The sequence below is a fragment of the Camellia sinensis genome, chromosome 7 (genome assembly GCF_055761805.1).
Source record: "Camellia sinensis isolate YWXY chromosome 7, ASM5576180v1, whole genome shotgun sequence".
NCBI lineage: Eukaryota > Viridiplantae > Streptophyta > Magnoliopsida > Ericales > Theaceae > Camellia > Camellia sinensis.
In genome coordinates, this window is record NC_138967.1 from 164,343,106 (window position 1) to 164,415,194 (window position 72,089).

The following is a 72,089-nucleotide window of genomic DNA, read 5'->3' on the forward strand; positions in this document are numbered from 1 at the left end:
TTTCCATTTAACCTTTATTTTACAATCTTATATTGACGTTTTAATTTTAAAAATAATTTTGTATGAGATTTTGAAACTCTCATAATATTTAACTTTAAAATAATTACAATCTCACATCGAGAAAAGAAAGAAAAAGTGAGTTGTTTTACTTATGTAAAATGTTACAATCCCAAATCAAGAAAAGAAAGAAAATGTGAGTTTTTTTCCTTATATAAAGTGAATCTTATAAAGGGGTTTTAAGGGAGAAGCCTTCTAGAAACTCTAAACCCCCATTATAAAATTATTGAATTTTCTTAATTTTAAACAATTAAGAAAATTCTTATTGGTTAGCTTTCATTTACCTTTTATTTTACAATTCTAAATTAGGGAAAAAAAGAAGGAAAAAGTGAATTGTTTCATTTACATAAAGTGAATCTTATTCTCCAATTTATATAAATTATTGCATTTTCTTAATTTTAAACAATTAAGAAAATTCTCATTGGTTAGTTTCATTTTAACTTTTATTTTATAATTACACATCGGGAAAAGAAAGAAAAAGTGGATTGTTTCACTTATATAAAGCAAATCTTATGCTCCTATTTATATAAGTAAAAGAAGATTTTTCGTGAGAAACCCTATAATCAATGTCAATTTTTTTTTCCTGTTAATTTTAAACAATTAATAAAATCTCTATTGGTTATCTTCCATTTAACTTTTATTTTACAATCCTACATAGACGTTTTGATTTTAAAAATAATTTTGTATGAAATTTTGAAACTTTCATAATATTTAACTTTAAAATAATTACAATCCCACATCGAGAAAAGAAAGAAAAAGTGAGTTGTTTTACTTATATAAAGTGAATCTTATACTCTCATTTTGTTGTAAATCCGTTGGTCTTTTGACTTAGCTGATTAGGCTGAATCATTTTTGGTTTGAATGATTCACTGGTTTGACCATGATTTTAGTTGTTTTATCAAAATATATTGCTTAGATTTGTTTGATTTGAAATAAACTAAGATTGACCTTATTAAAAATTGAACAATTAAGATTGTTTGATTAGAAATGAACTTCCCGTCCAAACAACTGTTAACTTTTATTTTACAATCTCACATCAAGAAAATGAGGAAACAATGAGTTGTTTCACTATATAAACCCCATACTCCCATTTAATATTGTAGTGTTGTATATGTTTCAGTTCAAGACAACTTAAATTTTAAAATAAAAATAAAATTTAAAAGTTTTAATTAATTAAATTTTGTATAAGTTAGTTGGTCATTGACTTAGCTGATAGTGTGAACCGTTTTCGGTTTGACTGATTTGCTTGTTTAACTGTGATTTTAGCGGTTTTATCAAAGTTAATGGTTTCCCTCTAGTTTGTGAGCGGACTGGAGGTACTATTGGGCCCATGGGGGCCCACCACTGGTCCGTTTCGATCATCCGAACCGTTCAATGTGTATAACTCGTCGAGTATTATATGCTTGTAAAAAATCACATTGATCGAATATCAATAACTATGTGATCAAATCAGATTTTTTAAGCCGTTTATTTTTCACCGTCTATTTTTTTCATACAAAACTGATTTGATCACATAACTATCGATATTCGATCAACGTGATTTTTTACAAATGTATAGAACTCGACGAGTTCCACATATTCAACGATTTAAATTATCGAAACAAAACCCGTGGTGGGCCCTCACGGGTCCAACAGTACCCTCTAGTCCGTGATTGGACTGGAGGGAAGCCATTCCCTTTATCAAAATATATTGGTTAAATTTGTTTGATTCGAAATAAATTAATTAAAGATTGACCTAATTAAAAATTAAACGGCTAAGATTGTTTGATTCGAAATAAACTTTCCTCCCAAACAATTGTTAACTTTTAAACAATTAAGAAAATTCTTATTTGCTAGCCTTTATTTAACTTTTATTTTATAATCCCACATCGAAAAAAAAAGAAAAAATAAATTATTTCAGTTACATAAAGTGAATCTTATACTCCCATTTATATAAGCAAAATGAGATTTTTAGTAAGAAGTCTTATAATTAATATCTCATACTAATTTTTTAAATTTTTTTAATGATAAACAATTACGAAAATCCCGATTGGTTAGCTTCTATTTAACTTTAATTTTACAATTCCACATAGAGGTTTTTATTTTAAAAATAATTTTGTATGAGATTTTGAAACTCTCATAATATCTTAAAAGTATTCTTTTATAAAATACATAAATATATAGATATATAGATAATCTCAATGTCATTCTTACTGCTCCTTAATACAAAAATTATGAGATAATTATGATTATTTTAATTTTGTATTTAAAATTTATAAATTATGAGATAGATTATTATAATTTTAAATTTATATTATCTCAATTTTAAATTTAAATTAATAAATTGCTTTCCATATTTAGTGACCGTTTAAATTTTAATAAAATAAAATTTAAAAGTTTTAATTAATTAATTTTTTATAAGCTGGTTGGCCTTTTGACCTAACTGATTAAGCTAAATCATTTTTGGGTTGAATGATCTGCTGGTTTAACCGTGATTTTAGCGGTTTTACATGTTACGATGATTCTTTCTTACTCATTAAGTTTTTAAAATTTCTTTAATTATTTTCCTTTCAAAAACCAATATGGTAATTTTTTAAAATTCATATATTTTTATTCTAAAATAGTGAAGTATTACAACTATGTCATTTTTTTTTTATAACGAAGCTTGATTTTAATTATTAATTGTCAATACAACAATTTTAATCTATTTATACTATATATTATAGTAAAATAGCATTGGAAAGAAAACTCTTAAATTCATATATAAAGTTTTATTTATGAGAGACAAAATATAAAAAAATTAAATATAATCATTATATTTTTAATAAATAATATATTATTTTATCCTGTACATAGTATGGGTGATATGTTAGTTATTTATTAATGTAAAGTCCAATCAATTTATATCACAATGAAAATTAAATACATTAAGGATATGTTTGTTTGGACGGACTAGATTACGTTGGATTAGCATTCGCATGACTAAGAGCATCTCCAACGGTAGTAGGCATTTTACCTATCTAAATATTACTATAAAGTATATATTTTATTTTGCCTATCAACTGTTTTATGTTTTTACTCCAACCATGCTCTTTATTTTAGCTATTTATCCAAACACTATTAATTTTATAGAATGCCACGTCAACAACAAAGATGGAGGGAAATGATCCTAATGATTGAATACATTTTGCCTAGCGTTGAAGGCTAGCTACATGTAGCTAGTGAATATGAGTTGAGCCAAAATGCCTAATCATATGCCTAGTGCATTGGAATTGAAAAAAGTGAATCACACTAGGCATTTTAACTAACAAGTATTATATGCCTAGTGCATTGGAGATGCTCTAATAGTCCTAGAATTATGAATTCCTTTGAATTGTGTATCCTCTGTGTTTGGATTGAGTTAGGATTATAAGGAATGACTAATAGTCCAGACTTTGACTTAGTCCTCTAATTTATGTCCTATCCCTCTCTATGAGATTGAATAGTCCATCATATGTAAAAAACTATAGCCGAATGGATTGTTAGTCCGTATTTTAATTGTTTAATCAAATATCGGATTAATAATTTTATTGGACTATTAATCCAATCTCCAAATCATGTCTATCCAAACAAACATGGTCTAATACCAAAAACAAAAGGTAGAAAGGAAGCTGAAACAAATACATCAAAAATAAGATTAAACCCCAGCATTAATGCTAATGAAATAGAGAGATTTTCGTCAACAGATTAATTTTATTTAATTTCGAAATTTTAAAATTAGTCGAAATAGGTACAAATTAACCAGACACTTCAATTAAAAAAAATAAAAAATTAATATCATTGGTTGTAAAACTGGACCGACGCTACCATGAAGCATCCTGAATTTCTTGCACTAAGAGTGGTGAAGAAAAGAAGCATACGTGCAATAATTGGATTCATCCTAAACCATACAAAATAGAAAAATATATTAAAAAAGAGAGAGGAGGATTTAACTATATAATCTTGTCCGAATCACAAAATCTTGTATATATATATATATATATATATATGTCTTTAGTGATCTAGTCCTTGTGTTGACACTGACAATAATTGATTACACGGGAAATAATAAAAAAGTGGAAAGTCTAAAAATAAATATTAATGCCATAAATTTTTTTATGAGTTTAACTTTTAATATGGCAATGATTTTTATTAATTGGTAAATATTTTCCCTTGATTATATATGGAGCTTGGGGATTTTAAAACATGATTTTAGAATTTAAGTAAATTACATATTTTTAAAAAAAATTTAAAAAATATAACAAATTTTATAATTTTAACATAATTACATTAATTTTTGTTTTAATAAAACTGGGTGGATCGAAAACAATGTAAATAATGTGAAAAAACAAAGCTTAACAAAACAAAATAGGATTAATTACTAAAAAGTCCTATCTACATATTTGGTGGTAGCTTAGGTCCTGTGAAAAAGTTTTTGAACCATTAAGTCCCATTTATAGGTAAAAAAACGTTTTGTCCTTTAATCCAAAAACTGAGAATATTCTCGATTTTAAAACTGAGAATGTTCTCAATTTATAATTATCAAAATTAAGAAATTTCTCAATTTTTTCTAGTATGAACTAAGAATATTATCAAAACTAAGAAATTTATAATTATCAATTTTGAGAAATTTCTCAATTTTTTTCATGATTAAAATTGAGAATATTATAAACTGAGAATGTTCTCAATTTCAAATTAGAATTCAGAAGAACAACGTAGTTGAGTACATAGGGTTACAATTTCAGATCTGGTGAACTTTTTGACTTGGAAGGTTGCAATTTGGGGTTCGATTTGAAGCCCTGGCGTGATCTGCGTACTTCAATTTGCAAATCGCGATGGGAAAAATCTTCCTCATATCCAGCCGATAAGTCCTCTCTCTCTCTCTCTCTCTCATGTGTAAATATATATGTCGTCTGATTTTGTGTATAATTTATTTATTCAGGTGAATATGAGTACATAGATGTGATTGTGGAAGGAGAGAGAGTGTTGATAGACATAGATTTCAGATCCGAGTTCGAGATAGCTCGATCAACCAGAGGCTACAAATCAATTCTCCAAACTCTGCCGCACATTTTCGTAGGCCGAGCCGATCGTCTTCAGCAAATCGTTTCGATCCTTTCGGAGGCCTCAAGACAGACCTTGAAGAAAAAAGGAATGCACATCCCTCCATGGAGGAAGGTCGAGTACATGATAGCCAAATGGCTCTCTCTTCAATCAACGACGAATCAAGACCCAGATCGAATCACCCATGTTCGTCGAACTGAAATTGCGTAGAACTTCAAACTGCAATTGTGAAGAGAGAGAGAATGAAGACAGCAATGATGTTTGGCAGCTATGAGGAGGTTTTGGAAGAATAAATTGGGCCATTAAAAATTAATGGGATTTGAAGGAGCAAATAATTTTATTTAAGACTTAATGGAGTATAAGTTCACAAAATGAGATTTGTATGTAAATGCTCCAAGAAAATATATATTACAATATAAAAGAAATGATAATATCATATTTCTATCTATATGATTAATAATTTTGTTTATGAAAATTAAGTTAAATATTATATGAACAATAATGACCCGGACCCCCTTTTCCCCCACCCCCTTGATCCCCTCTCAACATGATTGGCCAATTTTTTTTTTTTTTTTTTTTTTTTTTTTCACCACCCGCCACGTGTGTATGGGGTAGTGAGGGTAATGATTGGAGGGGGTCTCAATCATTATATAAATTGAAATCTTAAGAAACTCCCACAATTATGTAAAACTTGTGAAATTTATTATATTTTCTTCAAATTACATGTTAGGTTAATGCAATTTACCCTTAAAGTTCGTATTATATTATTGATTGGTTTAAAATCCAATTAATCAAAACTTAATTTTTATCATGTTGTTATTTTAAGATTTACAATATAACACGCATTCAACTAGTGTTTAATTAAAGTGTATAAGATTTATGTTTAACTTGATCTCTCTAAATACAAAACAATTAAGAATCATAAAAAATTGTCAAGAATTTTAATACAAAAAGTGAGATGTGATTTAGATTCAATTATTAGACCCACATTAAAATAAATCACAATCATATCTTATTTTATTTAAAATAAATTTTTTCTAAATTCATAACATTATTGTTCTAAAAATTGAATAAATAAAATTGACCCAAGTGGCACCACCACCACTTTCTTGATCATCCATCCAACACACACTTTGGTGCACATGGCGCCACCACCACTTGTTGGGTGGAATTTAGATACTAATATTATAAATAAAATGAGTAAATTACACTTTGCCCCTTAAAGTTTTATCAATTGCTCACTTTAATTCTTTAAATTTAATTTTTCTCACTTAAGCCCTTCATGTTTGCAATCTTTCTCACTTTGGCCCTTTATGTTTGCAATCCTTCCCACTTTAGCCCTTTAAATTTGATTTTTCTCACTTTGGCCCTTCATGTTTGCAATCCTTCTCACTTTGACCCTTCATGTTTGCAATCATTCACATTTTACTTCTAAACTAACTTCCATCCAAAAAACTAACAGAATCTGTCACATTACCAACATATCAACTCCACGTGTAATATAAAATATTCACTAAAGATGCAAAAAAATGAAAAATAGAAAGTGAATTTTTTTTCAAATTTATTCATAAATATTATTACATTATATAAAAACAAATTTAACTAAAAAAAGGAAAAAGTTCGCTAAGGATGAAAAAAAAAGATAGTAAACTTTTCATTTTAGAATCGACAATATAGATGCATCTAATCTAATTTAGATGAATCTATAATATAATAATATTTTTGAATAAATTTGAAAAAAAAAACTCATTAAAGGCTCAAAAAAAAAAATTCAATTTTTTTGTTTTCTATTTTTCATCTTTTGTATCTGTAGTGAATTTTTATATCACACATGAAGTTGATGTATTGGTGATATAGCAGATTCTGTTAATTTTTTGGATGAAAGTTAGTCTACGAGTAAAGTAGGAAGCATTACAAGCATGAAGGGACAAAGTGAAAAAAATCAAACTTAAAGGATTAAAATGGAAAGGATTACAAATACGAAGAGCCAAAGTAAAAAAAAATCAAACTTAAAGACCCAAAGTAAAAAATAAGTGAAATTTTAAGAGAACAAAGTATAATTTATCCAAATAAAATTGACTCAGGTGGTGAGTGAACGATTAAAAAAAAGAAAGAAAAGAAAAGAAAAAGTGGTGAATGAACCTACTAATCTTTGATGCCTGATTTGTTACGTAAGCTGTGGCACTCTCGTGTTTGCTTCAAAATATGTGTATCCATATATATATATATATATATACAGTGTCTTGTCAAAATTGTAGGAAATTAATAAAATTTGATGTGAGCATTTACACGAGACAATAAGTTACGGAATTTGATTTGACAATTATCAAAAGTATTCTGATTTTGATAAAAAAATTAAAAAACATGATAAATTTATACCATAGACTTTATATAATAAAATAAATAGATATATTGACTATGGATGTAAATGCGATGTATTTGTAATTTTTTATTTAAAATTTTTAATGATAAATGAGAAAAAAAAATTCAACAATTTTTTTTTTTTTAGATTGAAAATTATTTAACAATTTGTTGAATGTGATCGTTATTAAATATGAGGAGATTTTTACAAAAAAGAAAAAGCATAACATTGTTGAAATCAAAAGGACTATATAGTATAGATATACCTATGTCATTGTGAATGATTCAATGATTCTACAAGGCACTATGGTATATATGTGTATTTAAGTTTGGTAGATTCCCACTTCAAAAGTTTTTGTAAGAAACGAAACATGCAACTCCATTAAGATTGATAATTTAAAAGTGTCTTCTTTTTTTTTTAATAATTATTGTTTTTAAATTTATATTTAACAAAAATTATACTAAATAATATGATACAAAATTTTAAAATAAAATTGAAAATAATTTAATAGTGATGTCAGCTAAAATCAACTATTAAAAAGTGAAAAATATTATAAATATAAATAATTATAATTATAATTTATTTATTTATTTATTTGTATTTCAGTATTACTGACACCACTACATCCTAATTGTCCCTATAAAAGCAATCTCAATTATATGCTCCAAACATTGTTGTTGGGTCCAATTTGATGCTTCACGTTGTTGTTGTTGTTGTTGTTGTTGTTGTTTTCTTTTTCTTTTTTTTTCAAGTAAAATAAATTGTATATTAGTCACCGTCCTGTTCTATGATAGAAACTTTGCAAAAAGTTGAAACTTTGTCTCCATTAAGCAAAAGCTACACTGGATTATTTATTTAATTTTTGGATAAATTACACTTATATTCTTGGGATTTGAATTTAATATATATCACTCTTAACGTTTGAAAAATTATTCTAATTTCTTATCATTGTAATTATTTAAACGGAATGAAAACGTTGAACTCATGCACTCTCTCTTTTCTTACTTTGCTTTACTTTATTTTCTTTTTTCTTTTCTTTCCTTTGCTTTACTCTTTTTTTTAAAATATAATTTTCTCTATTTTTCTATTAGAAATTATTGCAATTTATATAAGTAGGGAAAGTTTGTGAAATGAGACTATTAATTACAGAAGTAAGAATGTAATTTTTAAAACGTCAGGGAATAGGATATAATTGAATCAAACCTCAGGAGGTGTCAGCGTAATTTACCCTTATGATTAATGTTTGGGAGCACTAAAAAGGGAGCACTAATAAGGTGTCTCTCTCTTTGATGTGATGGTTGTCTCTTGTGTTTTTTTTTTTCTTTTATTTTTTACATTTTTCAACTCATTAAAGCTATTAGTGATGAAATTTTTTGGTGGTCTCTATCATTACTGTAATTTTTTGATAGAAAAAATACAATGAGTTGAAGTTTCCAATCTTTGAGAAGTATGTGCATCCCTAAAAAAAAGAAAAACAAAGAAAAAAAAAAAGGAAAAAAAGAGAGGAGGTTATTAATGTTCACCCAATTTTGTTTTTGCATCAATAATTTTATAATATTAGAAAATACATTCAATAGTTGAGATTAATTTTATGTTTGTCCTCCTATATAAAGAATAGATGCTAATTACACATCACTTTTTTACTTTATATTTCTGGACCCATAAACTTTTTCTTTTTACATATTCAGGCTAAGTTTGGCATAACACCAAAAAAATTAAAAAGTCAAAAAGTCACTATCCTATTTAAGTCACATTACCTTATTTAAATCACATCACCTCTCTACCACATCACTTCAAACCCAATCCATATTTTATAAAAAGTTAAATAGTATACTTATTTAGATCATCCCAAATAACCTCGGATTGAGTTTATCAAAATATGCCTTTCAAATTCAAACAACACTTGTTTTTTTTTTTTTTTTTTTTTTAATAATAATAATAAAAAACCTCTCAATGAAATTAGCTCAACCTAAAAAGAAAAAAGAAAAGTTGTTGAGTGTTTCGTTTACTCCATGAGGCATACATGGTAGCTGTGTGTTGGTCAAGGGAATCTAGAGTGCTTCGGAGAAAATGGTCGGACACTGGAGGGTACCAACTTTTGTTTTTATTTTATTATTTTGGAATCTGTTTAAACTAGTTTAATTTTTTAAAAAAAATGTTTATTTATTTATTTATATCAAAGATGAAAATAAACAGGCGTTTTGAATAAGCTAGAGTCGAATGAAGAAACCTTTTGGTTATAAAAAAATTAAAGACCATTACTTTCTGGGTATGTCATTCTAGTCATCAATTAAATTCACTAATCATCTACTAGACTAATTCTTTATCGACAACCAATTTAAAAAACATATTTTATGATCACTTGCTTAAACGATCCGCTTGAATTGAGCAATTTTTAATTTTTAATTTTTTTTCGTTTTTTAATCAGCTTATTTTGAGTCTTAAATATATATTTTTTTCATTTTTTTGAAGGTAGGTAGTCTTAAGTATACAATTGTTGAACCAATTTATTCAATCTAATTTTTATTGCACTGATATATTTACGTTGTGTTTGGTTAGGAAATTTGAAAGGTGAAAGTAAAAATGTAAATAAAATATACTTACATTTCACCTAATTTTACACACTTTCTTTCTTTTTCTCTCTAAATCTCTTTCCAAATCTTCTAATCAAATATAGATTAAGAAAAAAATTTCCGACCTAACATATTGTGTGATTTAAAAATTATTTAACAAAACATTTCATTGGTGCAATCCATGGATATACACTTAAATATATGGGTAAAATACATTGACACTCTCTGTGATTTGGTCTAATTACATTCCATCGGGAGCTTCTATTTACACACACAATATACACTTTCTACACATCCCCCTCACTACACTTTTTACACACTCCCTTCATTAAGTGTGTATATAAAGGGGGTTTAGTGTGTGTAAATAGAAACTCCCCATTCCACCCTTTGACGTTTTAAAAATTACATTCTTACCTCTGTGGTTAATAGTTTCATTTTACAAACCCCCAACTTATATAAAAGCCAATAATTCCTAATAAAAAAACAGAATAAATTACATTGAAAAAAAAAATAAAGTAAAGAAAAAGAAAAGCAAAAAAAAAAAACAGAGGAAGTAAAGCAAAGTAAGAAAAGAGAGTGCATGAATTTAATATTTTTATTTCGTCTAAATAATTACAATGACATGGGGGTTAGTGTAATTTTCCAAACGTTAAGAGATGATATGTATTAAACTCAAACATTCAGAGTGTAAGTGTAATTTACCCTAAATATATTTTTCATTACAAGAAAATGAAATACACGTGGCGGAATCCTAGCCGTACATCACTGAAGTATGTGTTTCTTGCCACAGATAACCATAGGCACCACTATGCTCCTCCAATGGAACTCCATAGGAAGTATGTGAATAATCTCTGGCTTGATCAATGAATTCAATTATCCTCTCCATCTCACCACCATAAGGGTCCATGTACCAATTGGCTATGTCATCACTTGGGGAGGAAGGGGCCATCTCCACATCCATCCAATTGAAATCAAGATCATCATGTGGGTCTGAGCAATCCCGACCGTCCACTTGTGCACCATCGGACGGTTGACAACCCTTCAAGTTACCATCCCACTGATGATGAGGCTGAAGAGGTAAATGATGATCATCTTGACCGTCCATCATGTTGGGATCAAATTCAATTTCTGCTTCAAGCGATCGAATGACACTTGTCAATCTCTCATCATCACAATCCTGATCAACTTGTGATTCTTCAAGCAATGACATGAGAAGGGCTGTGTCAATTTCTGGGACTTCAAATCTATCAAACTCATCATCACCGTTGATCATGCATGCCCAGTTTTCAGCTACTGATGAGGAAGCCATTGTAGAGGAAATTTGGGAGAAATGAAATGAACACTTGGAGAGAGAGAGAGAGAGAGAGAGAGAGAGGGGCCAATGACTATCTCAACACAAAGAAGGCCTTTATATAGGCAAAGCATGTGGTACATCCTCAAAAGGGACAGCTTCCCACTATGAACCGAATAATTAATTCAATAATTTCATAATATCATATGATATGTTGTTGTGTTACTCATAGAAATCAAAATAACATTATTATATTTTATTTATGTGACACTTCTAATCAATGACATTGGGAATTTTTTTACAATGACTCACTTGATATATTTTGTGATCTTTCATTTATCAGAATATCACATAAATAATGTTAAATGATAATACTTCTGGCTATGGCTTAAGAGTCAACTATTATTTGCCAAAATAATTCATTTTAATAAAATAAAAAAAATCTTATCTCATTTAACAAACTCATTTTTCATCAAAAAGTTGACTTTAAGGTCTCGTTTGGGAACAGACTAATTTAGTAACTTTTTAGTTATTTGGCTAAAATATGAGCTAAAAAAACTAGTATGTTTGGGATGACTTTTTGACTTTTTATGAAAAGATGTGCAAAAAGTAGAGAGAAAAGAGAATCTTTGACTTTTTGGTATGGGTTGTTGACTTTTTTTACTTTTTTTAGTAATTTTTTGACTTTTTGACTAAATCGGCCTGTTGCCAAACGAGGCTTAACTACTTAAAAAAATTACTAGAAAAACTAAAAGGTAAGAATATACTAAACAAATTATATTTTTAGTATTAATTTTTTTATAATATTGTTTTTAGCTTAGAAACTAGCCTTTTAGTTAACTCAAGGAAAAAAAAAAAAAAAAAAAAGCCTAACACTACGGATTTATTTAGCAATATGATCTTTTGGTAAAAAAAGTCAATATTTAACCAAAAAAAAAATACTAAATAAATAACTTAAACACACTAATTATTTACATTTGTTCAAACAATTAAAAAAGTTATTCTCAAATATGTGCTTTTTTCATGTTACAAAAACAATAATATTATAAATTCGGAATTTTTATCATAAATTGGACCTAGAAACATTAGCTCAAATTCATTGCATATTTGGACAAAAACACATTATGGGTAAAAAAGTTGAGGAAAATTTTTCCGAAATCAAAGGGTCTCTGTCGTAAAAAAGTTAAAAACCCTCACCTACTAATCAGGTGCACCTATAAAGAATTAAAGAAATTTAAGAAAACAACATTAAAAAAAAAAAAATTCATTTTATACATGCATGTGGTGTGGTAACTTAAGGGTCCACTTTCCATGAAAGAGAGTTTGGAGTTGGAGGTGTTGATGAATCTCCACTTGTCCCTGGTCCTCAGAAGAAAGATGACTTTACAGGTAAGCAAATGTATGGTTGTTAAGTGCACGTACCTATGACCCATAGAAGGTAGGACAAAACAAATCAGAGGACAGACAAATATCTTCAAGATTATGTTAAGATTGATGGATATGTCGGGGGAGTTCGGATTCCCTCGGTACAACTCCTCCATGCAATTCTTCTTACAACGGCTGCAACTTACACCTTATATTTACGCCTTTTTGTTTGCTGTCATGTTTTATGTTTACACCTTCTATTTACACCTTTTGTGTCGGTTGCATATTGCACACCATAACAGTACCCTAAAAAAAAATTAAAAAATTGAAATCAGCCGTTGAATGTTGTAACAGTTAATCTCAACTGTTGCAAGGAGGAGTTGCAAGGAGGGGATCCCAACTCATGTCGAGGACCATGGACGCAATTAATTACTGCAAAAGAAAAAAATTGCAAAATGAGGGTTGTTTTTAAAAATTAACCATTTTAATTATTATTATTTTTTTAACAAAATGACATTTAAAAAAATAATAAGAATAATTGATTTTTTAGTAGTGATTTTTTAATTTTTTGACTATTTTTTATTATTATAAGTATCTTATATATATATATATATATATATTTAAAAATGAAAGCCAATGAGTAATATTATACAAACTAAGGACCCGTCTAAAAATTAGCCTTTTTATTGATTTTTTTATGAGGGGATGAAAAAAAGTTAATGTGCTGAAAAATGCCCTTTTTTAGTTATATAAAAAAAATCGTGAATTACTCAAATGTTTAATTTTTTTTAGTAATTTTTTAATTTTTTAGTAATTTTTTTAATTTTTTTTATTACTATTTTAGCCAAAAAAACAAATTACTAAACAAATGGGGCCTAAATTAAACTTACGGATCTAATTTACCAAGTGATATAATTTTTTTTTAAAAGAATTGGTAATAGGACAAATGTAATTTCAATGATGCATCAATTAATAAAAATAAAAAAACACTATGATTTTAACGGATGTGATTTCAAGATGCTAATTGATAACCTTTAGTTGAGAGGTGTATTATAAGGGAATTATCTCTTAATTACAATTTTCATTGATTATTTGCCACTTAGTTTTAAATTATAAAGTTTATCAATATCAATAGCCCATAATAATAATAATAATAATAAGAAAATAAAAAGCTAATTTTTAACTTTTTATCTATTTTGGGTCACATCACCTCTCACATTTTTATCCACAAAAAGATAAAATAGACTAAAAAAGCCAAAAAATCAACTTTTTACCAACTTCCTAAAACACTTCATTAATCTCTATAATACAGAAAAATAATCAATTTTTGCTTTGGACAAAAATTGATTGCCTGACCTCTTAGACTTGAGTGACTAACTCAACTAGTTCAATTAATTGAATTACTTGTTTTATTTTTGAGTAAACACTTCTAAATGGTTCCCTAATCTTGAAATTTAAAACTCTCAAACACTTGTTTGGGATGACCTAAATAAGTGTACTTTTTATCTTTTTACGAAAAGATGTGCAGAAAAGTAGAGAGATGATGTAATGAAAAAAAGATAAAAAGATAAAAAATGTGTACTTATTTAGGATAGCCAAACTTGACCTTATTTGTCTTGTTAAATGAAACGAAAAAAAAAACCCCACAAAGGCAAGAATAATATTCAAAAAGACAAATAAGTCCTCATTGAATAATTGTAATGTCAACCATACTAGTGACCATCCAACCCACAATTTGGTGCACATGGTGACACCAATATGTGTTGGGTAGGGTGGATGGGATGGGGTTTTAGATCTCGTTAGTCCTTTTTGATTCCTTTATATATATAAAATGATAATGAAATGAATGGTGAATGAAGCCACACCACACCCCATGTGATGTTGCTCCGTCAATTCACCCAACTCCAATCCCCATTTTGACTCCAACCTCTCTTCACAAAGCACATATATCATTATTTTGATACAATTTATTATGAATTAAAAAGAGTTATTATTCTCATTCTATTTTGTTCCAAAAACAACATATTCGTTATTTTTATTATACATAATTACATTAATATATTTTCACACAAAATATACTTCCTAAAAAAATTAAAATTCCAAAGTTATTAATGTATTTAGAGCAAAAAAGAGAGTGTATTAAAAACAAAGTGAAATAGGAATAACAGTTCCCATTAAAAATTAATAATTAAAAAGTAAAAATCAAAACATTTTTTCCCAATTTTTAGATAATTATTTTTTTAATTTTATTTAAATTATTTTTTGTCTAATAAGTTGCGAATAAAACTTATATATATATATATATATATGTATACACTATATATATATACTGATTTGTTTAGGAATGCAACTCGTATGGACCACTCCTTTATTAAAGAAATATGCTGTTGAGTCACATAGCAGATATCATGATATCCAAATAGGAAAGTACAAAAAAATATCACAATCACTCAACTTTCAATTCAAGATGTAACTTATCACAAGGAGAAGATAGCTAATTTTTGGAAATATAATTAGTCATAATAATTGTCATTGACGAGAGTGGGTAATGTGGAATGACATTGTTGTCGTCAGCAATGATTTAGATCATTAATTTTAGTGTTTTAATAAAACACTAATGATATGATAATGAATAAAAAAAATAAAAATAAAAACAAATTAAGACGAAAACATCACATCACTGTGGGTGAAATCCACTGCTAATTCATTAGAGCTATCTTTAGAGCTCAAAAATTAGAATTTCAAAGCATTTTTCTTGTTGTCATGCAGGGTCGGCCCTGAGTTTTTGGGGCTTAAGGCGAAATAATTTTTCGGGACCTTTTAGATATTCATAAGCATAAAAATAAAAATCACACTGTTTGGTTTAGAATTTTGAAAAATAATTATTTGAGTTTGCAATTCGTATTTTTTTTTATATTTTTTGTATTTGGCAACTTTTTTTATTTTTTTTTATAAAAAAAGTACAAATATTATAGTTTATAAGTGTATCTAAATTAGATGTATCTACAAAACAAATAAATAAAATTGCGTAAAATATTTAAAAACCACTAAAAAACACATATTGGGCCATAAAAAGAGAAGAAATAAAAATAGGCCCCACAGACATATACATATATTTTATATTTGATTTTTTTAATTGGGCTAACAACTAATACTTATAAATATTTTTTAACTGGGTCTTTTATCAATTGGGTCAAATAGAACTTTTGAGGCATTTTAAAATGGCCTAAATTAGTTAAACAAATTTGAGCCATTTTGAATTTTTGCTATAGTATAAGATAATGAATTTGGAGACCTTTTTTTGAGCTTAATTTTTGGGGCCCTATTGTCATGTTGTTGTGAGAGAGTTCTTTATTTATTTATTTCTTTTTAAACAAACAAAGAAATATTTAAAAAAGGTAAACAATTTATGAGCGTAGCTAACAAAATCCGAACAATCGATGCACGTTACTCACTATTTTGAGAGAATATTTTGAAGATCAAATTATTAGTCTAAGCCAATATTAAGACATTTACATTATTATCATCGTATACGGTATAATTTTGATGGTACTTTTATTTTTTCTTAAGCAAAATATGTAATGGAATACATAGTAGGCTTGAAATTGCATTCAAGGCAAAATACAGTTGATACAAGGTAAGCCATGATGTATAAAGATATACATGAGCAATGATCTCATTGCAAATGATTCTCACAAAAGGATAATTTCTATTTTTTAAAAAGAATAGTTTTGAGATACTCAACTTTTAGAATGTATGCTTGCAAATGAAACATAAGTCCTATATTCGGCCTCTTTTTCCACTTACGTTTGCACCACATTAGTTTTTTTCTAAATTTTTTTTTAAAATTTTATTTTAGTACAACGGAAAAAGAAAAACAAAGTAAAAAGGCAAGGGAACTTAGGCTAGATCCAGGGCCAGTTATGACATTTTTTGGGCCAAAAAGCTCCCGACAGGGGCCTTTCATACATTGAAAAAAGAAAAAATAATTGTAATCAAAACATTATTCACCAATTTTTTTTGACATAAAATTTACATAAATATATATAACAAAGTTTATAATAAAAAAATAACTAAAATAATCTAAACTCAAGTACTATGTAAAAAATAAACAAATTGTAATAAAATATCATTTAAACATCACCATTCTCACATTTTTAATTGCAAAATTGCTAATCAAACTCAAATAATTCAACTTATCAACTAAATATTTTTCAATAGATAAAATTACTAATCCATTTAATCTTTATTGTGACATAGGTAAAATTTATTTAGTTTTCAATTTAATTTTTTTTTTTTCACCAGAAACAATTGTAACGCATATAATTAGTTGTATTCAATACACAATTCATAAAACTGGAAACAACCATCTATTAATTTTAAATAACTCATTAAATCAATAGACTTTTCAATTTTTTGGGATAAAAACAATCATCTATTAGTTTTAAATATTTCACTCTATCAACCATGTATTAATTTTGAACATCCATCTTATTTTGTTTAGGTGGATTTTTTATTTGTTTATTTATTTTTATAAACTAGTATAATAGCTAAAAATATTTTGGAACCTTTTTTTTAATTAATTTTTGAGACTCAAAGCGACGACTTTACTGGTTTTGGATTAAAGCTGACCCTGGCTATATCCACCGATATTCCATCCCCACCATATCGGCAACAATTTGATTCCTAACAACCATGGGTGGTTTTTCCACCACCACCAAGGGTTCAGTTTGGTTTGCTCCCATGTTGGCGAGCTTGTTTGTGCATTGAGTGGCTTTGCGCATGATGTGGCAAATGGAACAAAAGATGCCTTGAGTCTTCACTATAACATATAAGAATTTTAGAGATCAAATTTTTTGGTATTTAAAAGTAAAAATTTTGTTGTAAAAGATATTTAGGGATCAATTTCTATAGTCGTAAGGATAGTTGCTAGAAGGTCGTCCTGAAAAGTTAAAAACAAGGCTTTTAGTGACAAAATTTTGAAAATATCACTAATAAATAAATTTTTAAAAACAAAATAATTTGGTCTCAAAATAGTTTATTTTTTGAAACAAAAATTTTGGTCCAAAAATGATAATAATTCATCACTAATGTCCAATTTTTGTTACTAAAAATATAATGACGACATTTTTCGTAACAAAAATATTTGGTTCTTAAAAAATAATTTTGTCTTTAAATTTTAGTTTCTAAAACCTTAATTTTTTGTATTGCTTCAACAATACTTCTGTAGGGACAGATCTGAGATGATCATTTACGGTAAGTTTGGTTGGAGAATTTGAAAAGAGATTTGAAAAAGGAAAGGGAAAAAATATTTGAAATTAGCTAAAATGTAAGTATATTTTTTCATATTTTAAATACCTTTTCTTTTTCCCTTTTTAAATTATTTTTCAAATCTCCCAACTAAATACAGGGTTAGTAAGCAACTTTGGCTCCAAGATTGAGTATGTTTCAATGATAACTTCACGGAGGCTTTTCTCTATCACAATTGTGAGGCCCCGATAGATTCCCACATTTCAACTTCTAGGTTTTGACAGTGAAAGGGGTAAATAAGAAATGGGTCGGACCCAAGCCTTGGGCCGGTCCAATCACCCAAGTCCAAATCCAAATAGGTCAGATGAGCATGTGGGCAACCCAACTAAGCCCAACTTCATGATCAACAGTCTACCCAAGCCCTCAAGCACTTGGGCACAACCCACAGTAGAAAGGCTAGTCCAACCATTATGCTGGGCTAGGCCGAATTGCAAGACCTAATCTATGGGCCGAACTAAAGTGGGCCGAGCCCACACAAAGATATCCGAATGGACCAGCCTATCCCAACAGAAGCCACGTCTAGGGCCGAACTGAGGAACCAAGGTACCGAGCTAAGGAAACCTCGCAGAGAAACGTAGAAGCTGTGAGTATATGCATGTGCAAGTTGCCACCTCAGCTGGTCCCCTACACATAGAATCACGAAAGCTGTTAAACCAGAAGAATGAGGTTTGTTATCAACATGACTACAATGAGTATAAGCACCTCTTGACAACTACCAGATGGTCCCCCACCTGGTGCCATGCTAAAGGAAAATCTAGCAGCACCAAAGTTCCATGAAACCATCTTGAGAAGCAAGTAAGGAACCTTATATATACTACATGAACTTCACATTGAAGGTAACTGAATCGATCCAAGCTGAACATCACTTACTTACAAACTCAACTCTCTACACTTCTTCTCCGATAACTTATTCCCACACCGGAGGGGTTATCCGGCCAACCCCGGCCAGGTAGCTCTTACGATGCTTCTTATGGCAGGAACCTCAAACCTTGGATAGTCCAACCGAGTACGGAGCCCCGATCCACTTTCATCTAGTGTGGAATCCGGTACGCACAATTGGTGCGGTGAGCGTGGATCACTTCGTCTCTAAGCTCTACACTTAGTTCCGGTGATGGGGATTGAGGACATCCCACCTTCGACACATACTCTACAGACGGAGAAGACAAAGGATAAAGGCTTGGCACTCCGAACAGTCCTAGAAGAACAAACTGGAAACAATAACCGGACACCTGAATCCGTTGAGCATCGATTACCTTTCGCTGGAGGTTTTTCTCATCACTTTCTTCTGGAAAAGGATTATAGAGACCGAATCATAGACTCCATGGGGATGGAGATATAGGAGCTAAAAGCCCAACTTAAAAGGGTACTGGGTGATCCAACGGAAAAGAAGACTGAAGCAGAGCCCTTTCGCTTGCAATGGAGGAGCTTATCTAGAGAGCCATCAGTGAAGAAGTTCCCCAGAAATAAGTCTGGGAAACAAAGCCAGCCTATCCCGGTACAGAGTGAGGCGTCGAGTAGCCACACCCGTGGGTCACGTCGGAGAAGGGCTAAAAGGCAGAAGACGGTTAGCCAATAGACTGAATACCCTCCTCAAGACCTTCGTACTTGGTTGATCGGCAACAAGCAGAACGAGCAACATCGGGATCATCTGGACCGCACTGTTCACCAGAGAGAGCATTGAGTGCTGGATAGGCTCGTTTCCTCGCTATTCTCCCCGGAAATTGAGGCCATGAGACCTCCAAAGAAATTCACCATGCCAAAGTTCACTTTGTACGATGGGAAGTCAGACCCACTAACGCATATTAGCCATTACAGATAGATAATGTCTCTATGGAGCCGAGATGAGGCACTGATGTGCAAAGTCTTCCCATCCAGCTTAAGAAAAACTGGACATCGATGGTTCGATCGGCTCCCTGCTGGATCAATTCATGGCTGGAAACAGCTCTCCGAAGAGTTCCTAGCCAGGTTCGTTTCCAGTACTAAAATCTCGAAAGAGCCGGATACACTGTTCGGTCTCCGAAAGGAGCAGGAAGAAACGCTGCGCAGTTATGCTAGGAGGTACTGGGAAGAGTACAATGACCTGGAGGAAAATGTGTGCAGTGAGCAGATGGCCGTTATGCCTTTCAAACATGGTTTGCGACCGGAAAGTAAGTTGAGACAATCACTTACCAAGCGCCCGACCACAGCATTGAAAAATTTGCGTGCCAAGATTGAGCAGTACACTCGCCTCGAAGATGATCAGATCCTCATCGAGGTAGTATCAGCACAACAAACAGCTCGCCATAAGAAGAAAACAGATCGAGGAGAACACCGAGGCCTCACAGTGAATGAGGTGGATAAGTCCAAATCTCACGAAGCCGTTGTGACTGTATTCAAAGAACCGATCTATCGAATCTTGGAAAAGATCAAGAGAGAGCCCTTCTTTGTTTGACCGCCAAAAATGTTGGGAGATCCGGCTCGGTGCAATTAGAAGCTCAGATGCACCTACTATTAAGACAGGGGACACATGACTTAGAACTGCAGAGCACTGAAGCAACACTTAGAGGACCTAGTAGCAGCTGGGCACCTTCGGGATTACATTGATCAGTATAAGGAAGTAACCGAACCGGGGAACCCACCACCAGAACCGAATACTGAGCACCCACCTCGGCTAATAATAAATGTGATCCATGGAACAGCGACCCAGGGATGTGAGGAGGCACTGAAAGAAGAGATTGCTAAGGCTGTGGAAATTCAGCAAGTCATATCAGTAGAGCCCGCATCGAAAAAGGTATGCACGGTACCCAAACCCCCCTTGTGCACTGTTTCATTTACTAGAAAAGATTTAGAAGGCATACAACACTCACATACTGATGCACTGATTATAACTGTGGGAATTGGGAAATGATTTGACGTAAAACGAGTCTTGGTAGATCAAGGCAGCGCAGCAGACATATTATATTATGACTTGTTCAGAAAGCTTGGTCTCTCCGAGCAGGACCTCACCCCAGCGACAGCTCCGTTAGTTGGCTTCAATTCACAGCTAGAATGGCCGCTTGGCAGAATAGTGTTGCCAGTCGTGGCAGGAACAAAAGCCCTCCAGACAGAGTTTCTAGTTATTAATACACCATCCCCTTACAACGTCATACTTGGCCGTCCATGGATTCATCAAATGGAGGCAGTCCCTTTAACCTACCATCAGCTCATCCGTTTCCCAACGGAATACGGAGTAGAGCAGATCTCAGAGGATCAAGTTGCGTCCAAACATTGCTTCATGGCGGCATTGAAGGCAAAGCAACTCTGCAACCAGGTACAAACAATGGAAATGGCCGAACAACCAGTCTTGGAAGATGTAGGGGGAGCCCCAGAGGAAAAGATAGTAGAGGATTTGGAGAAAGTCCTAGTAAAAAAGGATGATCCAGAAAAGTACTTCCTTATCGGTACCTCGCTAGGCGCTGATGAGAAACTTCAGCTGCTGGAATTGCTGAGGGAAAATATGGAAGTATTCGCATGGTCAGCATATGATACTCCAGGGTTGGACCTAGAATTTGCTTGCCACAAGCTCAACATCAACCCTTCCGCTCGGCCCATTGTACAAAAAAGTCGGAGATCCTCAGTTGAGCACACTGAAGCAGTAATTGCCGAAGTTGAAAAACTCCTGGCATCGGGAGCGATCAGAGAAGTTTAGTATCCACAATGGCTGTCCAACACAGTCGTAGTAAAAAAGAAGAACAGAAAATGGAGAGTTTGCGTTGACTTCACTTGCTTAAACAAAGCCTGCCCCAAAATAGCTTTCCGCTGCCTCGCATCGATCAACTGGTAGACTCAACAGCAGGGCATGAGCGCATGAGCTTTCTGGACGCTTATAGCGGCTATTACTAGATATCACTGTTCGGTCCGGATCAAGAAAAGACAGTATTTATCACTCCGAGAGGAACTTACTGCTACAAAGTAATGTCGTTCGGCCTCAAGAACGCCGGGGCAACCTATTAGCGAATGATCACTCGGATGTTCAAGGACCAACTTAGGAAAACCATGGAAGCTTATTTAGATGATATGGTAGTAAAAATCAAGCTCGCTACAAACCACCTTGCAGACTTGAGAGAAGTTTTTGACATCCTGAAAAACCATTAGCTTCGCCTCGATGCCTCGAAATGCGTTTTCGGGGTAGGAACATGGAAGTTCTTGGGATACATGGTCACTCGCAGAGGAATTGAGGCGAATCCAGATCAAATCAAAGCAATATAAGATCTTGAAGTACCAATAAAGGCTAAAGAGCTGTAGAAACTGGCCGGAATGGCGGTCGCCCTGAATCGGTTCATCAGTAAATCTTCAGATCGGATGAAGCCCTCCTTCCAGCTATTAAGGAAAAGGGAAGCGTTTGAATGGAGTTCCGAGTGTACCGAAGCACTGCAAAGTCTCAAAAGATACCTCAGCACACCACCTCTTCTGTCCACTCCAGAACCAGGAGATGAGCTGTACCTATATCTAGCAGTCTCAGATCATGCCGTAAGCGCAGTACTAATTCGAGAAGTTAACAAGGAACAGAGGCCAATATACTTTGTTAGCAACACTTTACTAGATGCCGAGACACAGTATCTACCCTTGGAAAAGTTAGCTTACGGGCTGCTTATCGCCTCAAGAAAGTTGCAACATTACTTCTAGAGGCATACCATCAATGTCCTCACTAAATTCCCCCTTAGATCTGTATTCAGCTGAGCTGATTTCTCTGGTCGAATAGCAAAATGGGCGGTAGAACTTGGTGAGTTTGACATTTGGTATCAACCTAGGACGACGATCAAGGCCCAGGTCTTAGCAGATTTCGTCGCAGAATTTGCTCCCACCCAGAGTATCGAGCCAGAGAATCCTAGTTCGGCACAGGCGCCATGCATCACCGAACATGGAAAACACTGCGCTTCGGACGCATGAAGACTTTTTATTGGAAACATCTGGCAGCTTTATGTTAACGGGTCATCCAATAACCGAGGCTCGGGGGTAGGAGTAGTACTTATGCCACAAGAAGGATTTATCTGGGAACAAGCTCTCAGGCTCGGTTGGAAGGCTTCAAACAATGAGGCAGAGTACGAAGCATTATTGGTTGGCTTACGTAATGCCGAACACTTCAGTGCAGAACAGCTTCTTGTTTTCAGCGATTCACAACTAGTGGTAAACCAGCTCTCTGGGATCTATGAAACACGAGATGAAAGAATGGCTATGTACGCAGGCAAGGCCAAAGACCTACTCAAAAAGTTTCAATCCATACGAGTGGAACGGATTAGTTGGGACAAAAACAGCCATGCTGATGCTCTGGCTTGCCTCGTCTCATCAGTGGATACCAAAGATGCTGGAAAAGTTTGGGTTGAGTTCGTGCCAGAACCAAGCATTGCATCTCCAGTCCTCTGCAGCAACTTAGAGTCGAGCTGGATGGATCCGATACTTGCTTTTCTAAAATCTGGTACTCTCTCCAAAGATAAAAAGGAAGCTAACAAAGTCAGACATAGGTCGGCTCGGTTTTGGATCTCACCATCGGGAAAGCTGTACAGACGCTCCTATCTTGGCCTTTATTTTCTATCTGTGCATCCAAATCTGGTTGACAATGTTCTCTACGAAATTCACGATAGGATTTGTGGATCCCACGTTGGTGTAAGGTCGCTGGCACAGGCATACCGAGCCCTTACTCACGGGTACTAGTGGCCACGGATGCAACAAGATGCGCAGCAGTACGTACAGAAGTGTGATAAATGTCAGAGGTTTGCTCCACTCATTCATCAGCCAGCCAAAACTCTCATTCCACTCACTAGCCTATGGCCCTTTGCCCAATGGGGTCTGGATATTGTTGGACCATTGGCACGAGGCACTGGGAACAGGCGATTCTTCATTGCTGCAACCGACTATTTCACTAAGTGGGTTAAAGTCGAGGCGCTGGCAAGTATCAAAGAAGCGGATACGAAGCGGTTTGTCATGAGAAACGTGGTGATGCGTTTCGGCATCCCGCGGATACTGATTGCGGATAATGAAACATAGTTCGATGGAAAAATCTTCAGAAAGTTTTGTGCCGACCGCAGGATCGAGTATCGGAACTCTTCTCTAGGGTACCCACAAAGTAATGGACAGGCAGAAGCGTCAAACAAAACCATCATCAATGGAGTAAAGAAACGGCTTGAGCATGCAAAAGAAATATGGGTTGAAGAGTTACCCCACTTACTATGGGCATACCGAACCACAGCACGGCACTTAACGGGAGAAACACCTTACTCCCTAACTTACGGAATGGAGGCCGTCATCCCACTCGAAGTAGGTCTCTCAACCCTTCGGTCTGAATTGTTTGAAAGCACAAGTAATGAGGAAGCTATTGCATAAGCACTAGATATGGCAGAGGGCCGAAGAGAAGCAGTAATGATCAGACTTATCGCGTATCAGTAGCAGCTCATCAAAAGTTTCAATCAAAAAGTCTCCCCAAGGCAATTCAGACCTGGAGAACTGGTTCTGAGAAAAGTTATGGATCACAAAAGGGTGCCTGGCGAAGGCAAACTTGGGCCTAACTGGGAGGGACCGTACAAAATCACAATTGTTGCTGGAAATGGAGCTTACTACCTAGAGGATCTCAAAGGTAGAGCTATACCTCGGCCTTAGAATGTAGCAAATCTCAAGAAATACTACAAATAGAATTATCCCCCAACTTCTCTATCAGAATGTAAAGGCAACTGTTGACCAATGCAAATGCTTTCCCACTTCTTTCAAATTTATCAAATTCTTGTAATTAGCTTTGATGTTTATCAAACGGAATTAGCTTTGGTACTCACCAAATAGAGTTAGCTTTGATGTTTATCAAACGGAATTAGCTTTGGTACTCACCAAACAGAATTAGCTTTGGTACTTACTAAACAGAAATAACTTTGATGTTTATCAAATGGAATTAGCTTTGATGTTTATCAAATGGAATTAGCTTTGGTACTTACCAAACGGAAATAGCTTTGATGTTTATCAAACGGAATTAGCTTTGATGTTTATAAAACGAACTTAGCTTTGGTTTAAACCCAAACGAGCTTAGTTTCAGAACAACTGAACGGAATTTAAATTTGGTTAGCACTCAAACATGCCAAGTGGTATTGCTTGATGGAATTATGTTTGGCAACTAAATTGGATTTTAGCCAAGTGGAATTGCTCTGTGGAAACCACACTAACATATCTTAAGTAAACATCTCTGAATCCACAAAATTTCTTAAGTATCGTCACGTCAACACTTCAGTACTGATGCGAACAAACAGAGTTGGAACAAACTTGACTCAGCTCTGTCAGAAGCAAACTTCCAGCATTAGTCTTACTCAACTCCAGACGAGGGCAAACAATTGTTTTTTCAAACCAACCTGGACTTGAGTAAGACACCTCTTCATGCCTTTATCCCATTCAAATGCACCTGTGCTATCAAAGTTGTAACAGACTTATGCAGTTCTACCTAAGAGCACAATCTTCAATACTAATCTTACTTAGCTCCAGGTGGGGGCAAACAATTGTTTTTTAGAACCAACTTGGACCTAAGTAAGACCCTCTTCATTTCATTACAAAATCAAGCACAACCATGTAACATATTCGTTACCTAGACCGAGCATCCGTTCGGCCCCGAGGTCCCAACAGGGGTAAGCAGTACAGAAAACATTTAGACATAGAAGCTAAACAGCATCAGATTGCAAATTCAAAAGGAAAATCCCATCATCCAACAAAAGGCACAGATGGTCTCATAGCCAGCAACAAAGAAAAGAAGAAAAAAAAAAAAAGAAAAAGAAAAATTGTCTTGGCGAGTATAGAGAGAAAGCTCGTTAAGGGGGCCGAGCCACATCACATCAAAACAGAAAAGCAAAAACTTCAATTCCATTCAGAGAGAACTTTAACTTTCATTAATAGAGAGAACCTCAAGAGCAGTGTCCACAATCTTGTCCAGGCCGTCTTGAGGAGAAAAAGTACAGGCAGCTCCAACTTCCTGAGAAGTGGAAGCTTCCTTAACCACATCTCCCGCAGCTTCAGTCTCCAGGGTTTCACCCCCTTTAACATTCACCGTTTCAATGGCAACATCACTGTCCTGAGTCTTGTTTGCAGAATCAATTTTCGGGAAAACTTCAGCTGGAAGAACAGCAGGGGTGGAGACAATCTTTGAACCCAAGGACCTTGAGGGAATTGGGACATCCTGGAGCAGGGGAGACCCTTCAGGAACCAGGGCAGCAACTAAAGTACTCGTCCAACCCTTTAGAAAGAGCTTATCTTGCTGCACTAGCACCTTCTCCTTATAGGCAGCCCCAACCTCATCCCAACCTTGTTGCTAATGCTTGGCCTCCAACGCAGAACGCTCGGCAGCCATCACCGCGATAACGGCCTCCAGCTCGGCCAATTTTCCTTCAAGTTGAGCTTACGCCCCAATAGCAGCCTCCTTTGATATTTTAGCTGAAGCAACAATCTTGTTCAAACGGAATGCCTCCCTTTCGGCAGTTCAGCGTCCTTCTTTCTCGGTCTCGAGGCTCACCGTCAGTCTCTTGTCGTTCATAGCGGCCTCCAGCACGGCCTTTTCTAGTTCTTCAGCACGGGTGATAGACATATGCATCCTTTGAATACACTGCAACGGATTATAAAGTATTAAAAGAAAGAAAGCAGTAGCATAACACTAAAAGCAAACAAAACAAGAAAGCACTTACAATAGTCATCATCTGAAGGGTTCCCTTCTAAATAGGAATATTGTGGGGCCCATTATGGTCAGTCATGTCAACTGGCATCAACAGAGTCTTGGTCAAATCAAAAGCAAAATCTTGGGAAACAACAACCGAATCAGAGATAGAAACGGACCTGCCTTGATGCAGCATCGGCGATTCCCATTTCTCAAGTGCTTCGTCCTCAATAGGATCTTCAGAAGCTTCCCCCACCACTGCCTTGCCAGTCTCTCTCTTCCTTTTTTTTGCCCTCGTAGCAACCGAAGCGGAGGGCTCGACAGTAGCAGCGTGAGTCCTAGAAGCTCCCATCTCTACTTTTACATCCATGAGGCTCTTTGCCTCGGCCTTTAACAAAGGGGTCTCCAAAGTATCAGAGGCACCAAAAGCCTCAGCCTCCAAATCCACTAGCACTCTCCTCTTCGATACGGACCTACCCCCTGCGAAACTGGGGGCAAGAGAGGGCGTCCTTTCAGGAAATGCACCCTGGCTTCGACGGCGATTCGTAACCAGAGGAGTGAGGGATGTGTCAGTCTCAGTATCATAATCTAAAAGGGATGCAGCGAGCCTCGCTTTCTTCGGAATGACAGAGCGGTAAGTCGCTTGGTAATCCAACAACTCTGGTGCGGACCTCTTCTTGTACCTCAGAACGGCTTTGATGGCCTCAGTGTTCTCCCAGTTCGGCCTTCGCTAAAAACGAGAGCCCTCTACAAAAAAGAAGTGCCACATTAAAACAATATCCAAAACAAAGGCAAGAAATACAAAAGACACTGGAGGAAGGATTCGAACTTGGTAGCCATCCTTCAGAGGCATTCGTTCGGACTGGAACTCGGTCCCGGCGGGGAACTCCCAGTTGCCGCCAACTTGTAGAAAATCATCATTATTCTTGTCTGAATCAAGCAAACCAGTCACCAGATGACAGTCGATCGAACAAACACGCAGGTAGTATGTGCTATGATCCTTGTTATGAGAAAGAGTGTAGTAGCCCAAAATGTCCCAAATATCGAGATTCAAGCCCAACCGCTTGTTGAGAGCGGACACACCACAGACAACACGAAACAGGTTAACACATACTTGCATTGGGGTGAGTTGAACCTAGTGCAGAAATCGGCGCACCAAAGGGTCGAGAGGAAAACGAACCCCTCCCTCGACGATGGATGCAACTGGAAAAGCGATAGTGTTTCCAGTGCCCATACGCTTGGCATGGACCCTTGCCAGCGAAAGGGTCACATCATCGGGGATATTGTAATCACGACGAAACATGGCCATGGCCTCAGGAGTATCAACTAATGAGCGAAACTTTCCCATTAAACCAAACCTAGTGGTACAGGGGTAGAACTCAGATACCAAGATGGGGAACACAACAGCGCAAGGGCCAGACAAGATGATTGAAACAGAAAAGGACAAGAGAAGAAGGATCACAAGAGAACTTACACAGATCAGAGTAGCGGTGGTGAACGGGCGGTGCTGAAGCAAGACCGGCAATGGAAAGTCTGAGCAGAGCACCAACGAGACTAGTTCAGAGGAATGGGAAGGGTTCTTCTCTTTTCTTTGAAACTCTCTAGAAGAACGAAAAAGTAGATAAAGGGATTTGGATTGACAGCCAGAGCGTTTATTCTATCAGCCGGCGTGAAGGTACACGAAGCACGACCTTCGGTATGGAATCGACGCACTATCTCTGCACACCTATCCTACGTCACCACGTGTCACCACGAAAGGACGCATGCAGGGGTTGTGTGTTAGGATTAAACCGTCACCAAGGCCGAACTGGGGTAGAACTGAAGCGATGTGACGCTTGGAGTACAGAATCGTAGCTCCCCCCAAGGGGAACCTTAGCGCGAGCTAGGGGACAAATGAATGGGGTAAATAAGAAATGGGTCGGACCCAAGCCTTGGGCCGGTCCAATCACCCAAGCCCAAATCCAAATGGGTCAGATGAGCATATGGCCAACCCAACTAAGCCCAACTTCATGATCACAGTCTACCCAAGCCCTCAAGCACTTGGGCTAAACCCACAGTGGAAAGGCTAGTCCAGCAGCGATGCTGGGCTAGGCCGAGCTGCAAGACCTAATCTATGGGCCGAACTAAAGTGGGCCGAGCCCACATAAAGATATTCGAATGGACCAGCCCATCCCAACAGAAGCCACGTCTAGGGTCGAACTAGGGAACCAAGGTACCGAGCTGAGGAAACCTCGCAGAGAAACGTGGAAGTTGTGAGTATGTGCATGTGCAAGTTGCCACCTCAGCTGGTCCCCTACACCTAGAATCACGGAAGCTGTTAAACCAGAAGAATGAGGTTTGTTATCAGCATGACTACAATGAGTATAAGCACCTCTTGACAACTACCAGATGGTCCCCCACCTGGTGCCATGCTAAAGGAAAATCTGGCAGCACCAAAGTTCCATAAAACCATTTTGAGAAGCAAGTAAGGAATCCTATATATACTACATGAACTTCATATTGAAGGTAACTAAACCGATCCAAGCTGAACATCACTTACTTACAAACTCAACTCTCTACACTTCTTCTTCGATAATTGATTCCCACACTGGAGGGGTTATCCGACCAACCCCGGCCGGGCAGCTCTTACGGTGCTTCTCATGGCAGGAACCTCAATCCTTGGATAGTCCAACTGAGTGAAGAGCCCTGATCCACTTTTATCTAGTGCGGAGTCTGGTACGTACAGTCAACTTCCCATAGAACCTACACAGTTAGACCCCTTCTCATCTCTAAAGACACCTCCAAAACGTTCTTCACCTCAATCACCTCTTGCACAGCCAACTATGTTGAGCTTGATTTCCCCAGCTAAAGCCATTTAATCATTAAACAGGGACAGGAAATTGAAGTAATGGATATTGTAAATGCTTGCTTAGTCTCTGCCCATTATCACTCTTTTAGGAATTAGGTCAAAGGTCCAAAAATTATATTGAAGGAAAACAAAAAATTGAGAAAGGAAAGGTTTTTATCCTTTCTCACTTTCACTTCTGAAAAATGTATATTATTATTTATTACGTTGCATTTTCATTTCGTGATTATTTATTTTGCAAATAATGAATGTAAAAATAATTAGCCAAATGCATTTATATTTAAAAAATATATATATATGCATGTCCTATGAAAACATTTTTGTTACTAACATATTTTACTCATAGTGTCTCAAATTATTTATCTGGTACGAAAATCGAGTACTTTAAAATAATATATTTTTGTATTAATTTTTTTTTCAAAAATTAAAATATTTTTTTAAGTACTTTTAATCTTTTAATTTTTTTTTAAAATTATAATACAAAAATATATTATTTTTAAGAGAGGTAGCAATAATTATATTTTTAATTAATATATAATTATTTATAGAGTGAATTACACTGATGGTCCTTGTAATTTAAGATTTGTGTCACTTTAGTCTATAATTTTTCAATTGTGATACATTTAATTCTAAATTTTGAATATCATTTCAAATAAGGACAATTGAAGATACTGTTGCTCCATTTCAAGGGAAAAATCGACAATTTGATAAAATATAAATTAGTTTAACAAAAATAAATGTCAAAAAAATATTTTTAATTTTTTAAAAATTAGTTATACTCACCAAAGATAAAATTATATAAAAATGATAAATCTTTTACTTTTTGATTTTTTTAATTTTTTTACCAAATTAATTTTTAGTATGTGTTTGGATGATGATCATGTAATGAGCGGTTGTTTTTATTGATATTTTTGGATATGGTTGTATTTGTTGTTAATAGATATTTTTAGATGATTATCATTTAATGGATGATTATTAAACTTTTAATGTGTAATAGATATGTTTAATATATGAAATGTTTTTAATTTTAAATTTTTTGATTTAATGGATTAGTTTAATAATGATATCAAAATTGTCGTTATGTTTGACTTTTAAAAAAATAGAAACTAATTTAATGAAAATAAATATAAAAGGAAATTATTTAAAAAAAAATTTCTATCCCCTCAAAAGATAAAATTATATAAAAATGACTTGTTTTTAATTTTTTTTCACCAATTTAATTTTTACCTTGTTAGGAATTTTTTTTGAAAATAGATTATGAAAACCAAATCAAATAAAACTTTATAACCAAGAAAGTTCTAACATATTATTAAAAAAAATTTCATTACATTTCAAACAATATATAAATTAATCAATATAAAATAACAACCGTGATTTATACACCCAGTGGGGGTCGACCCCCAGTGAGGTGGCGACCCCCTATTCGCTGAAAACACAAAAAAAAAAAGAAAAAAAAGAAAACTGTTTTTTTGGGCCAATCCCCTAGTGACACCTTACTGGAGGTCGACCCCCAGTGGGGGTCGGAAGCATTTCTGATAAAATAAATTGTATAACGACTTTGCCTTTTAAATGGACCATTTGTAAAGAAAATATATTTGACGAAAATATATTTGACTGTCCTTATTTAATGTAAAATTTAAAATTCAAAATTAAATATACGTGAAAAATTAAAATGAGGACGGCTTATATATTTCGTCGGTATCGTTGAAAGGGCGCGAAACAGTTTCAACTGGCGAACCCAAAGCACTCACTCTGCTATGGACTCGTTGCAGAGTTCTCAATCATGTTAGCTAATCGAACTTATATTCATACCTATATAAACTTCTCTAAACTAAACTATTCATATTTCATTACTACTTTCTCAACTTCCACAACTCAAATCCTCTCAAAACCCACTCCCAAATCCACCAAATTTCAAGTTTACTGCAATTCCCAGATCACAAAAAATGGCCGAAACGGAAATACCAGAGATGCCGAGTCCATTTTCAATCGCATGCCCACCAAAAACATCATTTCTTGGACAGCAATGCTCACTGCGTATGCTGAGAATGGGCAGATTAAGAAAGCCCGTGAAGTGTTTGATGAAATGCCTGAACGAAGTGTTGCGTCTTGGAATGCAATGATCACGGGTTACATTCGCAATGTTCATGGAATTGATCAAGCTATTGAATTGTTTGGGAAAATGCCTGAGCGAAATGCAGTTTCTTATGCTGCGATGATCACGGGTTTTGTTAAGGCGGGAATGCTTGAGAAAGCTAAGGAATTGTATGCGGAGATGCCTGTGATTTGGCGGGACCCGGTTTGTTCGAATGTGTTGATTTCTGGGTACTTGAAGATGGGTGATTTGAAAGAAGCGATTTGGGTTTTTGAGGGTATGGTGGAGAAAGATGTGGTTTCTTGGAGCTCAATGGTTGATGGGTACTGCAAGGAGGGAAGAATTGGGGAGGCTAGAGATTTGTTTGATAGGATGAAAGAGAGAAATGTGGTTACTTGGACTGCGATGATAAATGGGTATTTGAAGATGGGGAATTTCAAAGATGGGTTCAGATTCTTCTTGGAAATGAGACGGGAAGATAGTGTAAAAATCAATTCTACTACACTGACCATAATATTTGAAGCTTGTGGAAACTGTGGTAGATATGAAGAAGGGTATCAAGTGCATGGTTTGGTCTTGCGTATGGGATTTGAATTCGATGTCTTCTTGGGAAATTCTGTTATTACCATGTATTGTAGGTTTAGTTGTGTAGATGCAGCTAGTAATGTATTTTACATGATGAACAAAAAAGATGTAGTTTCTTGGAATTCGCTAATTGCGGGTTATGTTCAGGCCCAAGATATTGAAGTGGCTTACAGACTTTTTGAGAAGATGCCGGAGAAAGATGTGGTTTCTTGGACAACCATGATTACGGGTTTCTCTAGCAAAGGGTTGACTGGAAAGTCTATTGAGTTGTTTAAAATGATGCCTGAGAAAGACGATGTTGCTTGGACTGCTGTTATATCAGGCTTTGTGAATAATGGGGAATATGAGGAGGCTATCTGTTGGTTCATCCAAATGCTTCGGAAATCAGTCCGACCGAATCCTCTTACTTTAAGTAGTGTTCTCAGTGCTTCGGCCGGTTTGGCAACATTAAACCAAGGCTTGCAAATCCATGCTCATGTTCTGAAGATGGTTATGGAATTCAATTTGTCCATCCAAAATTCACTTGTTTCAATGTATTCAAAATGTGGAAATGTAAACGATGCCTATAGGATATTCAGATCCATCAGGGTCCCCAATATTGTTTCTTTTAACTCAATGATAACTGGATTTGCCCAAAATGGGTTTGGAAAAGAAACAGTCGAGTTATTGAAGAAAATGCAAGATGTAGGTCAGGAACCTAATGAAATTACCTTTCTCGGGGTCCTCTCAGCCTGTACCCATGTGGGACTAGTAGAAGAAGGATGGAACTACTTCAAATCCATGAGATCTTTATACCACATTGAGCCAGGGCCTGATCATTATGCCTGCACGGTTGATCTCCTTGGAAGATCCGGTTTGCTTGATGAAGCAATGAACCTGATTGATTCAATGCCATTTGAACCCCATTCTGGGGTTTGGGGTGCTCTTCTTGGTGCAAGTAGGACCCATTTACGTCTTGATGTTGCAAAGGTCGCAGCTCAACATCTTTTTGAACTGGAGCCTAATAATGCAACACCTTATGTGGTATTACATGACATATACTCTATTGGAGGAAAAGGAAAGGATGAGGAGCAAGTGAGAATGACCAAGAAATCGAAAGGGATAAAAAAGAGTCCGGGTTGTAGTTGGATTATAGTGAAAGACAAGGTTAATTTGTTTTTCGCAGGTGATCAATCCCATATAAATTTTCAAGAGATTAGAAGGATATTGTGGACAATTATGGATGAAATGAAACAACTTAATTGTCACAATGACTTGGTTTCTTGATCACAAAACCATAAATTATGGATGAAATGAAACAACTTATTCCGGCAATGTGGTTAAATTTCATTTTTTTGATGGAGCTTACACAGATGGCGGTCGGTGCTTTCCTGACCATGACTGAGCTGTTTGTCAGTCTAGCAGGAGCGTCTTACGTTTCAGATACGTTACTCAGTTCTTCTTTCTAGAACTTAGTCATTGAGAACATTTTGTGTTAATCTGTGAAGCTATAAAATCTAGTATGTTTTTCTTAGTGAAAATTATACCGGTCTTTATTGATGGTAGGAGGATTTTGATCTTTACATGTACAATGTTCATTAGACTCCTATGATTAATCTTTTATCTCCAAGCATCAAAATTTGGTTTCGGTATGCTGTTTCTATTAGCATGGAAAAGAAACCATTTCGAAAAGTTTCGGAATTGACAAATAATTTGAATATATAGAAATGCTTAAATTGAAAGTTGTCTAAAGGTACAAAATCCTAATAATTTATTAATTGAATATATTGAAATTCATATTGTTATTCAGATAAAAGGAACTGTGTAAAATTAACCCAAAAAAATTAAGAAAGTAAGAAGTCATCAAACAATTCAATTTAATAAACACAAATATAAATGATTCTAAGAGGGTTGAAGACGTCAACAAAATAACAGATAAAGATAAACTTATATCAATTTTTCCTTCGACTTTCTATCTCTCCATTAATCTTTTGCTCAAATTCAATATCTAAACACAAGGTCAACTTGTGTACCAAAAGAAATTTGTAACCAACCAAAAGATATCCCCATGTTCTAAATGGTCCCTGCCTCAGGTTCTGGACCATGCCAATAATTGCCAATATGAATTATGATTCCTTTTGCTTTTTTGGCTTTGGCTCCCCATGAGTAATTGCTTTGTTATGTGCAAAATACCAAATAATATTACTCAACCCATGATTCTACAACCACAAAACCGACAAGAGAGTCACCAAAAAAATTGTTGATTGATTTTGTGATTAAAATTATTATTGTTTCTCAACATATGCCCTATAGATTCCGATAACGTTACCTCCACGTGTAACCATGTAAACCAATTGGGAATACAATTCACGATTGTGAATTTACAATGGGGGTTGTTGTCACGTCTCAAGCTCCGTGACAACGCCGCACACTCATTTAAGTGAGCATGCAAGGTTAAGAGTCCAACACATAACTAACAATGTAAAATACTCCAATCAAATCCTTAATTATCATAATACTAAAATCCATATAAAAAAAAAATTGATTATTCTTATCGTATGAAATTATCCACCAAGTCCACTAATAAAATCCATTAACAAAACAAATAATCCAAGTACTTAAATCATAGTCCTACTCTCGGCACTCCCATATGTAAAAAAAAAAAATCCCGCGCAGCTCTACTCTTCAGAATCTGAAAAAAATAAAATAAGGGTAAGCTAGACAGCCTAGTAAATAACCAACCATCACTGCCAGCTGGATCAAGTATTAAAAAATAAATAAATAAATCGATAATCAATAAATATAAATTTTTCTACAGTTCAATAAATGAACAATTATTTTGTAAGATGGTTTCATAGCTAAAAATAAACAATGTACAATACATTTTAAATGAAAAGCCAACAAGATAATTCATTGTTCAAATCGATGGTTCGATATTCAGATGGTTCAATGATTTGATTCACAAAACCGAAGTCTTACTGACTACAGTCACATAGCCCGTGACAAGGCCCAGAACCACACATAGGCCGGTGGTAAAGCCCCAAAAGAAACCAGTTTCTGTGCCAATAAATAACCCCCATTGGCTAGGGTCCAAATCATAGTCAGACTAGAGTGATGTTCAAAATTCAAACAATACACAACTTTTAAATAAAACATTCGAAGTTTTCATGAATAAACGTTTAGTACAATTTTCAGAATAGTTTAACCAAATATTCAAATAATTTTCATAATAATATTCGATGTTGTTTTATACTTGACCCATATTTTATTTTAAGAGAACATAAAGGCTATAAATAAATATTTATGATTTTAAACAATTCGATAGGAATAAAAATGAACCAACAGTGATAGAGGGTTACTTACCTCAAACAGCTAAAATAATATTTCCCAAGCTAATCTCAAATTACCAAGATCCACCTCAATCTCACAAGCCTAATAAAATATTATACCACATAAACAATTATTATTGATCGCCATGATGCATCTATCATTCTTTTCTTTATAATGTACTAATCTAATCCTATAGTCTACAAGTAAATTCCAAAACCCCAAAATACATACACCCAATCAACATACAAGATACTATGTCTAAAGAAATAGTTAGGAGTATCATAAAAACAAATCTTACCTCCAAGAGATGATTAGATCAAAGTCACCAACCTATGAATCTTCTTTCTTTTCTTTACTTCTTCTTCTTCTCTCTCCTTTTTTTTTTTTTTTTTCTATATTGCTAGATCTGCCGCAGCAGCCACAACAACATCACTACCTCTATTTGTTTGTGCTTCTATGTTTCCAAGACCTAAAGCCCAAGTGGGCCTATAACCCAATCTCCCAAAATTACAAACTTAACCATCTAAGTAATAAAAATTAAAAAAAAAAAACCACCTCATAATTAATTCCTTGATGTTACTAAAATGACCCATATAAATTAATTTAATTACTACTTTATCCAAAAATAATTCTACACATAAAAAAATTGGATTTTACATTCTTCCCCACTTAAAAGAAATTTTGTCCTCGAAATTTGAAGTTTCAAAAAGTTGGGGATACTTTTGTCTCATTTCATCCTCAAGTTCCCAAGTAGCTTCTCTTTCCGAGTGATTACTCCATTGAACCTTAACATAGTGAATGACTCGACGCCTCAAAACCTGTTCCTTCCTATCAGCAATTCGTATAGGGTGTTCCTCATATGTCAAATCCTCTTTAAACTGCAACGGTGCATGATCAATCACATGACTAGGATCCGGTATATACTTCTTTAACATTGAGACATGAAAAACATTATGAACTCCAACTAGTGAAGGTGGTAGGGCAAGTCTGTAAGCTACCTCACCAATTCGATCTAAAACCTCAAATGGCCCAACAAATCTAGGACTCAATTTACCACGAACACCAAACCTCATTACTCCTTTCATAGGAGACACCTTAAGGAATACATGGTCTCCAACCCCAAACACCAAATCACGTCTCCTGTTATCTGCATAACTTTTCTGTCTACTCTGTGCCGTGCGAAGTCGCTCTCTAATAAGATTGATCTTGTCCACTGTTTGTTGCACAATCTCAGGCCCTAACAACTTCCTTTCACCCACATCATCCCAACAAATAGGTGATCTACACTTTCGTCCATATAAAGCCTCATATGGTGCCATCTGAATACTCGCATGATAACTGTTATTATAAGAGAATTCCACTAAGGCCAAATGCTCATCCCAAGAACCTCCAAGATCGATAACACAAGCCCTCAACATGTCTTTCAAGGTTTGAATAGTTCTCTCCGACTGTCCATCAGTTTGAGGATGAAAGGCAGTGCTAAAATTCAAACTAGTGCCCAAAGCTGTATGCAAACTCTTCCAAAACATAGATACAAATCTGCTATCTCTATCAGACACTATGGTCACCGGAATACCATGCAACTTCACAATCTCCTTGATATACAATTTTGCAAACTTCTCTAAGGAGAACCCTACCTTAAAAGCTAGAAAGTGAGCGGATTTGGTCAATCGATCAACGATAACCCAAATAGCATTGTTACCACTTTGGGTCCTAGGCAACCCTGTCACAAAATCCATGGTAATATGTTCCCACTTCCATTCGGGAATAGGAAGAGGTTGTAACTTACCTGCAGGTCTCTGATGTTCAACTTTCACTTGTTGACATACCAAACATTGAGCAACATACTGAGCAATTTCCCTCTTCATATTATTCCACCAAAAGTTCCTCTTCAAGTCTTTATACATTTTAGTGCTTCCTGGATGTACAGTATATCCTGAACTGTGAGCTTCTCTTAGGATTTCTCTCTTGAGCTCTAAATCATTAGGCACACACAACCTCTCTCCAAATCTCAAGGTTCCATCTTTATGCATACAAAATTCCATCTGTAGCCCTATTTCCATTTCAGCCTTAAGTTTTTGCAACTGAGAGTCTCTTCCTTGAGCATCTTTAATTCTATCAATCAATGTGGGTTGAACCCTAAGGTTTGCCAACTGCACTCCATGGTTGTGCCATCTAATCTCAATATTCAACCTCTGTAAGTCCTCCAAGATATTCTTTTGGTCAGTGATCAAGGTAGCCAAATTACTCGGGGTCTTTCTACTCAAGGCATCCGCCACTGCATTAGCTTTTCCTGGATGATAATTGATAGTCAAATCATAGTCCTTTAATAGCTCCAACCATCGCCTTTGCCTCATATTCAATTCTTTTTGAGTGAAAATATAATTCAAAATTTTATGATCAGTGAATATCTCACATTTCACCCCATACAAATAGTGCCTCCAGATTTTCAATGCAAACACCACGGCAGCCAACTCCAAATCATGCGTAGGATAATTCTGCTCATATGGCTTCAACTGCCTAGACGCGTATGCCACTACCTTATCATTTTGCATCAGGACACAACCCAAGCCCATCTTCGATGCATCACTATAGATGGTAAAACCTTCATCTCCGGACGGAACTATAAGTACTGGAGCACACACCAATCGACTCTTTAGATCTTGGAAACTCTTCTCACAATCATCAGACCACTCAAATTTAACCCCTTTTTGTGTTAAACGAGTTAAAGGCATAGAAATTCGGGAAAATCCCTCAACGAAGTGACACTAGTAGGCCGATTCCATTCCACCACCGCCTCCACTTTCTTCGGGTCAACAGACACCCTATCTTTAGATATCACATGACCCAAAAATGATACACTCTCCAGCCAAAATTCACACTTCTTTAATTTAGCAAATAATTTCTTCTCCCTTAATATCTGCAACACTATTCTCAGATGTTCTTCGTGCTGCTCTTTACTCTTTGAGTACACAAGAATGTCATCAATAAAAACTACCACAAACTGATCTAAGAAGGGTTTAAATACTCTGTTCATTAAATCCATAAAAGCTGCAGGCACATTGGTCAACCCAAACGGCATCACTAAAAATTCATAATGCCAATACCTAGTTCGGAAGGCTGTCTTAGGTATATCTTCCACCTTAACCTTCAACTGGTGATAGCCAGAACGAAGGTCAATCTTAGAAAAGACTTATGCTCCTTGCAACTGATCAAATAGGTCATCTATCCTAGGCAAAGGATATTTATTTCGGATTGTCACCTTGTTCAACTCTCGATAATCAATGCAAAGGCGAAAACTACCATCCTTCTTTTTCACAAATAAAACGGGCGCACCCCAAGGAGAAACACTAGGCCTAATAAAGTCCTTATCTAGTAACTCTTGTAACTGTTCCTTCAACTCTTTCAACTCTGCTGGGGCCATCCGATACGGAGCCTTGGAGATAGGACCCGTGCCAGGTATCAATTCAATGGCAAACTCAATCTCTCTATCTAGTGGCAACCCCGGTAACTCTTCAGGAAAAACATCGGGAAATTCCATCACAACTAGAATATCCTCTAACTTCAATTCAGTCTCACGGGTATCTCTCACAGAAGCTAAATAGCCCTCGCAACCATTCCTTAACAACCGTCTAGCTTGCAAAGCTGAGATTACCATAAGAGGAGTGTTAACTCCACTACCCACAAAGCAAAATTCTGGTTGATTAGGAATCTGAAATACTACCCTTTTGCCTCGACAATCCACAGAAGCATAATTGGTTGCCAACCAATCCATTCCAAGAATTATGTCAAAGTCCCGCATATCTAAAACAGTTAAGTCTACAAGTAATTTCCTGTCATCTATACTAACCACACGAGATTTGCAAATTAAGTCAGCAACCATAACCCCTCCTATCGGGGTTTCAACACATAAGTCGATCTCTCTAGAGACACATCTCCATCCATGTTTCTTAACAAATCCCATAGACACAAATGAATTTGTAGCGCCAGAATCAAATAACACATGTGCATAAACAGAAGACACTAAAACAGTACCTGACACCACCGTGTTGGAAGTCTGAACATCTTGTTGCGTGAGTGCGTACACTCGACCCTGAGTCTTTGGCTTATGACCTCCATTTTTCTTTTGACTTCCTGAAGACCCTTTGTCTGTTGATGCTCCTTTATTTGTCCATGCTTTCTGTTCAATCTCATGCCCCTTCCGATTAGGGCAATCAGCTATCCTGTGCCCCTGTTGCCCGCAAGAGAAACAAGCCCCAGTATTCCAACGACACTCACTATCCCGATGGAATCCATTACACCTAGTGCATTGCACCCGATCATTCTTCTTATCAACACTACTACCCATAGTTCGACTTCCCCAACTCCCAACCGAAGAAGTGTTTTGTCTCTTAGCATTGCCCTTCGAATTGTTAGTTTGGAAGTTGGAAGAACTAGGCCTTTTCTTATAATTCTCTTCTTGGGCTTTGGTAAGGCTACTCTCAACTAGCAAAGCCTTATTCAACACTGCTCCAAAAGTAGGTAACTCGAAAGGAACCACTTGTTGCATAATGTTCGTTCTTAGTCCACCTTCAAACTTTCGTGCTCTGCTATCCTCATCTGCTTCAAATGCTGATGCAAATTTAGACAACTTTGTAAACTCAGCTTCATATTCTGCAACCGTCTTATTCCCTTGCTCTAACTTCAAAAATTCCCTCTGTTTTTGTAGACGAACACTCCTAGGGAAGTATTTCTCATTGAATGCCTTCTTAAACCTTTCTCATGTATAGGGGTTGGCATCATGCTCGTGTATGCGCTTCTCCATCTGCCACCAATCATTAGCTATCCCTTGTAGCATAAACGTAGCATAGGTCACCTTCTGATCATCCGTACACTCAAAAACGGGAAACAACTTCTCCATTTCTGTCAACCATTTTTCAGCCTCCAAAGGGTCTGTGGCTCCGTCAAATGCCAAGGCTATCTTCTTAAACTCGGTAATGTTACAACGTGGCCTTGGTTGTGACCCAACACCTGGCTGCATCCGCTGTTGTTGCTCCATAAGTCTAGTCAAGTTATTCCCTATGGTGGTTTGTTGTTGCACCACCCCGGACAACGTTTGAAGCACTTGAACCATTTCAATTGGATTGGGGATTGCAGCTTGTTCTTGGTGTCCCAACTCTTGCCCCTGATTTCCTCCGACTGCTTGAGAACCACTACCATTATTAGTCACATTCCCTCGCCAATTGCTATTACCAGTCCGTCGATTCGTTTGACCCTGGCGTGTATTCCTAGCCATATTTGCCAATGTCTCCTCATGTTCCATTGCAACCTAAATGCATCAATAATAAAATCTCATCTTATTCTATTCTCAAGTCCCTATAACAAGTAAATAAAAATAACATTATATCAAATTATAAGCGTTCCCAATCCTATATCTACCCAATCTCACCACTATTTTATACCAGCCTTTAAAAATTACAACTTGGCTCTGATACCACTAAATTGTCACGTCCCAAGCTCCGTGACAACGCCGCACACTCATTTAAGTAAGCATGCAAGGCTAAGAGTCCAACACATAACTAACAATGTAAAATACTCCAATCAAATCCTTAATTATCATAATACTAAAATCCATATAAAAAAAAATTGATTATTCTTATCATATGAAATTATCCACCAAGTCCACTAATAAAATCCATTAACAAAACAAATAATCCAAGTACTTAAATCATAGTCCTACTCTCGGCACTCCCATATGTAAAAAAAAAAAATTCCGCGCAGCTCTACTCTTCAGAATCTGAAAAAAATAAAATAAGGGTAAGCTAGACAGCCTAGTAAATAACCAACCATCACTGCCAGCTGGATCAAGTATTAAAAAAAATAAAAATAAATCGATAATCAATAAATATAAATTTTTCTACAGTTCAATAAATGAACAATTATTTTGTAAGATGGTTTCATAGCTAAAAATAAACAATGTACAATACATTTTAAATGAAAAGCCAACAAGATAATTCATTGTTCAAATTGATGGTTCGATATTCAGATGGTTCAATGATTTGATTCACAAAACCCAAGTCTTACTGACTACAGTCACATAGCCCGTGACAAGGCCCAGAACCACACATAGGCCGGTGGTAAAGCCCCAAAAGAAACCAGTTTCTGTGCCAATAAATAACCCCCATTGGCTAGGGTCCAAATCATAGTCAGACTAGAGTGATGTTCAAAATTCAAACAATACACAACTTTTAAATAAAACATTCGAAGTTTTCATGAATAAACGTTTAGTACAATTTTCAGAATAGTTTAACCAAATATTCAAATAATTTTCATAATAATATTCGATGTTGTTTTATATTTGACCCATATTTTATTTTAAGAGAACATAAAGGCTATAAATAAATATTTATGATTTTAAACAATTCGATAGGAATAAAAATGAACCAACAATGATAGAGGGTTACTTACCTCAAACAGCTAAAATAATATTTCCCAAGCTAATCTCAAATTACCAAGATCCACCTCAATCTCACAAACCTAATAAAATATTATACCACATAAACAATTATTATTGATCGCCATGATGCATCTATCATTCTTTTCTTTATAATGTACTAATCTAATCCTATAGTCTACAAGTAAATTCCAAATCCCCAAAATACATACACCCAATCAACATACAAGATACTATGTTTAAAGAAATAGTTAGGAGTACCATAAAAACAAATCTTACCTCCAAGAGATGATTAGATCAAAGTCACCAACCTATGAATCTTCTTTCTTTTCTTTACTTCTTCTTCTTCTCTCTCCTTTTTTTTTTTTTTTTTTTTCTATATTGCTAGATCTGCCGCAGCAGCCACAACAACATCACTACCTCTATTTGTTTGTGCTTCTATGTTTCCAAGACCTAAAGCCCAAGTGGGCCTATAACCCAATCTCCCAAAATTACAAACTTAACCATCTAAGTAATAAAAATTAAAAAAAAAAAACCACCTCATAACTAATTCCTTGATGTTACTAAAATGACTCATATAAATTAATTTAATTACTACTTTATCCAAAAATAATTCTACACATAAAAAAATTGGATTTTACAGTTGTTTCATTGAAGAGTCATAGCTTTATTTTCAACCATACAAATTTATACCAAGTCACCCCTATAATTGTGTGGCCATTAGGCACCTCACTCTTTCTCTAACAAGAAGCTACCAAACCTTTTTAGCTTTGCGGTGTCTCTCAAAACTCAGTTCTAAATTTTCTCAGCAATTCCAAATATCACCATGACAGCCTCTCTCAATCTGTTCAAGCTCTCATTTCTCTTGAGTCTCCTCTCTAACTCCGGCCTGTGGCCGGAAACTCTGAGTAACAAGGCTGGTGGCGTTTCTGCCCCACCAACCTGTAGCCGGATTGAGTGCCCAAGCTATGAGGTGATTCATGTCGGTGATGGCTATGAAATTCGTCGCTATAACTCAACGGTGTGGATGTCGACTTCACCCATTCAAGACATCTCCCTTGTTGAAAGCACCAGAACTGGCTTCTTACAGTAAGAACTCTTTTATCACATCCAGAACTTTTGGGGTGTTTATAATTTCTTTATTTTTTATTACAGTATGTGCCAAACTGTTCGTTACAGTTTTTGTTTATAGAGTATGATTAAAAAATAGTTTAAATAAATTATCAAAATAATAAAAAATTAACTGCTTCATATTGCATCTTATGCTAACCCAGTTGGCCTATGAAATTTTATGGTATTATTCTCTTTATCAGTTTGCTTGCTAGGTGTTTCCTCCCATCCTGTTTGGTTACAGGACTCTGGGATCATAAGATTATTATCAATTAAAAGATGAATGCTAGAAACCTCAAATATTTTATCAACATTTTTATCAAATATCTTACATGGTGGATTTCACACCCATGTGAGACTCAACAATTGTCACATTAGTTGAGAAAATGTTTGGACACTAAGGACATGTTTGTTTACCGGTGTGGGTGGCCGGATTGGATAACTATAGCTGTAGGTCCTACTCACAACTTGTTTGGTGATGATTTGGTAGAGGGGTTGATAGTGCGAGGGGCATAGTAATCCCCTTCAATAGGAGGATTAGCTCGGCTGGATTTTGGATGGAATTGGGAAAATAATGAGCAAATTAAGTTTATTTTATATAAAAATTTTATTTTATTTTATTTTACCAAGAGCATTTATTTGCTTTAGTTTTTTTTTTTTTTAAATATAGAAATAATTTTTTTTATTTAATTTATATTAAAATAATTTAACAATTCCATCACTAACCATCTCTTACACTATCATAAAAACAGATACACTTTTACTTAATCCCCCTCACTAACATTCTCCACATTAACAATTTCTTCACTAACCATCTTACTAACAATTCCATCCAACCTAATCCGCCAAACAAACGTGGCCTAATAGTTGTACTAAAAAATGTTTCAACTTGGATGAGCCCACGCCAAGTGGGGATAGGGTCCTACTTACTTGTGAGTACTTGGTATATTTGTGTATGTAAGTTTTGATAGTTGGTTAAGTATAATTATAAATGTGTGAAAAATACTTCAATAGATGTATTGAATTGTATTTAATCTCTGATATGAATGGTTTCGAAAATTGTTTTTTTGTTCTTGGAAACTGAAAAATTTGGAAAAACCACAATGATATAGAAAGCTTGTTTGTTAAGTGTTTTTGAAAGCTGTTTTCTAAACAAAAAGTCATTTAAATTGTTTTCTGAAAATTTTGAAAACTGCTTTCACACAAAATTAAAAAGACAATATGAAATTATAATTTCAAACTTTTCACTATTTTTGTTTCCGAAAACATGAAAAATAAAAACGTGAAAACAAACTTTTTCAGGCTTTTCGACTACATTCAAGGGAAAAACAAATTTGAAGAGAAGATAGAGATGACAGCTCCCGTGATCACCCAAGTCATGCCTAGCGACGGACCATTCTGTGTATCCTCATTTGTTGTGAGCTTTTACGTTCCAAAAGAGAACCAAGCTAGCCCTCCTCCGGCCAAAGGCCTTCATGCCCAGAGATGGGAACCAATATATGCAGCCGTAAGACAATTCAGCGGATTCGTATCCGACTCTGATGTCGGAGAAGAAGCTGCTGCCTTGCATGCCAGTCTTTCAGGCACCGTTTGGTCGGCTGCCATTGAGAAAAGCCATGCGTCTGAGATTGCCACGGAGTACACTGTCGCTCAGTACAATTCACCATTTGAGTTTGAGGACAGAGTGAATGAAATTTGGTTGATGTTTGATATGGAATAATAATCAAGATGGTGATGCAGTGTGAGAAGAAACATGAAGGTCAAAATGTTAATGACATTACTAATCTAAACTACTCTACGTGAGACAATAAGTGTTCATATCAGTATAATCCAATGCTACTGTAATGAATGTGTCTACTTTATGGCAGTCTTTGGCTAAATACATATTTTGATAATGTGCTCGTATACATCGAGTTGAGGATGAGCTAAATAAACAAACTGCACCATTTTCTTTCTCGAGAAAGTTGAGCTAAAAGATGGAAACTTTTGAAAACCATTGGCAGGGGCACTTGATTTTATTTAGTTATAGGGCTGTTTAGGATTTAGTATACTTGTTTTGATTGGATCAGATTTTCCTTCAATTTTCAAATCGCTTGATTTAATATTTGTAGGATGTGTGATTCATCCTTGAGTTGGAAGTATTGTATGTTATTGTCTAGCCTGAGTGATTCAACCTCGACTTGAAAGTATTATGTGTTATAGCTCAACTAGTGCAATTCAATCTTGACTTGGAAACTTGAAAGTATTATCTATTATAGTCTAGCTAGTGCATCCAACCTTGACTTGGAAGTATTGTTTGTTACAGTCCAACCCAACAGTTGGTTTTACAGATTTATCTCTTTAGGCTCAAAATTCAATAGGCGCCTCCACGATGTCATGAATACCATCCCATTCCATATGGAATGCCAACAATATCAAGTAAAGAAAACATACTACTAATATTAGCAAATACAAAACGATACTTCTGGCCAAAATCATAGACTTGCTAGCCTAAATTCAAAGACATTATGGTTGAGCAAGGAAGAATTTTGCACTGGTAGAATAGGAGTTGTGACCAATCAGTTAAAAAATTTAGGTGATCCAGGAACCATGACCTGCGAGACAAAGAACACTATAAGCGCTGCCCAACCGGGGTGTGGCCAAAGAAGACCCCCTGATGCTAAAGTTAGAAATTAAGAAATGAGAGTTTAAGAGCAAAAGATTGCAGAGGAGTTAAGGATTGAATATCCACTCCAAAGTAGACTATGGTTAACTTTTAAAGTGCTCATCAAGGTGCACTTGGTATAACCGTCTCATATGCCCCCGACTCAGGTCGTCAACGTGATTAGAGAAGGGGGACTATCTATTCTGTTAGGCTTTCCAAGAGGGCTATCTGTTACCCATGTGCCGGAAGATGCTTCCTGATCGAATCTCATCAATATCTAGAGCTTCTTGTGACGTGGACCTCTCTATGGATAAACCACCTTCAGCCCATGTAAGCACTACTATGTATAAGAGGCAGATATGAGGGTCAGATCGGATATAAGACGAGGTGAGTCTCACATGTTTTCTTGTCTTTCTATATCCCGTATTTGATTGCTCTAGATATAGGGAGTCCGGATAGTATATGATAAAAAAGGGATATGCAATACCACCCCATGGTATTGTAAATCCCCACTGTAAAATAAATTGATAGAGAGAGAGAGAGAGAGCAAGTGAATAAATGAGGTGTATATATTGAATTTGTTGTGCAATTACAAAGGGAGCTTAGCTCTCTTCTTATAGCCTGTCATTGGATGCGAGGCATGCGAGATGCAAGGCGCCGAAAGGCTAAAGCTAGCCGAAAGCATAAAGCTAACAAACATAATAATAACAACGAACGTATACAATGCTAAAGAATAATAAACAATGCTAAAGTATAATAATATACAAAGTATAATAATATACTAACATCCCCCCGCAAACTCAAGGAGGGAAAGCATCAACCAAGTTGAGTTTGGAAACAAGATCAGTGAAGCGGCCAGGAGGATGAGCTTTAGTAAAGATATCAGCGGGTTGATTGACAGAAGCAATAGGGAGAAGATGGACAGTACCACAGGTAACATGCTGGCGAATGAAATGACAATCAATCTCAATATGTTTGGTGCGATCATGAAAAACATTATTGTGAGCAATTTGAAGAGCACTGTGATTGTCACAAAAAAGGTCAGTAGCACCAGAGGAGGGAACACCCAGATCAGCAAGAAGCCAACGAAGCCAGAGAAGTTCCTGAGTAGTATCAGCAAGAGCACGGTATTCGGCCTTAGTACTGGAACGAGCAGTAAGAGTTTGTTTCTTGCTGTGCCAAGAAATAAGAGAATCACCCAGAAAAAAGCAGAACCCAGTAGTAGACCGGCGGTCAGTAGGATCTCCAGCCCAATCAGCATCGGAAAAAGCACGAAGCTGGAGAGAGGAGCGGGCGGAATAATGAAGACCATGAAACATGGTGCCTTTGAGATACCGAAGGATACGAATTAAGGCAGCATAATGAGGGGTACGAGGAGCCGACATAAACTGGCTGACAATATGCACTGCATAGGCAATATCAGGACGAGTAACAGTGAGATAGACAAGACTACCAACCAGCTGACGATATAGGGTAGCATCAGAGAGAAGAGTGCCATCAAGAGGTGTAAGACGACTCTGAGGCTCGAGGGGAGTGGAGACAGTCTTGCAATCCGTAAGACCAGCACGGGTGAGAAGATCAGAGGTATACTTAGCTTGAAAGATAAAAGAACCCGTAGAATCATGGAAGATTTCAAGACCCAAGAAATAGCTGAGAGGACCAAGGTCTTTCATCTCGAAATGGTGGCTGAGAAACTGTTTAAGGCGAAGAATACCATCGATATCATCACCGGTGATAATCATGTCATCCACATAAAGTAAAAGCAGGGTGGTCCCTTGAGCTGTTTTCCGGATAAAAAGAGCAGTATCATAAGAGCTGGAGGTGAAACCATAGTCATGAATAGTAGAGCTGAACTTGGCAAACCAAGTGCGTGGAGCTTGTTTGAGACCGTATAAGGCACGCTGAAGTTTGCAGACTTTATGAGGTGGATAAGTAGACCCAGGGGGAGGTTGCATGTAGACCTCCTCGAGAAGAACACCATTAAGAAAAGCATTGGTTACGTCCATTTGATAAAGATCCCAGTGGCAGGAGGTAGCAACAGCAATCAAGCTGCGAACAGAGGTGAGACGAGCAACAGGAGCGAAGGTCTCTTCATAGTCAATACCATATTCTTGGTTAAAGACTTTGGCAACAAGGCGGGCTTTGTAGCGCTCAATAGATCCATAAGAACAAGTCTTGATTTTGTATACCCATTTGCAGCCAATGGCAGACTTGCCAGGAGGAAGATCAACAATGTCCCAAGTATGAGTTTTGGCTAAAGCCTGCAATTCAGTAGTCATAGCTTGCTGCCAAAGAGGATTAGAGCGAGCCTCACGATAGGAGGTCGGTTCATAAGTAGAAAAAGCAGTAGAACCAACAATAAAGTCACGAAGACGAGTAGAAAGTTGTGTTACCCGGCGTGGTCGAGCAGACGGAGGAGGAGTCAGAGGAAGAGACTCAGCAGAAGGGGAGGAGTCCGAGGAAGCAAGAGCAGGACCATCAGAGGGAGCAAGGGCATGAGACAGTCCAGCAGGCAAGGCGATCTTGAGAGAAGCTGGCGTGGGTGGTGGAGGAAGATCATCAGAAAATAGATCGGTGGAAGGATCAGTAAAAAACAGAGAGGGTGAGGGAACGGACAAACGGAAGAGAGAGAGAGAGGAAAACATTTTGTGTTCCCAAAAGACCACATGACGAGAGATACGAAGTCGTTGGGAGAGAGGATCCCAACAACGATACCCTTTATGTTCAATACCATAGCCCAAGAAGCAACAAAGGCGGGAACGAGGTTCAAGTTTGGTACGTTCATGAGGTTGGAGAAGAACAAAACAGGCAGAGCCAAAGACCCGAAGGTTGGTGTAAGGAGGACGGGTGCCGTGCAGACGCTCATAAGGAGTGTGATTATGAATGACAGGTGTAGGGATACAATTGATAGTGTAAGTAGCAGTGAGAGCTACCTCTCCCCAAAAATGTTCCGGACAAGAGGAAGATAGAAGAAGAGCACGAGTAGTGTCGAGAATATGCCGATGTTTCCGTTCAGCACGTCCATTTTGTTGAGACGTACCGGGACAGGAACGATGAGGTTGAGTACCATGACTCTGAAGGAAGGAAAGAAAGTCAAAATCTTTATATTCCATGGCATTGTCGGAGCGAAAAATCTTAATAGTTTTAGAAAATTGTGTGTTAACCATTGTAGCAAAATTGTAATAAAGTTGTTTGAGCTCAGAGCGACTTTTCATAAGGAACAACCATGTAAAACGGGAAAAATCATCAATAAAAACAACAAAGTAGCGGGCTCCATCCATAGTGGGAGTAGGAGAGGGTCCCCAAATATCAGAATGGATGAGATCAAATGGTGCAAGAGAAACAGAGTCACTTTTATTAAACGACAAAGCAGGTTGTTTAGCAAGTTGACAGGACACACAATCTACAGCATCAGAACTGACAGGACCTAAATGACCACTAGAAATTAAAGTTTTTAAACGACCAGCAGAAAGATGGCCTAAACGACAGTGCCAAAGCTGAAAAGGAGATAAACGAGGAGCAGTGGTAGCAGTGGTAGGAGCTGTGATCTGAGAGGAATCCGGAACATGAAGATGGATAAGTTCGTAGAGGCGTCCATGCTTACGGCCTATCCCAAGGGTTTGCCCCGTCCGAGGGTCCTGCACCAAACAACCAGTAGGAGAAAAGGTAACAGTTAGACCATGCTCACATAATTGACTAATGGAGATAAGATTTAAAGTGAGAGGAGGCATAAGATAGACATGAGATAAAGATAAGTGAGAGGTGAAAACAGAACCAACATGACTTACAGACAGAAGAGACCCATCAGCAGTATGGATAGAAGGAACATGAGGAGTAAAAGAGATAGGAGTAAAAATAGTAGAGTCAAAGGTCATGTGATTACAACAAGCAGAGTCAAAGTACCAGGAAGTGTTACCTGCGGTGACAGACAAGGCAGGAGAGGAAGGGGTATCGGATTGTTGCCAAAAATGTTGAAACATGGCTTCGACATCTGTGTGAGAGAAGACTGGAGTGGAAGGATCTATAGGGACAGGGGAAGGTAAATTCTCTGAGGCAGCAGCAGCAGTGCGTTGAGCAGGGAGTGATTTAAACGGAGGCCCAGAACGATGTGAGGTGCTGCGGGAAAAATGCCCGGGGGAAGGACCATTGCGAGAAGCACGGACGGGATTGCGGAAGCAATCTTGCTGGAGATGACCAGGACCAGTCTTGTTGCAAAACCGACAGAGGCGAACAGGATAATTAACCAGAAGATGAGTCGACGGAAGACTGCGATTTTGACAGTAGTTGCAGAAGGTTGACTTCTGTGGTGAAGGTGGAGAAGGAGAACTCTTAGTCTGGGGAGTAGCAAGAACAGAGTCCATAGGGTGCAGATGGAGAGTACCAAACCGAGTTTCCTCTGACAGGAGTTCAGAAATTGCTTGCTCAAGAGTGGGTAAAGGAGTGCGATGGAGGAGAGATGCTCGTACGGGCTCAAAACGGGAAGTAAGAGCCATGAGAAACTGAACCAAGCGATGTTGGTCACGGTAAGTAGTAAACAAGGCAGCATCCTTAGTACAATCCCATGGAGGTTCAGAAAGAGCGAGCTGATCCCAAACATAATACATTTGGGAGAGGAAATCATTAATGGTCTGAGTTGTTTCTTGGCGCATACGGTGAAGATGACTCAGAAGCTGATATTGGTGAGCAAGGCCAGTAGTCTGATAGCGTTCTTGTAAAAAATCCCAGATGTCCTTGGCGGGAGAGGAAGCAGAGTCAAGTTGGAACCGACCAAACTGAAGGCTGATAGATGTAATAGAAGTATTGCGAAACCAGGTAATGATCTGATAGTTTTTACTATCCCAATCCTCCAGACGATCGATATATTTGGCAGCGGAGTCCGTGGTGGCAGCGGATTCGGTGGTTGCGTGGATGGGTTTGCACACATCCCCAGTGATGATGCGCCAAAGTTTCTTTCCTTTGAGAAACCCAGACATAGCTTGTGCCCATAAGACATAGTTAGTCCCGTCAAGAACAACGGAAATAGGGTGGTTGGAGGAGTCGAGGCGATCCATGAGGGCAAAATCGTACTTTCGAGGTAGAATTTAAAAAATCCGAGGGTACCAGTGAATTCAGAAGGTCGAAATCAGTGGGAAAAGAGTGAACTGACAAAAAAATAGGACCAGAAAGGCACGAAATGAGCTGGTCAAAGTGGCTGGTCAAAATTCGGTCAAACAGATGATGTCATGGGCGACAGGGCTGACGTCATAGGCGCGGCGCACGTTAGCAGAGAGGTGCGCGGCGCACAATAGCAGCAGACAGCAGGCGGCGCACGAAAGCAGTAGGGCTGACGTTGGCTGACGCAGAAACACGCGGCTCACGTTAGCAGAGGAGGCCGCGGCGCACAGTAGCGCGGGACAGTGCAGAGGCGCGTAGAGCGCGTCGGAGAACGAGGATGCGCGTGGCCTTAAGTTCTGGCGGCGCGTGGAGGCGCGTGGAACGTCGTCTGGTGATGAATTTGGTGGCGGTGGATTCGTCGTGAGGAGACGAAGAGACTGGCGTGGTTGAATAGGGAAGACAGAGAAGGTCGAGAGATGCAACAATCTGTCCAAATGTGATGCAGACGAGAGACACAGCAGTCTGCGAAGAAGAAGAAAAAAAAAATGTAGAGACTAGGCAAAACACCTGTGCTCTGATACCATGTAAAATAAATTGATAGAGAGAGAGAGAGAGCAAGTGAATAAATGAGGTGTATATATTGAATTTGTTGTGCAATTACAAAGGGAGCTTAGCTCTCTTCTTATAGTCTGTCATTGGATGCGAGGCATGCGAGACGCGAGGCACCGAAAGGCTAAAGCTAGCCGAAAGCATAAAGCTAACAAACATAATAATAACAACGAACGTATACAATGCTAAAGAATAATAAACAATGCTAAAGTATAATAATATACAAAGTATAATAATATACTAACACCCACCATCGGATATAGGAAATCTTTCATCCAAAGGTCAAATAATCACTCTCCTCTTATTCTATCATATATCCTATCTTAACCAAACATACTATAAGTGACTCCATAATATATATATAATCTATCTTATATCTTACAACATATTATATCCCATCTTGTTCCTTAGATATTACATATCCTTCTCAAATTCTTATATCCAATCCAGATAATCAAACGGGGCCTATGGTTATTGCTTCTTGATCCGAAGTTTGTTTGCAAGTATTATTGCTCCTGAAGGTGCTCAGTCTAACTTGGTCGACTAAGCTTGTGATGGTCCAGTCTGGTCTAGAGTCCAGTTCGACCTATAAGGGCCAACCCTTCGGCCGTACTAGTTGTATGTCATCCTGAAGCTAGTCCAGGGCTTGATTGTTAGTCTCTTTGCCCCTCATGTAGAAAGGCAGATGAACTTCCTTATTGTGGTAGCTTGGCTCGGGTCCACCAAATTATACAGTCAAGCAGGTGCTGAGCCTATCCAGCCTCGCAAGGTTATTTTGACCCCCCATCAATGGTTGTATTAAAAACTCTAAAAAAGTGAATTGTAACCTTGTAGATTGTAGATTTAACTAATGTTTTCAAGTAAAGAAAGACAAAAATAAAAAAGTGTAAAAAATGAGACAACTATTAAAATTAAAACACTTTTTACTTGTGTTTGATTGAGAAATTTAGGGAGGGATTTAGAAACAAACAGGAAAAATGTGTGTAAAATTAGATAAAATATAGGTATATTTTATTCATATTTCACTTACCATTTTCATTTCCTTTTTCAAATCTTTTTTTAAATCCCTCAATCAAACATAACATTATTTAAACTTGAATATACCTTTTAACTTTTTCACCTATTTTGAAAATATTTTTTTTATACCAATTACGATATATCAAATAACACCTAAGGCGCACGTTGGCATTTGTCATATAGGATTTGTGACTTTTTTTTTTATTTTTATTTTTTTGTCATTATGTAGAATACATGAGTAATAGACAATATGACCAAGGAAGAAAAAAGACAAATAGTCGTTTGGCATATCAAATTTTAACTTAAAATTTAAAAAATCATTATAAAAAAAGTAATAAATTATACAAAAAAATAACAAAAAAATTCTTTTTTCTCCATATTTTTTTACAATAGCTTGTTCCAAAGAAGACCATTCCCAAATGTTGTAAATATCATAATTTAATTCTACAATTCTATTATTAAAAAAAAAAATTATAATTAAACATCACATAAAATATAATATATATATTTGGGGAATTATTTTTAAGGTTCCTAGTATTAAGATTTTACAGCATAAAGGACACTCAATATTTTCATAATGTCTAAGGTCCCTCAAGTTGATCCAAAGAAAATTGGTCCAGAGAAAATTAGTCTAGAGAAATTCTGGACTTCCAAAGAATTTCTCTGGGTTCAACCCAGAGAAAATTCAAATTTCTCTAGGGTTCAGTTTGACCAATTTTCAAACCAGAGAAAATTGATAAATTCTGGACTTCTCAAGCCCAGAGAAAATTGACTTCACCAATTTTACTCAGTTAAAGGTAGAGAAAATTAAACAAATTTCTCTGCCCTCCCTGTCTCGCACAACACCAGATGCTTATTTTAACAAAACCAACTCATTCCTTGTTTTCCATAAAATCCACAAGATTGCCATGGGCATTGCTTCCCAAATTAATTTCTTCACCTGTTTGAATTTGCAGCGTTACCACCATGGGTTTGTTTACTTGGTCTAGAGAAATTCTTTGGTTTAGACTGAATTTTCTTTAGTTTGAACTGAATTTTCTCTAGGTTGGTTCAGAGAAATTCTCTGATATGAATTGAATTTTTTCTGGATTGGTCCAGAGAAATTCCCTGGTTTGGTCCATAGGAGAAATTTGAACAACCAAAGATATATCCTATCAAAATATATAATCAAACACTAAATCAATTTATACACACACACATACAAGTGTATATATATACACACATACAAATGTGTATATATATACACTCCGACGATAACCCATCTGAGATTGGAAACGGAATTTAACTTTTTTGCCCTAATTGATATGCTCCCTTAATTCATCAATACAACATCTTGATATAATTAATATATGCATAAACAATACAATGTGTGCATATGCCAGCATATAAATTCATTTGAGGCCTCTTTGAGGTCCAAATCCCTAATCCATTATGTGGGTTTCAGTGCTTGTGTGTATGTATATATAAATAGAGAGAAAGAGAATGGAGTGTGATTGAGAACCTGAGAGAGAGGATTGACGGCGAATTCAGGTACTGACAAGAACTCATCGGCAGAGATGAAGCCACCACTGTTGCAATCGAGTTGACAGAACCTCTGGTAGAGCGAGACTATCTCCTGCTGAGAAACTATACCCAAAACATCTCTACTGATTTGCGTCTGTAATTCGAATCCTCAGACGATCGTTTGTCCCAACTGCCATCGATGTAGGAGAGAGAGAGGAAGCAGAGAGTGAGAAGAGAGTAGACCAAACTTAGTGGAGGTGAAGTGATGAGATCGGGGGGAGAGAAAGAGGTGAGAATTTGTCTGTAATATATGGGTGTGGGAGTTGAGCAACTTAGACATTATAAAATAAAATTGTAGATTTTTTCATTATTAAATATATGAGAGAGATTTTAGACTAATTCTTCTTATATATTTTTAAAATTATAAATAAAATAATATTATAAACACCACATAGACGCAGAGATTGGGGGCTTTTCCCATATTAAGCCTCTTTTGCATCTTATTTCTCAAACTAGGCCTAGTTTGGACGGATTTCCCAAACTAGGTTAAAGCGCTATTACAAATCGCGCTTTCACTGTTTGGAGTCCAAAATTTGATGAATAGTGAAAGCGCTATTGCAAAACGCGCTTTTAATTAAGAAATCGCTGTTTCAAATCGCGCTTTTAACATAAAAATTTTTTTCTAAAAAAAACGCTATTTTAAATCGCGTTTTTACTGTGTATATAATTTTTTTTTTTTTTTTTTTTTATAGAAAATGTTATTTCAAATGACGTTTCTACTGTTGAACCAAGACCAACCCACACTCTGACATACAGAGACACCCACACACACCCACAACGCTAAAGCATTAAAATAATATAATTTTTATATATAATAATAATTTATAATAATCAATTATATAATTTTTATAATTTTCGTAAATATAAATCATTTTTAGGTTATGAATGGTTTGATTTATAATATGTATGTAAGGGTAAAAATTTTTATAATCAAAAATAATTTTTTCAATTTTTATAATCAAAAATAATTTATAAATTATCAAAAATCTATTATAGATTATTATTTAAATATATAATAATTTTATATATTTATATATTTACTTTAAATAAATTATTATTTAAATAAATTTTTATTTAAATAAATTTTTATAATCAAAAATAATTTTTACAATTTTTATAATCAAAAATAATTTATAATACGTATGTATTATAAAAAATTTTATAATAATTTATAATACGTATGTATTTACTTTAAATAAATTATATATAATACGTATGTATTATATATATAATTTTTATATATTTACTTTAAATAAATTATTTTTGATACGTATGTATTATATATATAATTTTTATATATTTATATATTTACTTTAAATAAATTATTATTTAAATAAATTTATTTTATAAAATAATTATTATATATTTATTAATAATTTATTTAAAGTAAATATATAAATTTATTATATATATAAAATAATTATTATATATTTGTTAATAATCTATAATAGATTTTTGATAATTTATAAATTGTTTTTGATTATAAAAATTGCAAAAATTATTTTTGATTATAAAAATTTTTACCCTTACATACATATATTATAAATCAAATCATTCATAACCTAAAAATGATTTATATTTACGAAAATTATAAAAATTATATAATTGATTATTATAAATTATTATTATATATAAAAATTATATTATTTCAATGCTTTAGTGTTGTGGGTGTGTGGGGTGTCTCTGTATGACAGAGTGTGGATTGGTCTTGGTTTAACAGTAGAAACGTCATTTGAAATAACATTTTCTATAAAAAAAAAAAAAAAATTATATGCACAGTAAAAACGCGATATAAAATAGCGTTTCTTTTAGAAAATTTTTTTTAGGTTAAAAGTGCGATTTGAAATAGCGATTTCTTAATTAAAAGCGCGTTTTGCAATAACGCTTTCACTATTCATTAAATTTTAGACTCTAAATAGTGAAAATTCGATTTGTAATAGCGCTTAGCCTAATTTAAAAAATCTGTCTAAACTAAACTTAATTTGAAAAATAAGATACAAAAGAGGCTTAATATAAGAAAAGCCCCCGAGATTGTAACAAACGTGGAATCCCAGTGCTACTCCAAACACCACACGCAAGAGAAGAGCGTAGAAACCAAAGAAAAGCAAAGCCGCAAAGAAAATGGGTACTAGTAGTCTCGTACCAGTGATTGATCTGCAAGACTTTCCATCTCAATCCCAGAAACTAATCGATGCGAGCCAAGAATGGGGTTGCTTCAGGATCATCAATCACCAGATCCCCACAACTCTGATGTCAGATATGAAGTCGGTGGTGAGGTCTCTTCTCGATCTTCCGCCGGAAATCAAACGCCGGAACACCGACGTCATCGCCGGAAGTGGGTACGTGGCGCCGAGCAAGGTTAATCCTCTATATGAAGGGTTGGGTCTCTATGACATTGGATCCACTCATGCTGTTCTTGATTTTTGCTCTCAGCTCGATGCTTCTCCTCAACAAAGGTGCTTCATTTCTCTCTCTCTCTCTCTCTCTAGAGAATTTGAAATGAAATTGAATTGTGGGGTGATTTGATTTTAAGCGATTTGTCTTTGAAATTAGCTATAAACTGATCACCGGATGATGAGTGATTTTGGATAATCCACTCTAATCTGTGGACTCGGTAAATCTATTTCTGGGCTTCTATGAATTTCGAGAAAATTGGTTTAGTTTGAGAATCATGATTTAAGAATTATGGAGATGTGTTTTGAATTTGTAAGTTATTGAATCATGATTTAAGAGAAGGAAATGTTTTTGATTAGGAGTTTTGAAATTAAAAAAGTTATTTGGTTTTGAAATAAGAAAAATGATTTGGATATTAATTTTAAAATGAGTTTTTATAATTTAATTTAAAAACTTATAACTCATAATCAAATATATAATTCAAAATTTTATTTAAAATTTATAATTAATTTTTTTTTAAAATTTAATTAAAAAAATAATTATTGAAAAAAAATAAGGTTTTTATTTACAAAATTTAAAAATTCAAAAAATATTTTTTATTTAAAATATTAGAAAATATATATTATTTTTTGTTAAAAAAATATTCAGTGTTTTAAAATTATTTTTGATTGGAATTTTTTTTAATTATTTTGTTTAACAATATTTTTTTATTTTTTAAAAATTACTGTGACCAATTAATTTTTATTTAATTTTTTTGTTAATTTTAAATAAATTGCCAAATAATTTGTCATTTGGTCTAAAAAAATAATTTCTATATTTTAAAAATATCAAAAATAAATATGATTTTTTTTCTTCCAAATAACAGTCAATTGTAAAAATAAAAAAAAAAAAAAAAAAAAAATGTTCCGATCTACCGACCAAACGTATGGGAGGATGTTTGGGCGAATGACCGGATAGACCAAAAAATTAAAAAACAAAACTGTCCAAAAGATGTCCGAGCATATGACTTGGTAGATCCAATTTTAAATTTCAAAAACTCGCTTACCAAACATGTTCTGAAAAGAATTTTCAAACATGAGTGTAAAATCAATTTTTTAAAACTATATCCAAACATATATGGAATTATGATTCCACCCTAAACCAAACACAGCCTATGAAGCATACCTTTCAACATGTACAAATAGTATCACTTCGTTTTAATTTTTTGAGTTATAATTTATAAAAATATGTATATATCATAACTACATGTAACATGAGTTTTAACTAACGAAATCATCATTACTAAAATAATATTATAACGAAAAATAATTAATCATAATTAAATAAGAAAATTACGTGAGTAGGGGTGTCTATAGGGGTGCATATGGTACGTTTTTTTCAAAGGAGTTGTATATTAAAATTTTCCGTGAAGTTCATATCCCAACTTTAGAACCTTTGAAAATTTGAGGCGATTGACGCTCAATATGAAAAAAATTAGGGCCATTTGATAACTTTTTCTTTTTATTTTGTCACAAGTATAATTTAAAATATATATATATATATATATATGTTACAAACATGATAAAATAAAAATGGGGTATTTTAAAAAGAAAAAGAAAAAGGGCTTGACCCTTAATTTTGTTAATTTAGACCTTAATTTTTTAATTTGTTTTCAATTTAAACAATTTATCAATTTCCGTTAAGTAATAGTATCTCCAGCGCTTACACTTTTTTTTTCCTGTCAAATTTGAGTATAGATTTGGGTTAAAAGCTTCATTTGGTACCAAGTGTTCTAACGCCAAATTTTTAATTTTCATCAAACCACTAATCGACTGAGAGGATGACCAGATAGTCATCTGGCCTAGTGTAAATTTTCTTCAAATTTTTTTCCAATCTAGTCATCCACCAATGTTTACCTACGAGAAATGAAAAGTTAATCGCTCCCTTAATTTGATGGAAAAAGTGGGTTCCCTTCATTTGATACCTTTGGTGAAACGGTTGGAATACCGTTTTTATCAAATTTTTATTCAATCTAAATTTGATGAAAGATTTGAGTCTTGGTTGGAGATAGTTTAAAACTAATGAAAAAAAAAAAAAATTTTAGTCCTTAAACTCAATAAAAATTTGATATTTTGAACAATTTGTATACATTTACATTTAATTATTGAAGTATTATTTTTTTGTCGGTTTTACCTAACAAAATAGGTTGGTGGTTTAGATTGAAAATAAATTAAAAAATTAGGCTTTAAATTGATAAAATAAAAAATTTTAGATTTGTTTTGTTACATTATCAATCTTTGAGTAGTTTTTTTTATTTATTTATGTAATTTTCCCAATAAAAATGTCAGTAGTGAGCCTTTAGTTTTTTCAAATTCTCTCAAGTTGCGATGTGGTTCTCCACCCTTGTGAAAATGATATAACAGTAGGCTTGAATCCGACTGACATATGGATCACTGATTGGTTTATTTTGCAACAAAATCTTCATTTGATTATACATTCACCATCTAACATCCTTGTATAAAACTATTTAGTAATCGATACCAACTCTTTGAATAAATAAAAAATCAATACCAACTCTTGTTTCGACTACAACTTTCTATTTCTTTTGGGGTTGTGATTTAGATTGGGATGCAAATTATGTATTTCTTGATTTGATTAGCATGATATTATTATAGGGACACAATACTGAGGTATTCTCAGTCTATACACAAACTAGCCATGGACATTGGGAACAAATTAGCTCAAAGTATGGGTTTGGCCAGTGATTTGTTTATGGGTTGGCCCTGCCAATTGAGGATTAACAAATACAGCTTCACCCCTGAAACTCTCGGATCATCCGGGGTTCAAATCCACACAGACTCTGCATTTCTTACCATATTACAGGATGATGAAAACGTGGGCGGTCTTGAAGTGATGGACAAGAAGTCCGGTGAATTTGTTCCGGTTGATCCCATGCCCGGCACCCTCCTTGTCAATCTTGGAGACTTTGCTACGGTTGGTAACACTTTCTTATGTCTGTTTGGCTTCTAGAAAAATTCATGATTTTTTTGTCAATCTTGAGAACAAAACATTTTTATATTGCACTTCATATACCTATACTTTCGCAAATTCTACTTTGATATTCAATTTTCAATCCTAAGAGCTATTTCAGTCAAGTTGCAAGGCCCTTCTGTTAGTTTGGTTTTTAATTATCAGGCTAATGTTGGCCCCGTTTGGTAGAGTTGTGAGAAAGTGATTATAGCTTATAGTTCAACAGCTTATAGCTTATAACTGTGAATATAAGCTGATTTTTGACTTATAAATTAAGCTTCTCCTCTTCCACTTAAAGAATAAGTTGATTTTTGAATTACAAAAAGCTATAAGCTGTATTGTTAAACTGAACCAAACACATTAAAATAGCTTAAATTAAGTTAAAAACTGAAATAAACTAGAAATAAGCTCTACCAAACAGGGCCATTGTCATGTGGCCCTCACATATGACATTTTTCAGAGTAAAAATATAATTTCTTCATATTTTTTTTTTCTTCTTCTTCTCTATTTTCCATGATATTTTGTCTCTATTGTATTTTTGAAACCCACCACCCCCTACTACCCATGGTTGGGCGGCAGTGAGAAATGGGTGGGGGAGTAGCAAGAAAGGGATGATTGGTGGTGATTGTGGGTATAGAAAATACATTAAATAGAGAAGATAATGTGAAAATAAAAAAATAAAAAAATAGAGAGGTAGAAAAAGAGAGCAATTACATTTTTGCCTTTAAAAATGCCTCATGTGAAGGTTATGTGACAATTTTCATTAGCAATTTAACACCAAACTAATGAAAGAGCCACGTTATAATTTGACTGAAAGTGTAAAGAATTGATTATTACAATTTAAAAAATGAGAAATTAAAGTTTGAGGTGTCGTTTGGGAATATACTATTTTAGTAATTTTTTAATTTTTTATGAAAAGATGTGTAGAAAAATAGAGAGAGTGATGTGACAATTTATAGTAACTTTTTGGCTAAAATGTATAATTGGCAAACGAGGCCGATTGGATGTAAATTAGAAGGGTGCAAAATGTAATCCTTTTTTTTTCCCTACTCTCTTTTGTATCGGTTATTTTGTTAAAGTCGGATTTGATTGATACATTCACCAATGTGTCAAAGGTGTGGAGCAATGGAAGATTTTACAATGTGAAGCACAGAGTGCAGTGCAAGGAAGCCACGATACGACTGTCAATTGCTTTGTTCGTCTTAGGACCAAAGGAGGCTCCACTGGAAGCGCCACCAGAGCTAGTAGATAGTGAAAACCACCCTCGGCTCTATGTTCCAATCCATTTTGAAGATTACAGAAAGCTCCGGCTTTCCACTGGTTTGAGAGCTGGTGAGCTCTTGACAAGTTATCTGCAAGCAATGTTCCATTTTGACTAGAAGACTAGGGTGGCCTATTGCCGGCCGCAATTGCGTGTGAAATGACAGAAATGCCCTTTACAAGCCACAACAGACACTCGTTTGGAGGACAATTTTGGCAAATTTTTAGGCCACCCTTGTACTATTAGTGGCTTCATTTCACCTGTATCTTTCACTAATTTTCTAAATAGAGTTGATCAAAATCAAAAAATATTGTGGTGAATACTTAACTTGTTTCTTGGTTAATTATTTTGGAAACCTGTGCATTTACAAATCGTCAATTCTTGCTTCATTAGCAATTTAGTTTTCAATTCCATTTTTTTAAGATAGCGTTTGGTTTGTCCAAATAATTTGAAGTAGAAATGAAATGATTATTTCTTAATCCCTAACTAGCCTCGCTCTCGATCTCTTTTATATCGTCGGGCGTCATCATTAGATTTCATTTCCTTATGTGATATCTTTCGAAATTACAGCTCGGCTATTATGTCCTCGTTGTAATCCTATTGTGTAACGTTGCTCTGCGGCCATTCGACTAATTGAAGGATAATTTAGTAATTTTATTTTTTTGTGTCGAACTTGTAATAGTAACAATGTCATCGTGCATTCCTTCATTAATACAATTAGCAACAAGATCTGGTAATCGAGGTAAATGAAGGACTAAACTATTACTTATAGTTTTATGAAATTTAGAATTAAATTAAATCATGAAAATTTTAAAACCAAATCAAATCGAATTAATAAAATGCAGTTTGGTTTAGTTTTGAACTACAATTTTTAAAAATTGTGCCTTCATTCACAATATAATCACAAAATACTATTTACAACCTATGAAATGTTTAGAATTAGTTTTACCAAGAACATTCATGTGGAAAGTATTTAGTTATAACTTATGTATAATGTATATATATATTTAGATAGTGCAATTCAGTTCCAAACCGGATTGAAAGCTATAAAACTAAAGGTTGAATTTTGAAATATAGTTCACTTATTTTAAAAATCAAAACACAATCGTTTGTTGAGAAAATAAAATCAAACCGTGCGGTTTAATCAGAATTAAAAAAGTTTGCAATTTTTTTTCATTTTTTGCTCAAGCCTATGTGGGAAGGAGTAGAGTGTAATTCTCAAATATCTGAGGGATTAAAATTCAAATCTTAGGAGATGTGCATGTAATTTACCCAAAAATATTCCACCTTTCATTGTTAAAACAGAAAAGAATTCATTGAATGAAATGAGAAACTGACTTAAAATGGGAAAATTTCTTCAATTCGCTTATTTCCACAAGTCACAATTTTCCATTTCGGCTGGACAAGTGATATCTTGTTTGGATTGAAACTGACTAAAAATAGGAAAAAACTCCAAATACATAAATGTGAGATAAAATAAAAGACATAAAAACATTACTAGTTGTAAATATTAACGGTTGACCTGTGCAATGTAGGTTCTATTTTTTTTATAAAAAACTTTTGATAGTACAATGTTATTATAAAAGAATAATTTTAATTTTAATTTTAAGTATGATTTTAATTATTTATTTTGATAATATTAGCGCTATCATTCTATAAAAGTGTTACTTGAATACTTATAAATATTAATTTTAGTTATATCGTATTATAAAAGTATAATTATCATATAATAATTTTTTATGATATATATTAAATTATAAAATAGAAAAATAAATACTCATTTCGATATTAAAAATAATAGTTAAATTATAAGAAGAATTAGTAACATAAAATTAAAAATAATTCTAACTATTTAATTTTCTTTTATATTCATTGGGAAAATAAAAATATGTAGAAATAGAAATTATATAAAATTTATTAAAAAAAAATAAATATAAATATGCTGGTATTGGATTATCATATAATGATTATATATATATATATATATATATTAAGTTCTAAAATTGTAAAATAAACATTCTTAATTAAATTTAAATATCAACTATATAAAAGAAATTCAATAACGATTAACTAATAAAGAATCACATAATATATAAACCTAAAAACAAAAAATAATAAAAACATTCAAACAATAGATACATCTTAGTGTGTAAAGTGATTAATTATCTATAATATGATGTCAAAACATAAAAGAACTTACTATTTAATAATTGAAACAGTAACTCAAGTAGTAAATCCAAACTTTAGAGGTTCTTCGAGAGTATCATTGTTGTGAAGATTTTTCTTTTTTTTAGTTGTGATTATATAAAATAATGTAGAAAATGAAGTACAATTTCATATATAGAATCACTATAAAATTTAAATGTCAAATCCATAATACAGAATTGATATTAGGGATAGAAAAATGCACAGGAAAATAAAGAAGAAAAAAAAGAGAGGCAATTTAGCATTAAAAAAAAAATCTTAATACCCTTCAAAGAATTAAGAAGAAAAAAGTGAAACCCAAAATTGGTATTAGGCTTGTGGATTATTTTTATTTAAGATGAAAAATATATGGAAAAAAACATATTTGTCAAATAGAGTTCATATAAAATAGATAAAATTAGTATAATTTAAATTAGATTTGAATTTGTGTAGAACTCTATATGTAATCTATCTATCTATCTATCTATATCTATCTATCTATATCTATACTATCTATATAAGCAAATGTAGTGGAGTATGAGAATTCTCCAAACTCTTAATGCTAAATTCTTATGGATTCTCTCTCTTACGTGTCACCTCTCAAGTCTCCCTTCTCACTTTTCTTAATTTTTAATCATTTGTCAATTATCAAAATCTCAAAAGCCAACAGGATTATATATATTTAAATAAAATGATAACTCAAGTCTATCCTCTCACTTTTCCTAATTTTTAATCATTTGTAATTATCAAAATCTCAAAAACCAACAGGATTATATATATTTAAACAAAATGATAACTATTTAGATATGAACAACAAATATTTAGATATGAATAACAAAGAGGTAGAGATAAAAATATAAAAAAATAAAATAAAAAAATATTACGAGTCAAATAATTTTTAAAATAAAAAGATAATTGTCACGTCCCATATTTTATTACTCGGATAAAATTATCAATATTTATTAATTAAGTACATTTACAAATGACAATTTATCGTTTGATGAAATGATGAATGACTAAATATACATGTTCCCTCTCGTTATACAACAGTGACATTTACATACAAATAAAAGAAATGTCCTGAGACTTACAATAAAAGAGCGGACATTACTTTTTACAAAAAAAAAAAAAACACTCAGCTAAACAAACAAATGAAGTAGTACAATCCATCACTACATTACACTTATGAAATGGTAAAACCCATTGTTTGATTTTCAAATTCGAAAAGCATTTTCTGTACACATGTACAGGTAGGGGGTGAGCAACCACTAGCTCACCAAACAATCTCATATTATAACATTAGAAAATATGCAGGTACAAAGATACTTATACATATATGTGAAATCGTACCATGTCAAAAAACCATATGATTTTATTACATAATCTCTTAAATCCAATTTATTTAATTAACCACAATAAGTTAACTTAAATAAATAAACATGCTTCTGTGTGTGTCAATTTCCGACTACACTGCCAAACTAGTACATAGCTGGAGAGCACCGACATAATAGATTAAGCCCGAACGACCTGCAACAGAAAGAAGAGATTCCGGCGGTGGTTCGTCCACCCGGGGGTACTCCGATGGTCAAGTCAGTTATCTCTCAAAGATAGCAAAAGTGCTTAATTCAATTATTCAGAACACAAAAAGCGTACCTTAGACCCATGGGGGTGCCTCTCTTTTATAGCCAACACAAACCTAGTCCCAATAGAAGCCTAGCTTCAATGGACTTAGGATTACTGCTAATCTTGAACTCCCAGTAGGATTGGGATAAACTCTCTAAGAGTCTTCTCTTTACCCAAACTGAAGTCCTTTCTCATTCTAGGACTCTTGTCCCTTATCCGCTTATCCCAGATTCCGGTTTCTTCGCGGATAACCTCGGCCTAGCCGAGATCATCTCGGCGTCATGACCAGGACACGTGGCACCTCGGCTGGCACTTTGGTGACACCTTGGCCACGTGTTGTCATTTAAAAATTATGTCCCCACAACTGCTCCGTAGGTTCTATTACCTCGGCATCCTGAGGTGATGAAACCTATATCATTCCTTTATTTTAGCACGTCGGCTAATCTCGCTTTATCATTCATTGCCGAAGTCATAACTTTATCGTTTTAATACGATCAAGACCTACAGTCTGCTTTTATCAATGTTCTGGAACCAACAACCAAGTTCGTTTAAGCCGAGATCGTCCCCTTAGCCGAGGTTTCTGCTTCATTATATTGAGAACTCCAAGAGTTTCAACACGCGTATTAGCTGTCACGCATTGCAATTCAACCGTTTTTGCTACGTGTCCCTCCCTCACTGGACCGTGTCCGATATGTGCCACTAAGTCACCTTGCGCCTGCGTGCGCCGTCTGACAAACAAATTGTTTGAGGCACATCAATTGTGTTTTGCCGCCTCTTCGCATTTTTTTGACAAAACTTCTTCCTTCTCTCCTCGTCTTCTCACCTCTTCATCATCACTTTTGCGAAAAAACCCTCTCTCTCTCTCTCTCTTACTTTCTCAAATCCGCCATTGTCTTAAGTTCGCAAGCTCTGTGATCGCTTCCAGTCTTCTCCTCCGGCGAAGCTTTCACCGCTCTGTCGTTTTGCTGTTGTCGTCTGACTTCGGCGAACTCAACGCAGGCTTCATTTTTCTTCGGTGATTTATTCCTCCTTTATCAGTCTGTGTTTCTCTTTAAAAAGCTTTCATTACTCGTCGCCATTGCTATTTTGTTCAAGTTCTTGATTATGAATCATGTATCTGAGCACGTTTCTTTTATGATTTCGCTTTTGCCCAGTTCGTTTCTTAAATACACACTATTCACCCATTTGTTCACTTTTGCCACTATTCTTGGTAGTTTATCACTGTTCTTGACTCTGAATTATTGCCCTTGTTTATGTTTTCTGTGTTTTCTCCAGATACTTGCCTTCAATCTTTGTTTGCCTAGACTTAGGTTTGGGATTCGTCGTAGAACTTACTGTCTTTAGGAAAAACTAAAACACACTTCATTTAGATCCTCAGAATTTCTCTCCTCATCCTTCTTCTAGGTTTTGCCGAGGTCACTCCAACCTTTCATAAAACACACATTTTCCGAAATCCCACCTTCCCCCCAAGTCGATATCATGGGTATGTGGAGGCATAAGGTAGACACCCCAACTAAATTAGAGTATTTGAGGCAGGAGTTTTCCATTCCAGGCGACATCCATTTGAGGTTGGCTGGGGAGGACGACTCCATTATGCCCACTGTTGACTCCATGCCCTTCCCAGTCGTTGCCTTTATTGAATGTGGACTTAGGCTTCTATTAAACATCCTTTTCCGAGAAGTCCTCCACTATTACAAATTAAACCCGATACAGCTTGCCATAAACTCTTACCGAGTTATAAATGGTATAATTGCCTTAGCACGCCGAGAAAAAGCTAGGGTAACCTTAGCCGATATTCAATACTGCTATACCATGTGCGGCCTTAAGTTAGAAAAAGGCTATGTCTACTACCTCAAACCGAGGTCCGTTGAATACAAACTTGTTGCTGACCTCCCAGACTCCAACAAGGGAGTCGGGGACGATTACATCATTGTCTCAGGCAACTGGGAGTTTGCTCCAGATGAAGACTTTCATCTCTACCCTCTTAGCCGAATAGTAGTAAGAGCCAAGTGTTGCATTTATTTGTTTTTCAAGTTTTTAGTACTTTGTTCCTTCTATATATTCTGACGTCTGTTTTCTTGCAGTTCTTCCACAACCACCTAAGGGCTTTCGTAAGTCCTTCTGTCCCAGTAAGGACCTCAAAGAGCTGTTGGACCTGCCAGTTCATAAGCGGAGAGATCCTTTGCTTCTGAACTTCATCCCGACCTACAAGTTGGTGCTTCCCGATGTCCCAAAGAGGAAGAAAAACAATTCTCCCCCTTCTGCCACAACTCCTCCAATAGCCTCATCATCTCGGCCAGATCAAGGATCGACCTCTGATCCAGCAGAGCAACCATCAACCTCGGCTCCATATTTGATCCCACCATCTCAACTCCAACGTCGCCGTAGGACTGCAATTGTCGCCGAGATGGGTCGCAAGAAAGCTGTCGCTGAAGATCTTCTAGCCGACATCCCTGACTCAGTTAACGCTCAACGCACAAACCCAGCCTCAACCAAAACAAAATCCAAAAAGACTCAAGAAGGCTTAGCCTAAGGCAACGGTGACTCAGATTGATACTGAGGACACCTTGCCAATTTCAAAATTGGCTGAGAGTGAGAAGACCTCTTCTGCTGCCGAGAAGAGGCCCGCCGAGGCCCAACCATCCGAATCTACTAGATCAAAGAGGCTGAGGTTGTCCTCCGCGACCACCTCGGGACCATTAAAACATGATTCCCCCTAGGCCCCGCTAATCACAATCGACGACAAGCCAGTTAAGGCTGGTGATAGCACCAACGACATTGAGGTCGGCGTTGCCCTCTCCACCACCTTGCTTCTGCTCGAAGATCTTAATCGTAATGCTAAGATGAGCGAATACGAAAATTTTGCTCTGATGCTGCAGCATTCCGTTCAAGTAAGTTCTTTACACTTGGTATTTTTCTTTCTTTTTCTTTCTATACTTAGAGAATTTTCTAATAACTTCTACTCTGTCCATTTTCTTTTAGGCGATCCAGCATGCCCACTCCTTCTCAATGCAATCTTTTGAAATGAGGAAGGAGTTGGCCGACAAGATCAGGGAGGTCTCTAGTTTGCAGAAGACCCTTAAAAAGACTGAGGGAAAGATGAAGACCTTGTCAGATCAGGCCGAGGCAGCCATCAAGGCTAAAGATCAGGCCGAAGAGAAAGCTGATGCTGCCGAGGCCATTAAAAAGGTTCTTGAGGCCCAAAAGAAAGAGGCCGAAGAAAAGATGGCCGAGCCCCAAAAAGAACTTCAAGATGCCTTGGCTACAAAAGAGGCTGAGATCAAGGCCGCTGATGAGAGGGCGTATGCTGAGGGGGCGGCCGACGTCAAGGAGGACTACAAAAAGCAAGTGAAGCAGGCATGCAACAAGGGTTTCACCCTTGGTTGGATGGCTACCCTCAAAAAGCTTGATGTCCCCGAGGACTCCCCCCTCAAGAATGCCGACGTCCTCCCCCTTCCATTCCCCCCTACTCCAAGCCAATCTGAAGACGATTCTGAGTCTGAGGATGAAGCTTTGGTGAGGAAGAAGAAGGATGCTGCTGGGGCCAAGTCCCCTACTCTGAATGAGCAAGTCGTGGACTTGTCTCAGGATGAAGAGGGTGAGGTCTCTAAAGATGCCTCCTCTCAGAAAATAACCTCCGAGGTGTCGATCACCGAGAAAAGCCTGGATCAAACTCTTCAGGAGATTGATGCTGAACTCGCGGCTGAGAAGGCTGCTGAGAAGTCTTCCCAACTGTCTTCTGGGGGTGAGACCCAACCCGCCGCCAACGCCGAGTAGTTTTATTTTGATGTTTCCTTTTTTATTTCTTGTACCTTGTACTCTGTTTATGTTAAACTTTTAGCTGGCCGACGTGCCTTCTTTTGTCTGTAAATACAACTTCATTTCTTTTGAATGCTCGTATGTGTTTCTTCCTTTAATACCTCTATATTTTGAATAATTTGCATGTCTTCTACATACACCTTAATTGTGCAATCTTCTCGGGGTGACATACCTCGGTTATACAAACCAACGCTTTCATCTCGGCAAGTACGCAAGTACTTCTTTCGTTACAACCTTGGCTTAACTTGTAAATTTTTCTAAAAAATTTCAACAAGTGTTTTAAACCAATCTTCCTTTGAGACAACCTCGGTTTAATTTCAACTTGTAAATTTTTCTCAAATTTCAACAAGTGTTAAACATGATCTCGGTTTAATGTCAACTTGTAAATTTTTCTCAAATTTCAACAAGTGTTAAACATGACCTCGGTTTAATTTCAACTTGTAAATTTTTTTCAAATTTCAACAAGTGTTAAACATAACCTCGGTTTAATGTCAACTTGTAAATTTTTTTCAAATTTCAACAAGTGTTAAACATGACCTCGGTTTAATTTCAACTTGTAAATTTTTCTCAAATTTCAACAAGTGTTAAACATGACCTCGGTTTAATGTCAACTTGTAAATTTTTCTCAAATTTCAACAAGTGTTAAACCAATCTTCTTGTAAATTTTTTCCAAATTTCAACAAGTGTTAAACCAATCTTCCAAGCATCAATTTCCAGCCCTAGCCCTCTGCCCCCTAATGTGAACCTAAGTTCCACTTGGGTTCTCATTTAAGACTGGGGCTTTGACCTTGTTGCAGAGGTCAGATTCAGATAAAGACTGGCCGAGGTAACCAACCTCGGCCTTTTTGTTAATCTGACTGATACGTACTTAGTTCCAATCTGAGTTTGATTCTGCCAATATGACCAGCCCAGGTTATCCGAACTTAGTTCAACTTTATTATATGCAAGTAAAAGTTCTACTCTGCCATATAATAAGTCTAAGTTATTCGTCATGTTTCGCTTAGAAACATCGCCAACTTAGTTCAACTCTATTATATGCAAGTAAAAGTTCTACTCTGCCATATAATAAGTCTAAGTTATTTGTCATGTTTTATTTAGAAACATCGCCAACTTAGTTCAACTCTATTATATGCAAGTAAAAGTTCTACTCTGCCATATAATAAGTCTAAGTTATTCGTCATGTTTCGCTTAGAAACATCGTCAAGTATTCGGTCAATCACATTACACAAGTTTAAAGATCAAGCTAAAACTTTATTACTTCTGCTAATAACAAGATAAAAAGAAATCTTAGAAAACGAGAAAATCTAGTGGTAGAAAAACTTTAGATTGCAAGTATTCCAGGGTCTTGGCAATTCTTTGCCTTCACAGTCCTCAAGCCAATATGCCCCATTGCCCAAGACCGAGATGATTCTATAGGGTCCCTCCCAATTCGGGCCAAGCTTGCCCTCTTTGGGATCCTTCTTGTTGCCGATGACATTTCTCAGGATGAGGTCACCAACTTGGAACTCTCGCTGGTTCACCTTCTTATTATAAGCCCTGGCAAGATGCTGCTGGTATGGCCCCAGCTGAATTGCTGCTTTCTCCCTTCTCTCTTCTAGCAGATCCAGATCTTGGGCTATAAATACATCATTAGTTCCATTTTCTACTCCCTGGGTTCTGATCCCTGGGATGCTAACCTCTAGAGGAATGACTGCTTCTGTGCCATAAGCCATGGCAAATGGGGATTCCCCAATTGATCTTCTCGGCGTAGTCCGATATGCCCAGAGTACACTTGGCAGTTCATCCACCCACTTTCCCTTTGCTGCTTGCAGCCTCTTCTTAATCCCATCCAAGATGACTTTGTTGGATGCTTCTGCTTGTCCATTGCTTTGAGGAAAACTTGGGGTGGAAAAATAATTCTTGATTTTGAACTTTGCACAGAAGCTCTTGATTAGCTTACTATCAAACTGTGTGCCATTGTCAGCTATTATTGCTCTTGGGATTCCAAACCTGGTGATGATGTTCTTCGATATGAAGTTCTTCACATCAACGTCCCGAATCTTGGCAAGGGGTTCAGCCTCTACCCACTTGGTGAAGTAATCTGTTGCTACCAGCAGGTACTTCCTTTGTCCGGTTGCTTGGGGCAGTTTTCCAACAAGATCCACGCCCCATTGGGCAAATGGCCAAGGGCTGGACACTGGGTTCAAGTCTGCTGCTGGTTGGTGTATCAAAGGTGCAAACCTTTGGCACTTCTCACACTTCTTGACATAGGTTTCAGCATCTTTCTGCATGTAGGGCTACCAATACCCCTGTGTAATGGCTCTATGAGCAAGTGACCTGCCCCCGGCGTGGCTTCCACATACTCTTTCATGTATTTCGTACAGAAAGTCTTCAACTTGTGCAGGATGCACACACCTCAGAAAGGGTCCAGTAAAGGATCTTCTGTAGAGATGGCCTTTTGCTATCAAACTGAATCTTGCCGACTTCAGTCTGATCTTGTGCGCTTCTTTCAATCGTCTGGCAATTTTCCTTCTTTAAGGAATGCTACTATTGTATCCATCCAACTTGGTCCCATCTCCGCACACATTGCTTCGCGCTTTTGTAGACACCCCATTTTTGACTGACCTTAAGACTCAGACGTCATCGATTGAGCGCTCAGTGATTGTGCATGTTGTGCTCGTTCTGAGGTTTCGGAGTTTTGGCTGAGAGTCTTGCCTCTGGGCCTCTGAACTCTTTGTGCTTTGGCTCGGTTTGTGGACCAAGCCCTGTTTCTCTTCCTTGGAGGGAGGGAGTGGTCTGTAGACCACCTCTTTGTGGTCGTAGACCACTTTTCTCGCTTGGAGACTAGTTTTTGGTTTTTCGGAGTCTTCGGCCGTGCGCTTTGTCTCGGGACCGCTTAGCGTTCTCTGTTTGGCTTGGTTTTTGAACCATGCCTTGTTGCCTCTACTTAGAGGAACACTATGGTTCGGGAGACCACTTTTGTGGTCGTAGACCACTTTTGGTGCTCGTAGACTAGTTTTCGAGGCTTCCGGCTGCGCGCTTTGCCTCCCAAACTTTCGTCTTGCATCCGTTTTGGTTTGTTTTTGGTACAAACCTTGTTTTCTTTGTTTGGAAGGTGGTACAAGGGTGGGAGACCAGTTCTTCCCCTTGGAGACCACTTTTCTTCCTGCCAGCCAATTTTCTAGTCTAACAACTAGTCTCCTTGGTCTTTGGGCCATCGTTTTTGGTCGGCCACCACACTACTGCATTGTTTTCATGCTCTAGACTCTCTCCCACCATGGCCGACCAGTTTTTGTCTTGGGAGACCACTAATGGTGGTCGGCTGACCACTATAAGTAGCTGGCCGACGGCTGCTTTTCACTTGCTTCCTAGAGATATTTTCTTCCAGCTGGCACAGCTGGAAGTCACTGAAACCATCCTCCATACACGTGTATGGAGGGATGGCCTTGGATCCTTAGCTTCCTCAAGAAGCTTACACTTTTGTTCTCTATATAAGAGAACCTCCTCCTCCCTCCTCTAGGTTCAGAAAATTGTGCTTAAGAGTTATAGATACACCCTTGTATCTATCTTGCCCTTTACTTCATTTTTGTGTTTCAAAAGTGTAGTTTTTATCATACTTTAACACACAAACACACACTCAAACACCATCCTTTGGTTGCTGAGGTGCTTAGAAGCTGGTTTTGGTGTTGTTGGTTTGGTTTGAGCTTGGAGAAGCTGCTGGAGTTGTAGCTTTGAAGGTGGTCTTCAAGGGTGAGCTTTTAACCTTTTAAACCCCCATTTTTGCTTAAGCTTTTAGCCCTACTTGCATGTTGTTTTTGCTTTGACTTTCTATTGAAAAAAGTTTTGTTTTTCAGTTCTTAAAATG

At 35.7% G+C, this 72,089-nt stretch overlaps 5 protein-coding genes across 5 annotated transcripts; all 5 read left to right on the forward strand.

The window, feature by feature from the left end:
• Positions 1-19,841: 19,841 nt before the first annotated feature.
• Positions 19,842-21,686, forward strand: LOC114291074 (uncharacterized). Its single transcript, XM_082881322.1, has 3 exons — positions 19,842-20,387; positions 20,535-20,789; positions 20,997-21,686. Exons 1-3 carry the CDS (start codon positions 19,842-19,844, stop codon positions 21,684-21,686), a joined length of 1,491 nt encoding a protein of 496 aa, XP_082737448.1.
• Positions 21,687-23,008: 1,322 nt separating this feature from the next.
• Positions 23,009-23,689, forward strand: LOC145796260 (uncharacterized). Its single transcript, XM_082881323.1, has one exon. The coding sequence runs from the start codon at positions 23,009-23,011 to the stop codon at positions 23,687-23,689; it is 681 nt and encodes a 226-aa protein (XP_082737449.1).
• A 7,487-nt stretch (positions 23,690-31,176) lies between these two features.
• Positions 31,177-33,816, forward strand: LOC114291059 (Tetratricopeptide repeat (TPR)-like superfamily protein). Its single transcript, XM_028235077.2, has one exon. The coding sequence runs from the start codon at positions 31,280-31,282 to the stop codon at positions 33,440-33,442; it is 2,163 nt and encodes a 720-aa protein (XP_028090878.2). The 5' UTR covers positions 31,177-31,279; the 3' UTR covers positions 33,443-33,816.
• Positions 33,817-34,202: 386 nt separating this feature from the next.
• Positions 34,203-44,991, forward strand: HBP1 (SOUL heme-binding family protein). Its single transcript, XM_028235078.2, has 3 exons — positions 34,203-34,547; positions 42,562-43,007; positions 44,331-44,991. The coding sequence occupies exons 2-3, from the start codon at positions 42,745-42,747 to the stop codon at positions 44,746-44,748; spliced, it is 681 nt and encodes a 226-aa protein (XP_028090879.1). The 5' UTR covers positions 34,203-34,547; positions 42,562-42,744; the 3' UTR covers positions 44,749-44,991.
• Positions 44,992-55,898: 10,907 nt separating this feature from the next.
• LOC114291070 (2-oxoglutarate-dependent dioxygenase DAO) lies at positions 55,899-60,997 on the forward strand. The gene is made up of 3 exons (XM_028235100.2): positions 55,899-56,411; positions 59,004-59,322; positions 60,474-60,997. Exons 1-3 carry the CDS (start codon positions 56,077-56,079, stop codon positions 60,735-60,737), a joined length of 918 nt encoding a protein of 305 aa, XP_028090901.1. The 5' UTR covers positions 55,899-56,076; the 3' UTR covers positions 60,738-60,997.
• Positions 60,998-72,089: the final 11,092 nt, after the last annotated feature.

What these genes read in the sequence shown, in the direction of transcription:
- LOC114291074 (XM_082881322.1), top strand. Translation starts at nt 19,842, where the DNA reads ATGTCTCTATGGAGCCGAGATGAGGCACTGATGTGCAAAGTCTTCCCA. An exon ending in CTCACGAAGCCGTTGTGACT is followed by an intron (nt 20,388 to 20,534) that starts GTATTCAAAGAA and finishes CACATGACTTAG; the next exon opens with AACTGCAGAGCACTGAAGCA. An exon ending in TAGAGCCCGCATCGAAAAAG is followed by an intron (nt 20,790 to 20,996) that starts GTATGCACGGTA and finishes CTCTCCGAGCAG; the next exon opens with GACCTCACCCCAGCGACAGC.
- LOC145796260 (XM_082881323.1), top strand. Translation starts at nt 23,009, where the DNA reads ATGCCACAAGAAGGATTTATCTGGGAACAAGCTCTCAGGCTCGGTTGG.
- LOC114291059 (XM_028235077.2), top strand. Translation starts at nt 31,280, where the DNA reads ATGTTAGCTAATCGAACTTATATTCATACCTATATAAACTTCTCTAAA.
- HBP1 (XM_028235078.2), top strand. Translation starts at nt 42,745, where the DNA reads ATGACAGCCTCTCTCAATCTGTTCAAGCTCTCATTTCTCTTGAGTCTC. An exon ending in ACCAGAACTGGCTTCTTACA is followed by an intron (nt 43,008 to 44,330) that starts GTAAGAACTCTT and finishes AAACTTTTTCAG; the next exon opens with GCTTTTCGACTACATTCAAG.
- LOC114291070 (XM_028235100.2), top strand. Translation starts at nt 56,077, where the DNA reads ATGGGTACTAGTAGTCTCGTACCAGTGATTGATCTGCAAGACTTTCCA. An exon ending in GATGCTTCTCCTCAACAAAG is followed by an intron (nt 56,412 to 59,003) that starts GTGCTTCATTTC and finishes ATATTATTATAG; the next exon opens with GGACACAATACTGAGGTATT. An exon ending in ATCTTGGAGACTTTGCTACG is followed by an intron (nt 59,323 to 60,473) that starts GTTGGTAACACT and finishes AATGTGTCAAAG; the next exon opens with GTGTGGAGCAATGGAAGATT.